Genomic DNA, 72,089 nt, shown 5'->3' with positions numbered 1-72,089 from the left:
TGTATATCCTCCTTTCGCAGCAATGTAGGCTGCTATTCTCCCATGGAGACGATCGTAGAGATGCTGGATGTAGTCCTGTGGAACGGCTTGCCATGCCATTTCCACCTGGCGCCTCAGTAGGACCAGCGTTCGTGCTGGACGTGCAGACCGCGAGAGACGACGCTTCATCCAGTCTCAAACATGCTCAATGGGGGACAGATCCGGAGATCTTGCTGGCCAGGGTAGTTGACTTACACCTTCTAGAGCACGTTGGGTGGCACGGGATACATGCGAACGTGCATTGTCCTGTTGGAACAGCAAGTTCCCTTGCCGGTCTAGGAATGGTAGAACGATGGGTTCGATGACGGTTTGGATGTACCGTGCACTATTCAGTGTCCCCTCGACGATCACCAGAGGTGTACGGCCAGTGTAGGAGATCGCTCCCCACACCATGATGCCGGGTGTTGGCCCTGTGCGCCTCGGTCGTATGCAGTCCTGATTGTGGCGCTCACCTGCAAGGCGCCAAACACGCATACGACCATCATTGGCACCAAGGCAGAAGCGACTCTCATCGCTGAAGACGACACGTCTCCATTCGTCCCTCCATTCACGCCTGTCGCGACACCACTGGAGGCGGGCTGCACGATGTTGGGGCGTGAGCGGAAGACGGCCTAACGGTGTGCGGGACCGTAGCCCAGCTTCACGAAGACGGTTGCGAATGGTCCTCGCCGATACCCCAAGAGCAACAGTGTCCCTAATTTGCTGGGAAGTGGCGGTGCGGTCCCCTACGGCACTGCGTAGGATCCTACGGTCTTGGCGTGCATCCGAGCGTCGCTGCGGTCCGGTCCCAGGTCGACGGGCACGTGCACCTTCCACCGACCACTGGCGACAACATCGATGTACTGTGGAGACCTCACGCCCCACGTGTTGAGCAATTCGGCGGTACGTCCACCCGGCCTCCCGCATGCCCACTATACGCCCTCGCTCAAAGTCCGTCAACTGCACATACGGTTCACGTCCACGCTGTCGCGGCATGCTACCATTGTTAAAGACTGCGATTGAGCTCCGTATGCCACGGCAAACTGGCTGACACTGACGGCGGCGGTGCACAAATGCTGCGCAGCTAGTGCCATTCGACGGCCAACACCGCGGTTCCTGGTGTGTCCGCTGTGCCGTGCGTGTGATCATTGCATGTACAGCCCTCTCGCAGTGTGCGGAGCAAGTATGGTGGGTCGGACACACGGGTGTCAATGTGTTCTTTTTTTCCATTTCCAGGAGTGTAGAAAGAATCAAATCACCATACAACTCACAAACAAGCCAGTTTCCGATACAAGCTTCACAGACTGAATAAAACCCCATTCAATGAGGGCTACTACAAAAATGAACTGCAGGTAATCAAAAAAATAGCTGTTGAGAATGGGTATAACATATACATCATAGATGGACATTAAGACAAAGATGAAAGGGACACGTAGTACACAAAAGTAGTCTGATCATCATCAACAAACAAACATAGGCACACACAACATAAACACACAGAATACATATACAAGCACGCCGAACACAAACACGCAGTATACATACACGAACACACAGAACTAAAATACACACAAAGAAAGAACCAGAACAACAAACAAATGATAGGCCCTCACTTACTACAATAAAGATGCTCACAGTGTTGGTAACGCACTCACTAAACAAGAACAGTAAATTGGCTACACAACAGAGAAAACAAAGGACAACTATTACTGAGCCGTGCGAGGCTCGCGTTAATCCAGTTTATTGTTTGTCATCTTCTCGCACTGCCGCCTCGTTTTCTTATTCCGTTTGCTGGCGTCATTAACTTCCTGCATTAGCTGATGCAGCGCTTATCGACAAGTGCACTGTCGTACCACCCCTGGAGCGACCGAGTATTTCCGGGTAGTTGTGTGTCTGGAGTTCAGTTGGGAGCTCGGTCGGGACGCAGCTGCAGCGAAGTCAGGGACGGAGCACCAGTGAGGTGCGAACAGCCAGTGATCGCCGACCACTGGCGACACACATGAACTGTCCAACGGAAGGAGACTGGAGCGGGACGACCGTTGGTTGGTCGTTCGGTTGGTCGCCTCATCGGCCGACGTGCGTTTGTTCTTTTGACCTTTCTGGACCTTGTCAGTTGGCCATCCTGCTGGACGTGGGTCGGTTCCTTTCTTGTGCACAGATGTGGTGGCCAATGGGCAAGAGATACCTCTGCATGGTTGGGTCCGAGCCAGTGTGCCCGAGTCGCCGTGTCTCCGAATTCCGAACGGACATCGAGAAGAGTCGGGTTGGATCTGCAGTCATCCTCAGACAACCACGAGTCGCCCGACCGCTGCCAACACACATGACTTGAGTGGGGACGACCTTGGTTGTTCATTCGGTCGGTTGTCCAATCGGGCTAGGTTCATTTGGTCTTCCGACCGTTTCTGGGCATCGTCAGTTAGTCATCTTGCCCGATGTGGGTTGCTTCCATCCTTGTTCATAGACGTCGCGGCCAATGGGCCGTGTCTCCGAATTCCGAACGGATAACAAGTTGAGCTGGGTTGGAGCTGCAGTCAGCTTCCGACAGCCAAGACTCGCCCGACCGTTGCCGACAGTAATATTGGTGCTGCCACCTATTCTACAGCAAAATATCTGGCCTCAATACTAAAGCCGTATGTTGGTAAGTGTTGCCACCATATACATAATTCCGAGGATTTTGTCAGTCGCTTGAAGGAAGTTAAGCTTAGCAGCTCGGATTTATTAGTCAGCTTTGATGTGGTCTCACTGTTTACCAAAGTGCCTTTAATGGAATCGTTACATCTTATTGGTAACTTATTCAGTGCAGAAATGACGGCCTTGTTTGAACATATACTCTCCTCAACGTACTTTCTATTCAATGACGAATTCTTTGAACAAACAGACGGCGTCGCCATGGGGAGCCCTTTGTCCCCTGTGGTAGCTAATCTCTTTATGGAGGACTTTGAGGAGAAAGCACTTGAGTCTGCTGTCTTAAAGCCTACGGTCTTCTGACGGTACGTAGATGATACTTTTGTTGTATGGCCTCATGGCAGACAGGAACTGGAGAAATTCCTTCACCATTTAAACTCTTTACATGAGAACATCAAATTCACGATGGAGATTGAAAAAGATGGCACTTTACCATTTCTAGACGTGCTAGTACGCCGTAAAAATGATGGGTCATTAGGACATTCTGTGTACAGAAAACCGACTCACACAGATCTGTATCTCCAGGCGTCAAGCTGCCACCACCCAGCACAAACAGCCGGTGTTCTCAGTACCTTAATACATCGAGCGTATGTAATATCGGATAATAGAAACCTCCAAGCAGAATTAGAACACTTGCAGAGGGTTTTTAAAGAGAATTTCTACACTTCACGCCAAATAAGAAGGGCCATACGTAACTGTCATAACAAGAAGCAGCGCACTGAGGACGCTGATGACGACTTTAAATCTACTGCGTTTCTTCCATACGCCGGGAATGTGTCGTCGAAAATAGGCCGATTACTGAAGAAGAATAAAATCAAGGTTATCTTCCGTCCATCAGCAAAGAACCGGGCCCTGCTTGGATCCGTTAAAGACGATTTACAACTGAAGAAAGCAGGCGTCTACAAAATTCCCTGTGAATGTGGCTCTGCATATATTGGCCAGACGACAAGAAATGTCCATGAACGATGTACAGAACATGAAAGATACACCCGTCTGCGGCAACCGTCAAAATCGGGAGTAGCAGAGCACTGTATTTCATTGGGACATTCAATGGAATACAATGGAACAAAAATTTTAGCTCCGGTTTCCGGATTTTGGGATTCCGTAATCAAGGAATCAGTGGAAATACGTCTTGCCGATTATCTTATAAATCGTGACAACGGCTTTCACCTTCGCCATGAACCATGGACCTTGCCGTTGGTGGGGAGGCTTGCGTGCCTAGGCGATACACATGGCCGTACCGTAGGTGCAACCACAACGGAAGGGTATCTGTTGAGAGGCCAGACAAACGTGTGGTTCCTGAAGAGGGGCAGCAGCCTTTTCAGTAGTTGCAGGGGCACCAGTCTGGATGATTGACTGATCTGGCCTTGTAACATTAACTAAAACTGCCTTGCTGTGCTGGTACTGCGAATGGCTGAAAGCAAGAGGAAACTACAGCCGTAATTTTTCCCGAGGGCATGCAGCTTTACTGTATGATTAAATGATGATGGCGTCCTCTTGGGTAAAATATTCCGGAGGTAAAATAGTCCCCCTTTCGGATCTCCGGGCGGGGACTACTCAGGAGGATGTCGTTATCAGGAGAAAGAAAACTGGCGTTCTACGGATCGGAGCGTGGAATGTCAGATCCTTTAATCGGGCAGGTAGGTTAGAAAATTTAAAAAGGGAAATGGATAGGTTAAAGTTAGATATAGTGGGAATTAGTGAAGTTCGGTGGCAGGAGGAACAAGACTTCTGGTCAGGTGACTACAGGGTTATAAACACAAAATCAAATAGGGGTAATGCAGGAGTAGGTTTAATAATGAATAGGAAAATTGGAATGCGGGTAAGCTACTACCAAACAGCATAGTGAACGCATTATTGTGGCCAAGATAGATACGAAGCCCACACCTACTACAGTAGTACAAGTTTATATGCAAACTAGCTCTGCAGATGATGAACAAATTGATGAAATGTATGATGAGATAAAAGAAATTATTCAGGTAGTGAAGGGAGACGAAAATTTAATAGTCATGGGTGACTGGAATTCGTCAGTAGGAAAAGGGAGAGAAGGAAACATAGTAGGTGAATATGGATTGGGGGGAAGAAATCAAAGAGGAAGCCGTCTGGTAGAATTTTGCACAGAGCATAACTTAATCATAACTAATACTTGGTTCAAGAATCATAAAAGAAGGTTGTATACATGGAAGAATCCTGGAGATACTAAAAGGTATCAGATAGATTACATAATGGCAAGACAGAGATTTAGGAATCAAGTTTTAAATTGTAAGACATTTCCAGGGGCAGATGTGGACTCTGACCACAATCTATTGGTTATGAACTGTAGATTAAAACTGAACAAACTACAAAAAGGTGCTAAATTTGGAGATGGGACCTGGATAGACTGAAAGAACCAGAGGTTGTAGAGTGTTTCAGGGAGAGCATAAGGGAACAATTGACAGGAATAGGGGAAAGAAATACAGTAGAAGAAGAATGGATAGCTTTGGGGGATGAAGTAGTGAAGGCAGCAGACGATCAAGTAGGTAAAAAGACAAGGGATAATAGAAATCCTTGGGTAACAGAAGAAATATTGAATTTAATTGATGAAAGGAGAAAATATAAAAACGCAGTAAACGAAGGAGGCAAAAAGGAATACAAACGTCTCAAAAATGAGATCGACAGGAAGTGCAAAATGGCTAAGCAGGGATGGCTAGAGGACAACTGTAAGGATGTAGAGGCTTATGTCACTAGGGGTAAGATAGATACTGCCTACAGGAAAATTAAAGAGACATTTGGAGAGAAGAGAACCACTTGTATGAATATCAAGAGCTCAGATGGAAACCCAGTTCTAAGCAAAGAAGGGAAGGCGGAAAGGTGGAAGGAGTGTATAGAGGGTTTATACATGGGCGAAGTACTTGAGGACAATATTATGGAAATGGAAGAGGATGTAGATGAAGACGAAATGGGAGATAAGATACTGCGTGAAGAGTTTGACCGGGCACTGAAAGACCTGAGTCGAAAAAAGGCCCACGGAGTGGACAACATTCCATTAGAACTACTGACGGCCTTAGGAGAGCCAGTCATGACAAAACCCTACCATCTGGTGAGTAAGACGTAAGAGACAGGCGAAATACCCTCAGATTTCAGGAAGAATATAATAATTCCAATCCCAAAGAAAGCAGGAGTTGACAGATGTGAAAATTACCGAACTATCAGTTTAATAAGCCACAGCTGCAAAATACTAACGCGAATTCTTTACAGACGAATGGAAAAACTGGTAGAAGCGGACCTCGGGGAAGATCAGTTTGGATTCCGTAGAAATGTTGGAATGCGTGAGGCAATACTAACCTTAGGACTTATCTTAGAAGAAAGATTAAGAAAAGGCAAACCTACGTTTCTAGCATTCGTAGACTTAGAGAAAGCTTTTCACAATGTTAACTGGAATACTCTCTTTCAAATTCTGAAGGTGGCAGGGGTAAAATATAGGGAGCGTAAGGCTATTTACAATTTGTACAGAAACCAGATGGCAGTTATAAGAGTCGAAGGGCATGAAAGGGAAGGAATGGTTGGGAAGGGAGTGAGACAGGGTTGTAGCCTCTCCCCGATGTTATTCAATATTGAACAAGAAGTAAAGGAAACAAAAGAAAAATTCGGAGTAGGTATTAAAATTCATGGAGAAGAAATAAAAACTTTGAGGGTCGCCGATGACATTGTAATTCTGTCAGAGACAGCAAAGGACTTGGAAGAGCAGTTGACCGGAATGGACAGTGTCTTGAAAGGAGGATATAAGATGAACATCAACAAAAGCAAAACGAGGATAATGGAATGCAGTCAAGTTATATCAGGTGATGCTGAGAGAATTAGATTAGGAAATGAGGCACTTAAAGTAGTAAAGGAGTTTTGCTATTTAGGAAGTAAAATAACTGATGATGGTTGAAGTAGAGAGGATATAAAATGTAGACTGGCAATGGCAAGGAAATCGTTTCTGAAGAAGAGAAATTTGTTAACATCGAGAATAGATTTAAGTGTCAGGAAGTCGTTTCTGAAAGTATTTGTATGGACTGTAGCCTTGTATGGAAGTGAAACATGGACGATAACTAGTTTGGACAAGAAGGGAATAGAAGCTTTCGAAATGTGGTGCTACAGAAGAATGCTGAAGATTAGATGGGTAGATCACATAACTAATGAGGAAGTATTGAATAGAATTAGGGAGAAGAGGAGTTTGTGGCACAACTTGACAAAAAGAAGGGACCGTTTGGTAGGACATGTTTTGAGGCATCAAGGGGTCACTAATTTAGCACTGGAGACCAGCGTGGAGGGTAAAAATCGTAGAGGGGGACCAAGAGATGAATACACTAAGCAGATTCAGAAGGATGTAGGTTGCAGTAGGTACTGGGAGATGAAGAAGCTTGCATAGGATAGAGTAGCATGGAGAGCTGCATCAAACCAGTCTCAGGACTGAAGACCACAATAACAACAACAACGGCTTTCAACTGCATAAAAATTGGAATCCTGTTATTAAAATTATACAATCACAGCGGAATAGACAGTGTCATTCGATACTCAATGACTAGATGATCTTTTACTTTTACCACCGAGGGCAGCACGTACAACTCGGGTATGCCGCGCATCTCAACACGTGACGCATGCGCTGTAGGATGCCAGTACATTTCGTATGCGGGAGATTCGGCATAAATACCGCGACTGCACCTGGGCTCTTCAGTAGTTGTGTACTCACCTGATGATGGCCGGACGTCTCTGGGCCGAAATATCGTGGCAGAATGTCGACGGGATCCGGCTGCATACCCGGAAATTATTAGAAGAAGTTTAAAGCTCAATTCTACAGTCAAATCAATGTGGAGCCCTGTAAAAGTAGGTGTAAACATACTGCTGACACACACAATATTCGTGAATACTTAAAAACAGAAATTCAATATGTGTAGATAGTAAAAGCGAATCTTTCCTATTATTTAACAGGAAACAAAGAAGCCTTTGATGAAGCTGTAGCTTCAGAACAACACGTCTAGACAGGAAAGGAGAAAAAATCTATCAGAAAACACATTTAAGTGTAAACAAACTCGGACACAAGGATAAACTTCAACTTCAGGTTGAATCGGTATCATAATTAGGCATCTGTAAGCGTCAAAAATTACTTGGGTACGTTAGAAAATTTGTCACATTGATCATTAGAGCTTGTTTGCAAAAGGGCTCCACCATATATCTACCTGCTGGGTGTATATTTTAGATGGTCTGCCTTAGCTCCCTCACCCTCTGTGATTATGGAGAATAACGTTAAAAGTTGTCACAATAGAAACTTGCAGCACAACAAACAAATAATGAACCCTCAGGTACTGCAATAAAGGAGCATCACAGAATAAGAACTGGAAATAGCCAACAAAACAGAGAAAATTAGTATTTCATGAATTCGGGGCGGGAGAAATAGGGTAACAGGCTTGAGTGGAATAAGTAACCTTAATTACTGAGTGTAGCAAACGTGTAGAGATGGTACAGGATGGAGGAATATGGAAGACGTATTAGAAGTACTCGGATGATTTAAACAAATGAAGAAAAAGAACATAGCTTCCTGATTATAATACTTGACGTGAAATGTTCATATTACTTACGCGACTAAAGCATCCAGTGCACGAGCGACGATAACAGTTTTGAAGAGTACCGTTTATTGGGACTCAACGTATGAAGTTCAGCCAACTAATTTAAGGGCAGCAGGCAGTTATCTCGGTAACTTAGGCACCTACGTGTAGTGTGAACAACTGGAACGCAATGTTTTGCTGTGGTAACTGTTGGAGGGATTTACACACTGAAGAGCCAAAGTAACTGCTATAGGCATGCGTATTCGAAAACAGTGATATGAAAACGGCAGTCTGGCACAGTTTTTAGGTCAGTTACTGCTGCTACAACGGCAGGTTATCAAGATTTAAGTGAGTTTGAACGTGGTGTTATAGTCGGCATCGGAGCACAAGCGATGGGACACACCATCTCCGAGGTAGCGATGAAGTGCGGATTTTCCCGTACGACCATTTCACTAGTGTACCGTGAATGTCAGGAATCCGGTAAAACATCAAATCTCCGACATCGCTGTGGACGGAAGAAGATCCTGCAAGAACGGGACCAACGACGACTGAAGAGAATCGTTCAACGTGACAGAAGTGCGACCATTCCGCAGATTGCTCAGATTTCAATGCTGGGCCATCAACAAGTGCCAGCTTGCGAACCGTTCAACGAAAAATCATCGATATGAGCTTTCGGAGCCGAAGGCCCACTCGTGTACCTTTGAAAACTGCACGACACAAAGCTGTACGCCTCGTCTGGGCCCGTCAACAGCGATATTGGACTGTTGATGACTGGAAACATGTTGCCTGGTGGGACGAGTGTCGTTTCAAACTATATCGATCGGATGGACGTGTACGGGTGGGAAGACAACCTCATGAATCTATGGCCCCTACATGTCAGCAAGGGAATATCCAAGCTGGTAGATGCTCTATAATGGTGTGGGGCGAGTGCATTTGGAGTGATATGGGACCCCTGATACGTCTAGGTACGACTCTGACAGGTAACACATACGTAAGCATACTGTTTGATCACCTGCATCAAATAATGCCCGTTGTGCATTTGTCCATTGTGCATTCAAACGGACTTGGGTAATTCCAGTAGGACAATGCGATAACCCACACATCCAAAATTGCTACAGAGTGGCTCCAAGAACACTATTCTGAGTTTAAACACTTCCGCTGGCCAACAAACTCTCAGGGCATGAACAATATTGAGCACATCTGGGATGATCTCCACCCCTTCGTACTCTTACTGGTTTATGGATAGCCCTGCAGGATTTATAATGTCTGTTCTCTCCAGTAATACTTTAGACATTAGTGGAGTCCATGTCCATGCCACGTCGTTGTGCGTGCTCGTGGGAGGGGGGGGGGGGGGCTACGCCATATTAGGCTCTGAAGGGTATGTTTAGGAGGAATTCATGACTCTAACGAAGAGAGGGAAGGTCCCACAACGTTTAAAAAATTAAAAGTGTTCCTGGCTAAGCTGATGAAACTGTGCAGCCTGGTCTCTCAAACTGTAATCTTCCGCGGGACGTGCGTTAAGTGCCCCGCGAAAATGGCCCCTTCCTTCGACATTTCTTCCTGTTTTTTTTTTAATTCTTATTATGATTTCAGTGTTATTAGTTATAATTTGAAGCTGAAATAATCACTCATGAAATATGTTTTTTTGATTTTTTAAAATTTTATTAATTTTATTAACCTTCGAAATAAACAGGCTAGTCGATGGAAATACGAGGAATTTCAGAGTTTCCCGTCAGGGGAAAAGTTTGGAAAGTCCCTACTGTAGAGGCCGTTTAGCCGACTGCGAGAGCGTAAATTGCAACATGAGCGGTGAGCAGTCCTAGTGTAGCTAGTGAAAGCTCGTTATTTTTCAGTAATATATCGTACCAACTACGAATGAGAGTGGCTTTTCATTGGGAAAGAGGTTAAATTCTGCCTTCCCATGCAACACACAAAGAGTCTGCTCAATAACGGGATTAAAAACGCTGGATTATATACTAAAAACTCAATGCCATGACTGCGGAGCGTTAAATCGCAGTGGTAGTTTGCAGCTATTACTTCGTGCCTTGTTGAATGCTGAACTGGCTGTAGTGAAAAATGGGCAGCTAACAGAAATGGACAGAAAAGCACTTACCGCAGCTATACAAGCTGCTCGTGTAGCGTCAGCTAACTGCAGCTTTCGGCTTAGCGCGTTAGAAGAGCACCAAAAATAGAGTGAGGAACTGTGCACACAGCTCGTATGGTTGCCGGCTTTAATGACGCAGTAAATTAATTTCGTGTACTTCCATGGTTGGTGCTAGCCAGTTTAATGCTATGTTTTTTTAAATGTATATTTATACTTTCAAGTAACAAAATGACAGAATTACATTTTTTCAGTTCACAGATTATTTTTGGATCATACGTGTTTCCCATTTAATTATTGTGATTGTAAAAGTTGTTGTGTTTTTAACCTTTACTTTTTTCGCCTTCACGCCTTCATTCTGAACCACTTGAGGTAAGGTAATATTACCTAATGGATAAGTAATAAGCATTAAATGAACAGAAAAGAAAAAGATCAAAATAAAAGAGTTGGGAACCCATTACAGCACATAACAGAAAATGGAAACATTAAAATATTGTGTATTTGTGAAACTAAAGCATTTAAGCCAAATGAAATTTGACACAGCGACGGAATATATTGAGATTTACCGAAAGCACACAGACACACATACACACACACACACACATACCTACCCGAGTACGAACAGGAAGGGAGGAAGTTTCATTAAACCAAACTGTTGAGAAAACCAAGTGAATAAAGTGCTAGGAAAGCAGCTTAATATAAGGTTGGATGTATTTATGAGGCAAACCTAAACACTGGTTTCCACATAATAATTCTTTGGCATTAGCTTTTGAAAGTGAAATGTACTTTGCAGTGTACAGGGGTTGGACAAAAACATGTAACACCCAAAACACAACATATTACGTGCACAATACAGTGTCGGCAACCCACTGCAATTCAAAACAGCATCTTCTCGTCTGTAAATGGATAAATACAGATCCTGAATGGTTTTCAAGGGATTGTAAGTAGGCTGTTTAGGTTTTTATGTTGGTAACGCCACATAGCGCTCTATATGAAAATCACTGACTGTGGTGTGTGAAGTCTGTGGCTGGTTTGCATTGTTGGAATACTTGCTATTGTAGTGTTGGGCAGTTGGATTTCAACAGCGCGTAGCGTTTCGCAGTTGGAGGTGAGCCGCCAGCAGTGGTGTATGTGGGGAGAGAGATGGCAGAATTTTGAGAGCGGACGATCTGGGTGTGGGAAGAGAGATTGTAGAATTTTGAAAGCAGACGATCTGATCGTGTTTCCATCAGAAAGAGTAAATTTGTAATACTGTTTATCGTGAACTGATATATATATATATATATATATATATATATATATATATATATATATATATGATGACTTTTGAATATTATTATGGTAAATATATTGTTTGTTCTATATCAAAATCTTTCATTTGCTAACTATGAGTAATTAGTGTGTTCAGTAGTTAGAATCTTCTATTTAGCTGGTAGTATTGGCACTCGCTATATTGCAGTAGTTCGAGTAACGAAGATTTTTGTGAGGTAAGTGATTCATGAAGGGTGTAGGTTATTGTTAGTCAGGCCCATTCTTTTGTAGGGATTATTGAAAGTCAGACTGCGTTGCGCTAAAAATATTGTGTGTCAGTTTAGTGTTGATCAGAATAAGAAAAGAGAGAAATATCTGAGTATGTTCAGTTCTGCTCAGCTGTTTGAAAATCAAATGACGTAAGAGGTTTATCAGCACTGTAATTCATAAATTTTTCTAAGGGGATGTTTCAGGGTTACTATTCCATTCTTCTTGCAAAACAGAGCAAGTTCAGGTAACGATGATGGAGGTGGATAGCAATTACGGACCCTTCTCTTCAAAGTAGGCCCCAAAGGCTCAATAATATCGAGCTCTGGTGACTGGGATGGCAAGGCGAGATGCGAAAACTCATCCACATGATCACAAAACCAGTCCTGGACGACGCGAGGGCAGTTGAACAGGGACCCTGTCGTCTTGCAGTACAGCATCACTATTGGAGGACGAACATTGTACCATGGGATGGACCTGATCAGCCAGAATGGTCTCATAACCCTCGGCAGTAATTCGACTGTTTAGAGTACCCTGGGGGTCCACGATATAGCTGCCCAGATCATCACAGAACCATCGCCACATTTCACTCTGGGGGCGTAAACTCAGATAGAAGTCGGAAACAGTGTGAAACAAGATTCATCCGACCAAATGACTTTCTTCCATTGCTCCATACTTCAAGTTTAATGGCTTCGGAGCAATGTTTCCCTTTAACGGGCATCTACATCACAAATGTGTGGTTTTGGAGTTACAACACGCCTTACAATTCTCTACTTCGTGATTGCGACATTCAGTTCTGCAACGACTTTTACAGCTGTCGTCCTCTTATTTTCTGTCACAATCCTCTTCAATTACCGTCTGTCACGGTTACTTAGCCCACTTTTCTTTCACCTCGTGACTTAATGTATGATGTTTTTCCACTTTCCCTCTAAGAGATACAAATCTTAGACACGGTGCCTGTTAAAACACGGAAGCAACCACCGTATGAACACCAACAATTTTCCAGCGTTCGAAATCGCTTAGCTCAGTCATAATGCACTTACGAAAACACAGAACAATGTTCTAACCACGGTTGACACTTGAAAAGTGTCGAGGACATTGCACAGGTGTCGTTCTTGGTCGGGCACAAAAGCACAACCAGCAGACTCGGCTGATAGCTACATTTACGTTGAGGCATGAGCGGTCTTTCCATACTCTTGTCCAAGCCCTGTATTTACACTGAGTGGTCAAACGTCATGCGAAGGCAGTGATGTGGTGTTCGCTCATCCACTACTGAGTCCTACTTGGTGCCTTTGTCTCTGTGCAGCCTTGGTAGATGGATTCAAATGGTTCTGAGCACTATGGGACTTAACTGCTGTGGTCATTAGTCCCCTAGAACTTAGAACTACTTAAACCTAACTAACCTAAGGACATCACACACATCCATGCCCGAGGCAGGATTCGAACCTGCGACCGTAGCAGTCGCACGGTTCCGGACTGCGCGCCTAGAATCGCGAGACCACCGCGGCCGGCGTAGATGGATTCCTAAGGCCCCACACTAAAGTTAACAGACCGTATATCCTTCTGTACAGTCTCCCTGGAGGCGTCGGGACGACCTTTGTCATAGACATGACGGTCCTCTGTCGTGGTTGGAATCATTATCTCTGTCGTGTTGAAGATCCACCCTAGACCCTGTCTTTTTTTGTTTGTAAATGGAGCCGTTCTTTTTACAACGGCAATCGATAGAACTTGAGAAGATAATTACAGCAATACAGAAACTGTTAATGTTGAAACCTGTCTTTAAAAAATTGAGAAATGTCCTAGAATTTGAGAGCACGATGGCCGGAAACGGCATTTGCGGTGAAGTCACTGCCAAGCAGGCTTCTCGGACCAGGCTGCATAGTTGTATACCGTCAGGCAGGTCTGCAGTTGGAGGATAATGCTTTATATTCCCTTGGACCAAGTTACGACCTAGATGAAAGTTTTTCTACGAATGTTGTACATGGAGATACGACTTGGGCTAGAATCTAGCGTATCACAAAGGGCTTGGGAAAACTATTGCACATTTATGTATCCTCATAGACTTACGTGAGCTTAAACACCGAAATAAACTGTTTACTCTTAAAAAAAATAAAGAGGTCTCATAAGATGCAAAAATCAACTACTGTAAACATTGGAAAGAAGATATAACTTATCTTTCCCGAAGATTTCACCTATATTTTCCTGTATGTGTCTGTGTGCTTCTTAGAGGTAAAATATATGATGTCAGACAACTGTCTCTGCCTACACTGCTTTAAATTATATAATATGGAATATATTCGATGAACTAAAAATTTTACTAAAAGTACTTTGGTGACCACCTGTACACATCAAAATGAATATTCTTTTTAATGAAACGTCGTTTCATGCTGAATCTAAGCACATAACGACAATGTCAGCAGCAACGTGCAGTCCACACTGTCGACTTATTTGACACTGCAATGCAATTGCGTGCAAATGTAAATGAAATAAACAGTTTATTAACAATGATTTGGTAGCCACCCAAATCACTAACATAAATTTTGTGTTCCAAAATATAACTTTACCCTTATTTAAGGATGTGTTCAAACTATTGACAATGTAATGAAAGGCACAGTTGTAATCACTGTTCGAAAAACTGATGAACAGTTGTAATTGCAAATAGTGATGTGTTAGAGTATGCCCTTGCTTTTCGACCACACATGTCGTCTAGTGTAGTTGGGGCTTCGCCATAGAATGCATCTGTGAGTGAACCCCAAAGAAACAAATCAAGGGGAGTCAAATGGGGGAACCTCGCAGGCCCTTTGAAAAACAGAATTTCTTCCCATCCAAAGTTCAGAAAATTTCTCATTCATTATTTGCAGCGTAAGACGGGGCGAGTGAGCTGGACAACAGTGGTGTTGCAGCCACTCACACTGTCGAATGTCCAGTGGCACCTCTTCTAGAAGAACCGGCAGAATGTTCGTCAGAAAGTCTGCTTATGAATGTCCATTTAGAACACCTGACTTTAAGTATGGCCTTACGATATAATTTCCTGTGATGCTGCACCGTACGTTTACGGCCACCTGGTGAAGCCAGTAAGGATTTTCGGCTGCCCAGTACTGCGTGTTATACAAATTTACTTTGGAGTAGTTAGTAAACGTTGCTTCTACGGTAAAGAACACATGTTTGAGAAACGCAGGATCGTCTCGCAATTATTCAAGGGCAAACCGACAGAATTCTGTAAGACTTTCGGAATCACGGTCGTCGCGTGCCTGATGTAATGACAGATGATAGGAATGGAAATTCTGTCTATGTACATTGCGAATGGCACTCGTATGATTAATTCCACATTTCTTGGCAGTACGTCTCGGACCGCTGTGCGGATTCATTTGCGTCCTAGTCAGAACAGCTTCGTCGTATTATCTGTCAGCTGCAGTCTTTTTCCAAGTTTTTTTTTTTTTTTTTTTTTGACGCTGAAGCAGCCTGTCCGCATAAGCATCTTAATAATCTTAATAATTCGTGCAGTTGCCTGGCACATCGGACACTGGCGATCGGGATTGATAGCCCCAAACCGCTCCTTTTATGTCATTTCTTTTACATTCATCATATAAGAGCATTGTATCCAAATTCTCCTCATTGGTGTACACGTTTGCACACAACGAATGCTGAAGCAGAAATGTGCGTCCTGTAGTGCAGACAAGCAAAGAGGTAAACGTGCTGACATTCTAACACAGCGTAGCACGGGAGCTCTGCTAGGCGGTGTTTGCACCGCTAATGCCGATTCCCGCCAGGGTGTTCTCAAATTCTAGGATATTTTTCAAAAATTTTACTGCAGGTTTCAACGTCAACATTAAGAAACGCTATATCACTGTAATAGTCTTCTCAAGAACTGTCGAATGCAACTGTAAAAAGTATGTGGTTTCGATTAAAAAAAGCATACGTAGTTCGAGATCTCAGCAAAACAAAAAAAAACAAAAAGTACTTGCCCCTCGACGCTCTAACATTGGCCGAAAACCACATATAAAAAAGATCGCAACATCAAAAACTAATTAATGTAGAGTAATGAAATTTCGGGAATATATATATATATATATATATATATATATATATATATATATATATATATATATATATATATATCCGCAGTGCCGTATGATTGTTAGCCGCGCGTGCCGTTCGCAGCAGTGAATATACCGAAATGAAACCCACTGCAGCTGTTTTGTTGAAAAATATGGGACCCACAATCCGACGTCTAGAATTGCAGTCCAAACTCCTACTTTCACAGAATGAAGTGGTTCCTCATGAATACACAATGGATTAAGAATATCCCTTCTATTTTGTTGAACGAAATTTTTGAACCATTGACAATAATGCAGTTTCTTGCTATGGTCAGTATTTTTCAGTTCTTGCGCGACTGTCACTTTGTATGGGAAAACTTCAAATTTTTTCCTTACAGCTGTGTGGGCCGTTCCGACACTAACGTCGGTTTCCTGGGCGAGTTTTCTTGCTGACTTGTTCGGACTCATGGGCATTTTATCGAAAATGTCGAGTAGTTCATCCTCAGACAAAACGCTAGGATGACCACTTCTCGGTGCATCTGTCACTGAACCCGTACTTCGAAATTTTTTAATCAAATCTAGCACAGTATCGCGGTGTGGGAGTGTTTGACGAACTGAAACAGTGTATTTACCATAACTTTGAACACTTGTTCAACTAACACGTTCTTCAATGGTTAGCATTTTAACCGTGACAAAAACGAAAGCCGGTCGGTGGTGGCCGAGCGGTTCTGGCGCTACAGCCTGGAACCGCGCGACCGCTACGGTCGCAGGTTCGAATCCTGCCTCGGGCATGGATGTGTGTGTAGTCCTTAGGTTAGTTAGGTTTAAGTAGTTCTAAGTTCTAGGGAACTTATGACCTCAGCAGTTGAGTCCCATAGTGCTCAGAACCATTTGAACAAAAACGAAAGACACGAGCAAAGGAACTAAACTTAAACGTTCACGTCAACACGTAACGACACACACCAAAGATACTACTGACGCTGGCTGAGATAAACGAAACAGTGGAATGTTGGGAGAGTCTACTTAAGGGAAGTAGCCCAGGCATGCGAACAATCATACGGCACGCTCGGCTAACAATCATACGGCACTGCGGAGAGGCTTTCTGAACACCCCGTAGAGCTAAAGAAGCTGGTTCACGTAGAAGTGCCGCAATACTATGTAACATGGACACGACTAATGTCTGAAGTAATGCTGAGGGAACTGACACCATGAAGCCCGCAGAACTGACCATAAATCCGTAAGAGAGACAGCCCGTGAAGTTCTCTTCTGAACAGCACGTTGCAAGGCATCTCACATTCTCAGTAATGTTCATGTCTGAGGAGTTTGGCAGCCAGCGGAAGTGTTTAAGCTCAGAAGAGTCTTCTTGGAGCCACCTGCAACAATTCTGGACGTATGGGGTGTCGCATTGTCCTACTGGAATTGCCCGTCGGAATGCACAATGGACAAATGCATAATGGACATCATTGGATGCAGGTGATCACACAGGTTGCTTACGTACTTGTCACCTGTCAGAGTCGTACCTAGACGTATCAGGAGTCCCATATCACTCCAGTTTCACAAGTCCCGCACCACTACATAGCCTCCACCAGCTTGAACAGTCCCCTGCTGACATGCAGGGTCCATGGTTTCATGAGATTGTCTCCATACCCGTACACGTCCATCCGCTCGATACAATTTGAAATGAGACTCTTCTGACGAGGCAAAGTGTTTCCGAACATCAACACTCCAATTTCACTGTTGGCCGGCCCTGGCGAGGGTAAAGCTTTGTGTCATTCAGTCATCAAGGGTACACGAGTGGGTCTTCGGCTCCGAAAGCCCATATCGATGATGTTTCGTCGAATGGTTAGCACGGTGACTGTTGTTGATGGCCCAGCATTGAAATCTGCCCCAATTTTGCGGAAGGATCGCACTTCTGTCACATTGAACGATGCTCTCCATTCGTCTTTGGTCCCGTTCTTACAGGATCTTTTTCCGACCGCAGCGGTCAGAGATTTGATGTTTTACAGGATTCCTAATATTCAGAGAGTATAGATACATCATGTTGTGTCTCTACTGCTCGCGCAGAGACAGCGACCTATAAATCCGCCGATGCTCTCGTAGCTCTGTCACGTCCATACAATGTCGCAAACTGCACGGATATTTCAGTAGTTCAAAATTAATAAATGATTTACATATTATACAACAAACGTATTCAGTAAAGAAGTTTTGTACTTCACAATTTTAAGGATAAAGTAATAATATCGTTCATTTTTGTTCATCATTAAACGGGCGCTATTATTAATATTTCAGTAGAATGTGTAAGGAAATATTTGTTAGAAGGTTAAGCTGTATTTCATGACTTTACTTACGTCTCTGTACTACTGAAATATCTATGCGATTTGCGATGTTCTTTGAAATTGGTAGTGTGTCTTTTGAAAGCAGTATTTGAGCGTTCATACTTCAGTACCATGTCACATACAAAGGTATTGAGCAAAATTCCAAAGCATATTATTAGCACTAAAAAAAATACATATCTTCTTCTGTTCATTTTTCACTGCAGATTCGCAAATTTCAGTTAAGGACACGCTATAAACTCCTGCCGGAGCTCGTTTCTCGTGTGTTGACACTGCAGTGTTACTCCTTCGATAACCAAATGAAGATCTGAAGAGGAAACTGTGCCTCGAAACGTGCGCTGGCGAAATGAGAACGGTACTAAGAATATAGGAGATCTTACACAAGTCAAACTTATTTGTTTACTTACAAAATAAATTTTTGGAAATTTATGGTAAGTTCCTATGGGACCAAACTGCTGATGTCATCGGTCCCTAGGCTTGCTGCGTCTCTTTCGGATAAGAATTGATGACAGAAACGTTACCTACACTTTCTGTGTGCACCCTGTTAAAATTTTGAAAGTAAGAAAGAAATTTGTTTTATCGTGAGAGAATCTACGTCTCCACGAAACTGTAATAGCCGAAAGTTTGTGGAACGAATAATTATTTAACCTATAAGTCGACCTGACTATAGCTGTAACGACTGTAAGCAACCATATTCTTTATAACCCCCAACATAATGGATCCATCCCTCTTCTGATAGACATTGTTCGTGCCATCTACTCACTATGTCCTCCATATAAGGAATATCCTTTCCATTCTATCAATAATGCGGGTGCTCTAACATTGTTTGTAACGAGAACAGTAATTCACCTTACTAGAATGTGCAGAATTAGACTTTTACTCATTCTCTATATATTTCCACATCATTCGACAGTAATACGGGTCGCCGTGGCCGAGCGATTCTAGGCGCTATAGTCTGGAACCACGTGGCCGCTACGGTCGCAGGTTCGAATCCTGCCTCGGGCATGGATGTGTGTGATGTCCTTAGGTTAGTTAGGTTTAAGTAGTTCTAAGTTCTAGTGGAATGATGACCTTAGAAGTTATGTCCCATAGTGCTCAAAGCCATTTGAACCATTTAGTAATACGGGTGCCCTAATAATGATTCTAATAAGATACGCAAAGTCATTTCAGCTTACAAAATTTTCTTTTATTCCTTTCACTATATTTTCACAAAGTTTGTTGTCGAGTAATTCACAATTGCAACAGAATTCTTTGACTGTGACAAATGTTACGATTTCTAAAATTTAAATTAAACTTTGGTCTCGTAATTCTCAACATTAGACCCAAGGACAAGGTGAAATGGTTTCCACAAGTGTAAACATTCGATCTCTCGCATTTCCTCATGCATACGTTTTAGCTACTGATCCAAGCAATGAATATCTGTAATTGCAAAGTTTAGTATCTATATCGCTACTTCCTCGTCATTTCCAAGTCAATTTTCATATGTAGCCTAGTTTTTATGATCATCCCTGGTTATTTACTTTTCGCTCACGTGGTTGATAAATTGTAGCGACTCCCACTATTCAATTGGGATCTACCGTAGTTAACACTTTTAAGAAATCCGTTTATATAAACTGACTCTGTTAAAGAACCACAAAATTATCGTAGCTGAGACTGAATGGATTCAATTTCTCTTCCCCTCCAAAATAGTACATGAAATTTTACAACAAAGAGCTTCATTCTCCCATCCACAAGATTCACAATATCACATTTTTATTCTACACTGTACTTACAGTTTTCATACGCGTAGTCGATCCTGTAATTCTCGTGGTTTATTTTTCAAACTTACCCATATTCGAAAATTTGTCTTCCAATACGTTATTCCCTTGTGTTACTAGTATTATTTCCATTCGCGAATTTACTGTTACATAAAAATAACGTTATCCCCTGCAATATCCTGTTGCTCAAAATTCCGAGATGATTCCAACAAACTCAAGATCGAATTTAACTATTTTATTTACCTGAAAAGTATACTAAAAATATTTGTTACTTCCTGCTTAATGTTAACAGTACCAAGCACTTTTCATATCACACCGTTCATCTTCTTCGTCTGCCCCATGTGGTAAGTGCAAGGTGATAAAATTACCCAGGTTCGTGAATTGCATTTTTTATACCGAGTAAAAAAATAGCAACCAAATTTTATTTAAATCCAAACTGTTTCGAAAACTTAACTTTCGACGTAATGAAACTTAACCTATAAAGTTACCGACACAAATTTTCCACATGCACAAATTCTACCTGCCTAAACAGGTCCAAAATGTACTGAAAATATTTCTAATGTTAGCTGAAAATGAAGATATTCACTTTTGGTGAATGATTATTACCTATCTCCTCTTTGTGAGCAAGTTTGCTCAGCCATTACCAAGTTGCATCCATCCAGCCCAGAGTGACCAGTGCGAGTGCTCTCTTGCTGTCTCCCTACTAGTTCCTTCCCGCCTAACCTGAGGGTGGGGAGACTCCTCACCGATGAGCGCTCTAGAAATTCTAGTGTTTGAAATTCCCGGTTCCTTCCTCTCGTACATACAATGAAAACTGCCAGCGCTTTTCAGCACAGTGAGCTAAAGGTGAAGTTACAGACTATCCTAGCTCCCATCTCTCCGATGCCAAAGACCCACATCTACATAAAAACTTTCTCCATTTTCTGCAAATCGATATTACATTGCTTATCTACAGATATTATTTCATTCTGCTTTTACTCACATCATCTCCATTCATTCATCCAGACCCTTTTTCATCTATACTGCTTTTATTACTCTTGTGGAACTTTAAGGAATCGACAAAAGGAATGTTGGGTTATATATATATATATATATATATATATATATATATATATATAACTTGTCCAGTTGTTTTAGACAAAAGTAAGTTGTCTGTTTGAATTTTTTAGTTACTACTGAGTGTTGGAATACTATGTTTAATCAAAATCAAATTCTTATAAGATCTCGATGATATTTTCGAATATTATGTTATAAAAACTCTCTGTAATATAGAATAAAGATGAGAAATTTCATTGGAGGTACCAATGTACAATAAAAAAAGACGAGAGATGGCGTTGGCTGGACCAATGGTCACCTCTCAGTCTTACAAGTTACTTAATGTAACTTAATGTAATTTACACTAAGGACAGCAGACCCACCCATGGCGGAGAGACGACGAGGGAAGCCGTGTGAAGCGTGGCATTGCGCCATAGACCGCGCGGTTACCCCACGCGGCAACAAAATAAGCATATAATAAATTGCCAGTGTTTCTTTAAATTAATGGGTTGATATCCAACAAAATACCAATTTTATAACAGTGAACCTGTAGACTTACAAGCCAGGTCTACGTAACTGAACACAATGATACGTACTTTCGACTGCTCTACAGACAACCATCCATACACTTTTGGCATTTACCAGGTATTATGATGAAAAAAAGAGACAGCCAGAGTGGCAACTAAAATCTGGCTGTCTCTTTTTGTATCACAATCCAAAACGGGTTGCTGTCTCACGGTACCGAGCACGCTGGAGTTACACATTGATCAGATGTATTTCCACATGTACCTAAAAGCTATAAAGATCTAGGTACAGAAACCAAGATTTGACGTTTTGAACACGTATATCGGTTTTCTAACAGACCTGTGAATAACAAGACAAGAAAGGACATAAGACTGAAATTTATAAAGTAACAGCAACAACAGTCTTAATGTAGGGGAGTGATTCCTGTGTGAATACGCGAAGGACATGAGCAACATCCAAACAGCGAAAAGGAGCATTTTGAGAAAGGTTAAAGTACGCACAAGATTGGAATACGTAACGAAGGCATAGGAACACAGCTTAATGTTTATAATAACGGGGAAATGGTGAACGATTACAGAAGAAAACGAAAGAACATACTAACAGATTAAATGAAAGATTGCCTACACAGGTAAGGCTTTTTAACCGACAAGGAAGAAATGATCCTGAAAGACAAATCTGTTCGTGAAGTCGGATCAGGCATTTTTTCTACAGCGTGAAATGCAGAAGAGGACATAAAATCGCGTACATGATCTTGAAATGAAGGCCGCAATGCTCGGGCAAGTTAGCGCATTCATGAGGACTGAAAGGCGACATCAAAAAAGACGACTGACATTCTATAAAAGTAATACGGGAGAGAAACTAGTTATCTTTTTCTTTATGTGTATCATACCCTTATATTTCTGCCTGTTCATCTGGACGCTGATTCGCTGACTCGCCACTGGACCGTACCTGGAAATGGTTTTTGCTGCAGCGGTAGCGGGACCCACAATACAATGGTGTCCACTGGTATAGCGGCGAGGTGCGAGGTGCTCGACGGGTAATACAATTAAACCCGACCCAACACGCCGCGCATGAGGCGATGACAGCGGCGATAGCCACTGCGCGTTGTTTAGGGGAGTGCAGTCGAGTAGGGGGGGGGGGGGGGGGGGGCTCGTCACGGCAGGCCAGCGAGCGACAAGTGTATCTGATGCTCGCTCGCTCTCCAACCACCGACCGCGACATCGTGACGTATCTAATGTCAGCGCCGTCCTGATTTCCATACGACAGAACGTGAGCGAGGCACAATGCTACGAGTGAGAACAAGTAATTTCCTCTTTGGGAGATACTCACCCTTGTGTTTCCACACGCTACGACAGATCGCTGCTTCACACACTTCGGTGCTGAAGCACATTTTTACTGTGCAGTATCAGGAGCGCCGTGTTTTATGTACTGACTTGGCAGAAAACCCTAAGAAATTTTGGTCTTATGTCAAAGTGGTAGGTGGATCAAAACAAAATGTCCAGACACTCTGCGACCAAAATGGTACTCAAACAGAGGATGACAGACTAAAGGCCGAAATACTAAATGTCTTCTTCCAAAGCTGTTTCACATAATAAGACTGCACTGTAGTTCCTTCTCTAGATTGTCGCACAGGTGACAAAATGATAGGTATCAAAATAGATGATAGAGGAATAGAAAAACAATTAAAATCGCTCAGAAGAGGAAAGGCCGCTGAACCTGATGGGATACCAGTTCGATTTTACACAGAGTACGCGAAGGAACTTGCCCCCTTCTTGCAGCGGTGTACCGTAGGTCTCTAGAAGAGCGTAGCGTTCCAAAGGATTGAAAAAGGGCACAGGTCATCCCCGTTCTCAAGAAGGTACGTCGAACAGATGTGCAGAACTATAGACCTATATCTCTAACGTCGATCAGTTGTAGAATTTTGGAACACGTGTTATGTTCGAGTATAATGACTTTTCTGGAGACTAGAAAGCTACTCTGTAAGTATCACCATGGGTTTCGAAAAAGACGATCGTGTGAAACCCAACTCGCGCTATTCGTCCACGAGACTCAGTGGGCCATAGACACGGGTTCCCAGGTAGATGCCGTGTTTCTTGACTTCCGCAATGCGTTCGATACAGTTCCCTACAGTCGTTTAATGAACACTGTAAGAGCATATAGACTATCAGACCAATTGTGTGATTGGATTGAAACGTTCCTAGATAACAGAACGCAGCATGTCATTCTTAACGGAGAGAAGTCTTCCGAAGTAAGAGTGATTTCAGGTGTGCCGCAGGGGAGTGTCGTAGGACCGTTGTATTCACAATATACTTAAATGACCTTGTGGATGACATCGGAAGTTCACTGAGGCTTTTTGTGGATGATGCTGTGGTTTATCGAGAGGTTGTAACAATGGAAAATTGTACTGAAATGCAGAAGCATCTGCAGCGAATTGACACATGGTGCAGGGAATGGCAATTGAATCTCAATGTAGACAAGGGTAATGTGCTACGAATACACAGAAAGAAAGATCCCTTACTATTTAGTTACAAAATAGCAGGTCAGCAACTGGAAGCAGTTAATTCCATAAATTATCTGGGAGTACGCACTAGGAGTGATTTAAAATGGAATGATCATATAAAGTTGATCGTCGGTAAAGCAGATGCCAGACTGAGATTCATTCGAAGAATCCTAAGGAAATGCAATGCGAAAACAAAGGAAGTAGGTTACAGTAGGCTTGTTCGCCCACTGCTTGAATACTGCTCAGCAGTGTGGGATCCGTACCAGATAGGGTGGATAGAAGAGATAGAGAAGATCCAACGGAGAGCAGCGCGCTTCGTTATAGGATCATTTAGTAATCGCGAAAATCCAGTGTCTCTGCAGGAGAGACGCTCAGTAGCTCGGTACGGGCTTTTGTTGAAGTTTCGAGAACATACTCTCACCGAGGAGTCAAGCAGTATATTGATCCCTCCGACGTATATCTCGCGAAGAGACCATGAGGATAAAATCAGAAAGATTAGAGCCCACACAGAGGTATACCGACAATCCTTCTTTCCACGAACAATACGAGACTGGAATAGAAGGGAGAACCGATAGAGGTACTCAAGGTACCCTCCCCACACACCGTCAGGTGGCTTACGGAGTGTGGATGTAGATGTAGATGTAGATTCTTTCAGATGTATGATCTTAAAGATCTTCTAATCATAGCAACCTCTAATAGCTAACTTCGAATCACAATCAACTGGAAAGAATGGTCAACATTCCCCAGTTTTACTTATACAGCTCAAGTATCTCTGGTTACAAAGGGGGATATATAGAATAATACATTATTTATAGTTTATGGCAGATTATTTGGGCGATATGCTGACATGAGTGCCTCAACACCATGCTACAGGGGTGGATTCGACCTCCGGTAAAGGCAGGGATTTTTCTTGGTGGGAGGACTGGAGCGAGGTGCACTTAGCCTCGTGATGCCACTGACGCAGCTAATTGATCGAGTAGTAGCGGCACCAGGTTTGCAAATCCGACAACGGCCGGAACAGCGTTGTGCTGTCCTGGCGCCCCTCCATACTGCATTTCGAGTACAACATTGCTTGAAGGTGACACGGCGATCGGTTGGCCACGATTGGCCCGTCCGTGGCCAGAACGGAGATGCTTTTACGCAGCGTATCTGTGTTCTGTTAGTGCATGTTAAAATGCGTGATATTATTTTGAAACCAAACTGTTCAGTGTTCAAATAAAAATTGTTCCACACTGTATATATTAATTTCAAACAGTCGCGTTAGCCCAGACGAAGGTATGTAAGAAAGTAATAAGTGTACCGATGCACTATTTCATGTTATATGTTAAACACGAAATTGCAACTTTTGTACATATCTGGGAAGCCTTCATAGCAGGCACAGGGGCCCTGCGTTTATGCTCGTATTTTGAGTTTTCCGCTTATATCAAATAAAATTTTGAAAACTTCTAAACTGTTTTTCAGTATGGGCACTATGGCACTAAAAAATTGGACATCTTTTTAAGAGTTCCTCTTGTAAATGCAGTTACTTGTATGATCAACAACATATACAAAACCTGTAACGGCAAGAAAAATAAAATGGTTTAGTCACCAATTTACAGAAACTGTTTCAACGCTTATAATGATTTGAACTGGACCCCATGTATAGAGGAGAGCCATCTTCTTATTACAGAAAATAAGATGTAACATGATACCTTTAGTAGAAGGTCAACTAGGGCAGCGCCCCACCCTGCATTGTTGTCAAATTTATTCAAGATGGCGGATCCAAGATGGCGGCGATATATATGGCAATGTCACAATGACATCATGGTGGGAAGTTCCAACCTCTCCCCCTCATATGGGCTGCCTCTGCCAACATAAGGAAATGGCAGAAATTGGTCAATCTGGCAACCTCAACTAAACCAAGTAATACAACCACTGCATCTTCGTTAGAATAGGTGGTAAAGGGACTCTGTCTGTGCTGGGTTGCTGGACAGGATGGATGTAAGTATTTATTAACATGCATCCATTGTTTATTTAAACAATTTGAGTTTTCAAGGGCTGTAGTTCCATCCAGTGTGTTCACCATGAAGTCTGGAGTCCGACTCACCTACTACACAGTACCACCACCAAGTGGCACTGTCATCCCTACCATGATGTAATCCAAGATGGCAGTCTGGGGAAAAATGACGGAAAAAGGATAAAATCTGTGTCCAGCTACTGCAGAGGAAGGTGTGTACACACATCCATGCCCAAGGGAGGATTCGAACCTGCGACTGTAGTGGTCACGTGGTTCCAGACGGAAGCGCCTAGAACCACACAGCCACACTGGCCGGCTCAGGGCGAGTGTTTTGTATGTGCATAACAAATAAAACTATGTGAAATCCATCCCTAAATAAGTTCCGACTGAAAATAAATAAAGTACACTCCATCCTCTGCAGCAGCTGGACACAACTGAGTCCTTTTCTCCAGACAGTCATTTTCGATTACATCATGAGAGGAATGACTGCGCCCTCTGGTGGTGGTACTGTGAACTAGGTCAGTTGGACTTGTGACCTCATAGGGAAAACACTGGTTGGAGCTACTGCTTATAAAAATTCAAATTGTTTAAATGAACAGTGCATGCAAAGTACAGACTTACATCCATCCTATCCAGCAGCCCAATAGTGGAGGTATCCAATTGATGTATTTTCCCACCTTTTTCCCCCACTACAATTTTTCCACATTTTCTTTGCTGAGGAGTGGGTGGGGTGAGGAGTGGAAGGGGATGGGTGAGGGGTTAATTTAGTGGAGGTAGCCCTTTTTCCTCGCCAAATGTGAACTTACCGCCATGACATCATTGCCATGTTGCTACATCTATCGCCACCAACTTTGATCCACCATCTTGAATAAATTTGGCAACGTTGCACAGTGTGGTCATGTCCTTGTTGCCCCACTACAATCTTCGACCACTCCTACTTCTGTTAGCGGAAACAGCGATATTGCTTTAATAGGAATGTGTAGTTGACTGTTTTTGTAAGCAGCTAACTTAGTAAGACTCCAGTGTTCTGAAGTACACACCAACAGCGCAGTGTTCTCGTGTCGAATCTGACATTTGAGAACTTTCCAACCAGTTCCATCAGCTCAACGACAATGAGCTACAGTCAGCGTTTCCATAGTAGTTAGCTGGTGACAAATCTAATAACTATAACAAATTCTTTCAGCTAATGGGGAAGAGAGAAGTACATTGCTCTGAATGCTTATTCCTGTGGATAGAAAATCATTAATATAAGCAAGCTAGTTAGCAATTTTGGGAAAAGGGTGGACTCTCTCAGGGGAGCACTAGACTGTCTAGCGTAACTGGCGGTCTGGCAAGTGGCCACTCCTTCAAAAGTGTGCAGCAAGGTACATTGGGTAAGGTGGGGGTGGGGAGGGGGGGAGGGAGAGAGGTGGCTACGCTCGTTCTTTGTATCTATGTATCTCCAGTGTTAGGCGGGTTTGGAGCCCCTTAAGGAAATGGCGTCTAGGACTGGAAATAAGTGCAACATGCGTTCGGTATATCCGCCAGAGGTGCTTCATCTGAGATACGGAGGACGCCCTGCCTGCCGCCATCTTAAATTAGATATACTATGTCGATCTGCTTTGGCGTGAGTACTCTGATGTAACGTTTTGTAATCTACAGACCGAACGATCACGCAATTTGAAGACACCCTTCGGAAATTCCGATGTAAGGCGCATAAGAAGAGTTGTGTAAGCATGTGATTGCTTCTAATTCACCTATAACAAAACCTTCTAGGGAACTACGAGGAACAATGGTCATTATTCTTGCGGCGCTCTGCTGTAGTTCTGAGGGATCGTCGTTGGCACATCTCTCATCTAAAATAAGGCTTGCGTCCACAGTTACGCTAGGTCTTGACAGGAGTTATTAACTCACATGTTACATGCTTTCTGTTAGATCATGTGAGGATATGACCCCTTGTGTTCAAACAGGTGCCTAGGTGGTAACGTTGGTAGATCTCTTGTTTGTATGGTGCCAGCAGATTTACGAGCTTCACCTGCTGGCATCATTTATTCAGTAACAAAAGAAGGGCGATACTAGCATACAATGTCTTAAGCTTCTCTTGTATGCAGCCAACTGATCGGTCTATATCCGACAGATTTGGCGATACAATGCTGTCAGCTGTGTGACTACGGCAGTGCCGTAAAAGCAACGTTAGCAATGATGAGTAGGTGCTGGAGCTTTGGATGCACAGCAGTGAAATGGCGTCGAAAGCAGAGCTGTGCTAGGGAGGGGGGCGTCGTTACCAGTTTCGTGGGTAATAATCATACAGGAATACACTGAAAACTGTATAACAGAGATTGTCAACCAACGGAGTAAACCCTGTTAAAATGTCGGGAGCAATCTAATACATACCAATGCTTTACAAAATATTTTCGAACGGAAGAGGCACTGTAGAACTTAAAAATGTCACTTACACATACAAACCGAAACCCCACTGCGTTGTGCTTGAGAGGAGGACTACAGGTATGTACTATTTTAAAACATTCTACACTCTTCCACTTTATGATGGTAGCAGAGAAAAATAACTGCAGTCCTCTGTACCCGCCCTGCTTAACCCTCTTCTTACTCTCATAATTGAATTTGGAACAAAACTGACAGATGTAAAACTAAATTCGGAAGTAGGGAGAGTGGTTTACTAGGAGGATAGTAAATCTAACTGTCATGTGACAAGGGCCTCCCGTCAGGTAGACCGTTCGCCGGGTGCAACTTCTACGATTTGACACCACTTCGGCGACTTGTGCGTCGATGGGGATGGAATAATGATGTGCAGTACAACACAACACCCAGTCCCTGAGCGGAGAAAATCTCCGACCCAGCCGGGAATCGAACACGGGCCCTTAGGATTGACATTCTGTCGCGCTGACCACGCGCAGCCACGCAGAAAGGAGAATAGTGTACCTAGGAAACCATTATGTTTCCTGGACGGTGTTTCACTCCAGCGACCGATTTCAGAATCACATGGAGGAACGCTCTCTCTCTCTCTCTCTCTCTCTCTCTCTCTCTCTCTCTCTCACACACACCTTTTAACTTTCCCCTCCTTGGGGAAGTGTAGTGAGGAGTTTGCAGCCTGTTGGCTTTTACTCCACAGTGTATGTTGTGGTTGTGTGATTGTCTTTGACTGTTTTGGCTGTTTGTGTGTTGTGTTGGTGTTCTGGTGTTGTCTAGTACTTGCCTGAGGTTGGCGAGATGTTGGGTATTTTAAGGATTAAGGATTGGTGTTAGGATTTGGGGATTTTTTCTTCTCCTTAGTCGTCGAAGATCGTCATGGGGCGTATGTGCTTGTCACGGGACATGTCATACCGACCTAGGGATTAGATAAGGTTATTTCCAGATCTGGAAGAGCTCTAATAGAAAGCCCTTGCCAGATCCTGGAATCTTTCTTTGAGGAGTGGGATTTCAGCAGCGGCATGCACATTATCAGTGGGGAATCCCATGGTTAGATGCAGTGCCCTCCTGAGGGCGGGGTTCTGCAACCTCTGGTGTTTGTCCAGGTGCTGTTTTGCCGCGTATCCCCAGACAGGACACGCATACTCTATTACTGGCCTTATGAGGGCCAGAGTTTTACAGTGAGTAAAATTCTTCATATTTTAACGCAAATTACATAACGTGTGGACAGTTAAGCCATACTTCGTCAGGCGTGCACTATCTTGTACCTTGAAACGAAAGGTCTTCCACCATAGAACACGTGATATTTGCTAAGGAACTGAGTTTCTTTAAAGTCTTAACAATTTTTTTTTACCTTGAAAATGAGAATTTGTGGCAGTTGTAAATAGCTTCTGTTTCAAAGTGTTTCCAACTTGTAACTTAGTTTTGATAGTACTTCTTAACTGCACTTCACTTCCTGATTATTGCTGTTTAGAGTAGTAATAAAGTAAACCAGAGACTGTTAAATGCGACACTGAAGTGATTTTCCAGGTTGCAACACTTCTAATTTGGACAGAAAATTTGTTCCTAAGTAAATGATAATGTTGTATCGTGGAACAAATTTTCACTCTTGGGGAAGTAGTCCAGAAAAGTATGTATCATAAAAAGACTGCAGCACACATAAAGCGAATGGTATCAATTCAGAAAGGAATAAGACAAATATTGAACTCTTATAACATGACTGACTAATGGTGGAAATCTAAAACACTGATGGGCGGTGTGGCCGAGCGGTTCTAGGCTCTTCAGTTTGGAGCCGCGCTACCGCTACGGTCGCAGGTTCGAATCCTGCCTCGGGCATCGATGTGTGTGATGTCCTTTGGTTAGTTAGGTTTAAGTGGTTCTAAGTTCTAGGGGACTGATGACCTCAGCTGTTAAGTCCCATAGTGCTCAGAACCATTTGAACCGTTTTTGAACTAAAATACTTGATTTTGCCCTGAAAACGTATGCTAGTATACCTGCTGTTTACAATATGCAGAAACGGTATTGAATATGACTTCGCAATATTCATAAGGCTGTTCGCAGATGGAGCTGTTGTCTATGAGAAGGCAACAACACCGGAACACTTTATTCAACTGCAGGAAGACCTGAGGAATATCTTAAACACAAATAAATGTAACGTAGTTCTGATGAAGACATGATTATTAGAGGAGATGCAATAAATATCTGCATATAATAAGTGATGTTTATTCACGACAGATAGTTTCGGCTTCATCACAATTTTCAAGTGCGTGGTGGTGGTGGTTAGTGTTTAACGTCCCGTCGACAACGAGGTCATTAGAGACGGAGCGCAAGCTCGGGTGAGGGAAGGATTGGGAAGGAAATCGGCCGTGCTCTTTCAAAGGAACCATCCTGGCATTTGCCTGAAACGGTTTAGGTAAATCACGGAAAACCTAAATCAGGATGGCCGGAGACGGGATTGAACCGTCGTCCTCCCGAATGCGAGTCCAGTGTGCTAACCACTGCGCCACCTCGCTCGGTCAAGTGCGTGTAGACTGATGTTACGTCCATAACTAAGTCGTTACTGGGGAGTCTTATAACTGTCACTGGTTTGATAAAATGGTAAATGATGCAATATGTTGGAAATAAGATGCTAATTACTATGTGACAGTAATTTGACAGATTTAGAGGTTCATTCTGAGGTATGGTGAGTGGTCTACTTGGAGGATTGTGTACATAGGAAAATATGATGTGTCCTGGACTGTGCTGCAATCTACTGGCCGATTTTAGAAAGACATGCAGGAACGTGCACTAAAAACTTAGTTCACATAAGTAGGTGAAGAATTCAGTATCGGACGATTACAACAATATTGTGCATAAATCACTGGAACTCGTACCTACCGAAACATAAAATAACTACGAGAAACTATGTCAAACAAGTTGTGGTAGAATGAACACGTGAAATTAAAAAAGCAGATGCCACGCTAAGATTCATTTGAAGAATCAGAGAAACAAGAGCTAATATGGAGGTTTGCCGGTAATCACTCTTCGCACGTACCATCATTCAGGAATGGAGGGGGTGTGAAATGGAGAGCCATAAATAATCTGACATGCGGTCCGAAACTCACCTTTAGATGACTTTGGGTGGGCTGTCCACTCAAATATTCATCAGTGGTTCGTGTAGAAATCAGAAGTATATCGGCTAAGAAATTTTACAGATTTTTGGTAACAATCTATCCCCTTTATGTATTACGTACATATATATTTCAAGTTGGACTACGAAATGTTACGTAGACAGCAAACGTCCTCTTGTCTTGAAGGTAAAGTGTGCAAAATTTCTTCAAGATCGGAATACAGCTTCAGATTTGTATGAATTATATATATAGGAAAAACGTTGTTGTGAAACATCTCGAGAAGTACTTCCTATTCGATTTACTTCAAATTTCCACATTCAGATGAATCAATAAACAAAATTAATGAAAAATTAAATGTCTAAAAAGAAAATATATCTGGTAAACTGGCTGTAATTCCTATCGCCAGAATAAATTACAGCGGCAACACCAGTCTCTGAAACAGTACCACAATATGTCACTAGATAGTGGGACTAGCGAAAGCTCGAGAATTTGACTGAAACATGTTTGCAAACTCTTATTTATTGACTAGTTGCCGTTGTTACATATGATATATACTCTACAAGATTTAGTCCACGTTTCACAGTTATTTTTATTATTAAAATGCACAGTGCCACACAAACGCTGAGGAAGGTCTTGGATGTACTACGGACAAGAGTCATTAGGTTGCGGGCCGATCAAGAGATGGACGGAACCTGAAATATCTCGAACTGTGACGTAAACTTTCCTAACAGTTCGACTCGTGCTCAAACTGCCCTACTTGAAACAGTGAACGCTGAGCTGAAAGAATAGAAGACCAGTTCTCGAAAGACACTGTGACATACTTATCGCAAAACGTAACAACAGATGGCACTACTAATCATCTGTTCATGTACATGAAGGCGTGTTCACTCGTCGGATTCCGCTGACACTCAATGATTCAAATATGCTCTTCAGTTCAGAGCGACTGCAGCTTCCCATGCGGTTTGCATTCGCTATGTGTATTAACAAGGTGCACGTCCAGTCATTTGCGTGGCAGATATTAAACATGCCGGGGAACACCGGGCGCTGCAGTTAGTGCAGACTTAGAAGCGAGAGTAATATCGCCTTTTTTCCAGACAGTCCGTTTTAGTTTCTCTTGGTACATTTACTGAATGTCCATATAAGCTATTCCAATGTGTTCCTACCGCAGCAGAGTGGTTATGAAATCGTTCGATGAGTTGAGAAGGATCGCAAGCGCTGGAGAAATCCTCTGGAATTAGTCGTTCTGGACCTATTGTCATCGTTGTGTCACGGCCAACATTAAATAAAAAAAACTGTTAATGAAACTTCATTTTTATTTTAGAAAGGTTGCCGAGCTACATGATTTGGTTGAGGTAAAAGCAAATAAATTTTTTTCACAGGATAGAAAAAAAATAGCTACTAAAAGACATGAGAATGTGTGAAATCAGACCCCCGCCTGTTATACAAACTGCTGTTGTTTATAAATGTTCAGACAAGTTTCGGCACCTTCGTGCTATTTCATGCATTGCTTGGTTATGTATGACCTTCTTTATATAAATTGTAGCCCGCATCTCGTGGTCGTGCGGTAGCGTTCTCGCTTCCCACGCCCGGGATCCCGGGTTCGATTCCCGGCGGGGTCAGGTATTTTCCCTGCCTCGTGATGGTTGGGTGTTGTGTGATGTTCTTAGGTTAGTTAGGTTTAAGTAGTTCTAAGTTCTAGGGGACTGATGACCATAGATGTTAAGTCCCATAGTGCTCAGAGCCATTTCAACCATAAATGGTATATCGATAGGCTGTCATCTGAAAGGTTGTTTTCGATAGATTAGAATCAATATTTTGGAAACACTGCGTTTTGCAAAGTGCAGAGGTGTAAGTTGCGAGTGGAGTTCAGCAAAAATACATGAAAGTGTGCTTTTCTGCAACATATGAACACGGAGGTAGGGACGGATGGTTCGTAAATAACTTTGCAATTGGCGGGCTTCCGACATATTATAATGTAATGACGGTTCTACAGAACCCAGTAATGATGAAAATAAGAAATGTACAAAACCACCCAGCGATCATTGCACAAAGCTACTGAAATATGTTTCGTCTTATATAAAAAGCAGTTACTCAGATAACAGGTGATCGTAATTTCCCATACTTCACTCGACAAATGAAGCTGCTCCTAGAAGGTGAAAACTAACATGAAAGATATGAAATATGTACCAATATTTGGTGGTTAAGTGCTGTGAAAATGTTAATCGGGAATCCCTGTTTTTTGCTTGATTAGAATACCTGGAAAAGCTTGCGATACGGAGTGTTGGAGAGAAATGTCAAGGCTAACGCCGTAAATTTCCGAAAATGTAGCTGATCCTAATCTGTCACACAGGCAACTCTTTTTTGGCCGCGACAGTAACAAACAGGTTTAAATGTACACGAACAAAAGTAATACCGCTTAGTGCTCGCTCCCTTGTTGTCAGGGCATGGAGTAGGGAACACCGGTTCGTGACACTCCCTTTCAAGACGTTGTCAAGAAAAACAACTGTAATGATAGGTGAACGGACTTTGTTCACTGAAACGCCCTCTGCAGCTTCGACGGCTTCTCATCCTAACACGCAGAGATTCTTTGGAGGAAGGAGATGGAATTCCCACACTGGTTATTTATTGAAGCTGTGTCATCGGGGTACAGTGTGTAATGCCTCACACGTAGGTCAATAAGCGCCAATAGATGAAGGCAACAAAGTTTTTCCGGAATAACAAACAGTTCCAAAAACTGCTGTACATAAACTATTCCGCTTTCTGAATCGATCACCCTATAATGATACTTCAATTTAAATGCTTTTAAGTGTGTTCAAAAACATTTATTGAGGTATAAAGCAAAATAAAAAGATATAGTGTCAGCCCAAATTGTGAAATATTTAATGTCTTTGTATGATACATAACGGCTATGTCTTTCCCGTTCTAACAACTGCAATGCGACTGTGCAGCTGTGATGGGTTTTCTCTTATATCACGATTTACTTTTAAGGAAATCTTGACAGTACTTGTTAAATGTTTTCGAAGTCTACAATCAACAGTTGCTTTTTATCGTTTTTGTCTAAATACAGCATTAATTTACTGAGTGGTAAGTATATAAAAACTAGAATTTCTCATTTTATAATCTGTCTTTCCACACAGCATTATCAACCACAGAATTTATTATACGATTCGTTTAAATTCGTATATTTTTACAATGAAATGGCCTCCAGAAATGAAATCTTTGTTTGGCAGATTTGGTAAGGTTTCACAGATTTAGTAAGATCATGTTATATAGGTTGTATCAAGAAACTTTATTAACTTGTTTGTGTTGAGATGAAATGTATAATTATAAAGAAATAATGAGCATCCAGTAAAGAGTGCTTTTTTCGTTGAAGACGTGTCGCAATGTTGCACATATTTTTCGATACAGTTTACTGATAATTTGTAACGAAGTAGTAGTAAAAATAGAAAAAGTTAATAATGAGTTACTGAAAACTAGTTACATTCTAAAACTTTTTCTAATTTGTAACCGGGTTGGTATGGAGGGTTTGGTACAGAAACCCGTGTGTAAGATATGAATAAACACGCAGTCTCGGTTGCAATGTTAAAATTCTTTTTGTTATTTCCCAAAGACGCTGTTCATCTTTATTTGGGTACCTTCGGATTGACCTTCGGTAGAAATTCAAAGTTTCAAAATGGTTCAAATGGCTCTGAGTACTATGGGACTTAACATCTGAGGTCATCTGTCCCCTGGAACTTAGAACTACTTAAACCTAACTAACCTAAGGACATCACACACATCCATGCCCGAGGCACGATTCGAACCTGCGACCGTAGCGGTCATGCAGTTCCAGACTGAAGCACCTAGAACCGCTCGGCCACACCTGCCGGCCTGCAAAGTTTTATAACAGTGGCATGACCCCTTCTGTTGAGATTGGATTACAAAAAAAACATTCTGATATTTGGTAGCGAGGGGCACATGGGATACAGGATACAGTGCATAATACGTCCCAGAATAAATGCTCCTTGCCAAAGCTTTAAAAACTGGTGTTCTAAAAAAGTGCTCATAAAATGCCTACATTAATAGCCAGAATAATCAAGGAAAATAAAAATTAAAAACAAAAGTATATAAAAACATTGCTATAATGGGAAAGCATAGAAGTACATTAGGGAGCTCCCAATACCAATTGTGAATGACCCAAGTAATATTATAGCCAACAACATTCTGCGTATCCTAACTCCCTAAATCCAACATGCACTTCACTCCCCCAGCCCCGTAACATGTTTTTTTTTTTCTTAAATACCTTTCGGTCATCTTCTGCTTTATTTTACTTCACTGGACACGATATAATGTTTTTACAGCTTTGACACGGGGCATTTACCTTCTGGGATATTTTTTCGCAGTGTGCCCTGTACCCACCGCTACAACATTTTCTTGGTAATAACATCTCAGTAAATGGGGCCACGCCACTATTATGAAATCTGTACCTCTCCCGTTGGCCAATTTGAATATGCCAAAGCAAAGGTGAAATGCTTCATTGGGAAGCAATAAAAAATTTTGAAACTGCAACCAAGGCGGCTTGTTTCTTCAAAGTTACATTCTTCTACCTATTTATACGAGGGCTTCGAATCTGTTGTGGACGTCTCTGTACTCTTTTTCAAACAGAAAATTTTAAAAAATATTAGCTTTATGAAATCTGGAATCAAGGGAACTTCTTTTATCTTCCACACTTTGTTCACGATCCATCACTGCAAAACAGTTCATCCGCTCTTCGAAGAATGGAGCAGACTAGGGCGCCATAAAAATGTTTACTTTGCATAATACTTTCCCACATGACAAAAATATTATCCCGGAGATTCTCTGGCTTACGTTCCTGACGCAGCTACGTCTCGAACCATCAGGCTCCAAACATGCTCGACTGGAAGCGAGTCGGAGGTTTTTTGCCGATCATTTCAACTCCGATACTACTGAGAGTCTGCTCCTCCACTTATTTCTGTATGTTCGTTCCAATGGATCCCTGCGTCTGGTGTACGTGACCTCATAACTTGCCCTTACGTATCGAGGAAGCCATTAAAGAGAAGAAAACGTATATCTGCGGTGACATAAATTTTCATCAAGTATATGATAGGTAACTTGTATTCTGAATGTATAGTTACCCAGCTCATCATCTTTATACCCTGTTGACGCAACTATACGTAGTTAAAAAAAATATGTAATCAGGACACCAGAGGGCCATGGGCTACTGACCGGCAGCCAGGTAGCCGAATGGGGTCAACTGGATGCGGTGCACTGGGGCATGGGGTCAACACAACGCTCTCCCAGTCATCTTAGTCTTTCAAGACCTTGGAGATGCTAATGGGTCAACAGTTTTTCTCACTTAGTTCCAGTCCTCCCATCAGGAGAAAATCCCTGTCGGAGCCGTTAACTGACCATGAGTATTAATTTATGGACACAGCAACCAGACGCGCTAATCTCTAAGCTAAGTTTGCGGACACCCATACATAATACTTGAGGACATTTCTCGGTAGAGTGCCGAAAGTAAGGAACATGTGGGGCTTCCATTTACTGACAAATTCTCGTAATATGAATTGGACTGTCCACAATTGCTATTAGAACCAGATGTCGCAAAAAAAGGTGTACAAGTTGGACTTCGTCTTAGTGCTTTCTCTTTCCGTACCACAACATTTCTATGTTAAAATGTAGGCTCAGGCACCTTTCACAGCGCGAAAGCTTTGATATGACACGTTTCGAAAGAGCAAGCCCTTATCGTCAGAATTGTTATACAACAAAATATAAGACGATAAAGACAAAAATATTAAAATGTCGTGGTCACTTCTCTTGTAACAGTGTCTTCCTAAAATGTGCTCCTACATCACTCGTGCAGTAGATAAACTAAAATGAATCGGTATACGCAGTTTTGCGTATCAGCAGCGTACAAGGTCCGTATACCTCCATGAAAGGTACACCTGGAATAAAAACGCATAAACAGTGCTATTGAGCACTTTGTGTGTAAAGAAGAAATCAAAGAGAAGACATTGACCAAAGTTAATGCACAGCGCTACGGAGATCATCAGGGGCTCGAATGACGTCACCAACAGAACACCAAGAACCAGGTTGAGGTGCCGTATTTTCGGGCAGATAAGGAAATCTAATGATATGACTGTTAAAAGTCGGCTGAAAGCTCCCGAAAATGACTGAAATATGTAAAACATTCTTAATTTCGGATAGGCTTATTTCATAACAAAAATTCAAGAGAGCACACCTATAGGAATACTGTTTCATTACAAAAATGTGAAAAAATTTCTGAGATATTCATATTTGATTACAGTAACTATACACTTATAACTACACATTGAGGCTATCATTTGCAGTTTCACATTTGTACATCTCCGAGCCATGTTCCTCAATGCTAGCACACAGTTCATTTACTCAGAGCGCGTTATCCAATCTTCTCCAGATTTATTTTCCCGGTATCGGACAGAACTATAGACGCATTCCTCATCTACGCTGATTTCGTCATCGGTTGAGACAAGGGAAGCAGAATAATCGGAATGCTCAGTAGATGAAGACTCACATGTTACTTTTTTTTGCCGCGCGGGATTAGCCAAGCGGTCTCGGGAGCTGCAGTCACTGACTGTGTGACTGGTCCCGGTGGAGGTTCGAGTCCTCCCTCGGGCCTGTGTGTGTGTGTGTGTGTGTTTGTACTTAGGATAATTTAGGCTAAGTAGTGTGTAAGCTTAGGAAATGATGACCATAAGATTTCACACACACACACACACACGTCACTCTTCTTCTGCCTGGCGTTTCGTGCGTTCTGATGTTTTCCCCTTTTTGAAGATTCTTCTTCTAAAATTACCGCCTTGCATTTTAGGATGTCTTGAGCTGAAGCCTCTTCCTAAAGCGCATTTTATGCGTATCCTAGAGCCCAGTCTCTCTTCCAAGTTTCCTGTCTTTACCTCATCTAAAAGTGTTCTCGCATTCGGGAAGACGACGGTTCAATCCCGTCTCCGGCCATCCTGATTTAGGTTTTCCGTGATTTCCCTAAATCGCTTCAGGCAAATGCCGAGGTGGTTCCTTTGAAAGGGCACGGCCGATTTCCTTCCCCATCCTTCCCTCCCCCGAGCTTGCGCTCCGTCTCTAATGACCTCGTTGTCGACGGGACGTTAAACACTAATCTCGTCCTCCTCCTCCTCTAGAAGTGTAGATTCTGGCACTTTAAACACTTTGGACACTTCTGAGAATCCCAGCTGTTTATTTCTTATGGTTTCTATTGCTTTTCTCTGCTCAACATTTCCTCCTCTTCCCAGCTATCTCCCGAAAGGAAAAAAAATAGCGAAACTATAAAGGGGTGCATTTGACACGTGGTCGAAATCGGCGACCCTAGTAACATCCGAAATTCGATACCTGTACCACTTCAAAAACATGACTGAACTACTGAAACGTTCAATGAGTTATTGCATTTCAAAGCTACTCACAAATTTCATTAAATATGATATATTACTAATACGTAAGACTAAAATATCAAACTACTTACCATGAAGCTGTTAAGCTTACGTTGTATCTACAGAATATTACATTCAAATGTCTGAATTAAGAAAAAAATCAACTGCGAGCACAGAACACGACTGATGCTCTTAGTAGTTGGCAGGACACTAACGTGATCGAAGCACAAGAGTGTCAGCCAGTATCCGCATCGGCAGCACTCTCCGGAATTAGGCCACAATCCCAAAACAGGCCACCTTGTCCTGTTACGATATTTCTTAAGAGAGACACTATCCCACGAGCCTGTGTTTGAAATACTTTGTTTGTACTAGTAGTTCTAGTGTATCAATAGAAATAAATGTGTCTGCACCGTTGTCGTTACATCAAGAAATCATGTGCCATGCATATTTATACACATCACGGTCGACAATGATTGTCATCTTGTAATATTTACCACAAATCACATTATTTATACTTGTTCATGTAGCTCTCTATGGCCAACGTACGTGTCTAGTTGTGCAAATAAAATATTTGGAAGACACGGTAAATCCCCACATGAACCATGGACCTTGCCGTTGGTGGGGAGGCTTGCGTGCCTCAGCGATACAGATGGCCGTACCGTAGGTGCAACCACAACGGAGGGGTATCTGTTGAGAGGCCAGACAAACATGTGGTTCCTGAAGAGGGCCAGCAGCCTTTTCAGTAGTTGCAGGGGCAACAGTCTGGATGATTGACTGATCTGGCCTTGCAACATTAACCAAAACGGCCTAGCTGTGCTGGTACTGCGAACGGCTGAAAGCAAGGGGAAACTACAGCCGTAATTTATCCCGAGGACATGCAGCTTTACTGTATGATTAAATGATGATGACGTCCTCTTGGGTAAAATATTCCGGAGGTAAAATAGTCCCCCATTCGGATCTCCGGGCGGGGACTACTCAGGAGGACGTCGTTATCAGGAGAAAGAAAACTGGCGTTCTACGGATCGGAGCGTGGAATGTCAGATCCCTTAATCGGGCAGGTAGGTTAGAAAATTTAAAAAGGGAAATGGATAGGTTAAAGTTAGATATAGTGGGAATTAGTGAAGTTCGGTGGCAGGAGGAACAAGACTTTTGGTCAGGTGAATACAGGGTTATAAATACAAAATCAAATAGGGGTAATGCAGGAGTAGGCTTAATAATGAATAGGAAAATAGGAATGCGGGTAAGCTACTACAAACAACATAGTGAACGCATTATTGTGGCCAAGATAGACACAAAGCCCATGCCTGCGACAGTAGTACAAGTTTATATGCCAACTAGCTCTGCAGATGATGAAGAAATTGATGAAATGTATGATGAGATTAAAAGAAATTATTCAGGTAGTGAAGGGAGACGAAAATTTAATAGTCATGGGTGACTGGAATTCGTCAGTAGGACAAGGGAGAGAAGGAAACGTATTAGGTGAATATGGACTGGGGCAAAGAAATGAAAGAGGAAGCCGCCTGGTAGAATTTTGCACAGAGCATAACTTAATCATAGCTAACACTTGGTTCAAGAATCATAAAAGAAGGTTGTATACATGGAAGAATCCTGGAGATACTAAAAGGTAAGACAGAGATTTAGGAACCAGGTTTTAAATTGTAGGACATTTCCAGGGGCAGATGTAGACTCTATTGGTTATGACCTGTAGGTTAAAACTGAAGAAGCTGCAAAAAAGTATGAATTTAAGGACATGGGATCTGGATAAGCTGAAACAACCAGAGGTTGTACAGAGTTTCAAGGAGAGCATAAGGGAACAATTGTCAGCAATGGGGGAAAGAAACACAGTTGAAGAAGAATGGGTAGCTCTGAGGGATGAAGTAGTGAAGGCAGCAGAGGATAAAGTAGGTAAAAAGACGAGGGTTGCTAGAAATCCTTGGGTAACAGAAGAAATATTGAATTTAATTGATGAAAGGAGAAAATATAAACATGCAGTAAATGAAGCAGGCAAAAAGGAATACAAACGTCTCAAAAATGAGATCGACAGGAAGTGCAAAATGGCTAAGCAGGGATGGCTAGAGGACAAATGTAAGGATGTAGAAGCTTATCTCACTAGGGGTAAGATAGATACTGCCTACAGGAAAATTAAAGAGACCTTTGGAGAGAAGAGAACCACGTGTATGAATATCAAGAGCTCAGATGGCAATCCAGTTCTAAGCAAAGAAGGGAAGGCAGAAAGGTGGAAGGAGTATATAGAAGGTTTATACAAGGGCGATGTACTTGAGGACAATATTATGGAAATGGAAGAGGATGTAGATGAAGACGAAATGGGAGGTAAGATACTGCGTGAAGAGTTTGACAGAGCACTGAAAGACCTGAGTCGAAACAAGGCCCCCGGAGTAGACAACATTCCATTAGAACTACTGACGGCCTTGGGAGAGCCAGTCATGACAAAACTCTACCACCTGGTGAGCAAGATGTATGAGACAGGTGAAATACCCTCAGACTTCAAGAAGAATATAATAACTCCAATCCCAAAGAAAGCAGGTGCTGACAGATGTGAAAATTACCGAACTATCAGTTTAATAAGTCACAGCTGCAAAATACTAACGCGAATTCTTTACAGACGAATGGAAAAACTGGTAGATGCGCACCTCGGGGAGGATCAGTTTGGATTCCTTCGAAATGTTGGAACACGTGAGGCAATACTGACCTTACGACTTATCTTAGAAGAAAGATTAAGAAAAGGCAAACCTTACGTTTCTAGCATTTGTAGACTTAGAGAAAGCTTTTGACAATGTTGACTGGAATACTCTCTTTCAAATTGTGAAGGTGGCAGGGGTAAAATACAGGGAGCGAAAGGCTATTTACAATTTGTACAGAAACCAGATGGCAGTGGTAAGAGTCGAGGGGCATGAAAGGGAAGCAGTAGTTGGGAAAGGAGTGAGACAGGGTTGTAGCCTCTCCCCGATATTATTCAATCTGTATATTGAGCAAGCTGTAAAGGAAACAAAAGAAAAATTTGGAGTAGGTATTAAAATTCATGGAGAAGAAATAAAAACTTTGAGGTTCGCCGATGACATTGTAATTCTGTCAGAGACAGCAAAGGACTTGGAAGAGCAGTTGAACGGAATGGACAGTGTCCTGAAAAGAGGATATAAGATGAACATCAACAAAAGCAAAACAAGGATAATGGAATGTAGTCAAATTAAATCGGGTGATGCTGGGGGAATTAGATTAGGAAATGAGACACTTAAAGTAGTAAAGGAGTTTTGCTATTTAGGAAGTAAAATAACTGATGATGGTCGAATTAGAGAGGATATAAAATGTAGACTGGCAATGGCAAGGAAAGCGTTTCTCAAGAAGAGAAATTTGTTAACATCGAATATAGATTTATGTATCAGGAAGTCGTTTATGAAAGTATTTGTTTGGAGTGTAGCCATGTATGGAAGTGAAAAATGGACAATAACTAGTTTGGACAAGAAGTGAATATAAGCTTTCGAAATGTGGTGCTACAGAAGAATGCTGAAGATTAGATGGGTAGATCACGTAACTAATGAGGAGGTATTGAATAGGATTGCGGAGAAGAGAAGTTTGTGGCACAACTTGACTAGAAGAAGGGATCGGTTGGTAGGACATGTTTTGAGGCATCAAGGGATCACAAATTTAGCATTGGAGGACAGCGTGGAGGGTAAAAATCGTAGAGGGAGACCAAGAGATGAATACACTAAGCAGATTCAGAAGGATGTAGGTTGCAGTAGGTACTGGGAGATAAGGCAGCTTGCACAGGATAGAGTAGCATGGAGAGCTGCATCAAACCAGTCTCAGGACTGAAGACAACAACAACATGGTAAATAGTGCCCTTCTTCAAATTTATTGAGGCAATAGGGCCCATCCAGAAGAAAATGATCGAAGTATTACGATCATAAAAGAAGATAAATGAAGAATGATATTATAACTAATATTTTTTTCAAAAACAAAATTTCAAGAAAGGTTGTGGTTTACGTCTCCTACTGCATTTTGATATGTTTCTATTTTTCCGCTGTCTATTGTAATTTCGAACTATTCCAGTTCTACATTTACCCCGCGTGCAAAACAGCGAGGTCTTCTACGATTCCCAACAAAATGGTGGTCGGTTTTCTTGGGCGCGCAGGGCTACTTTTGTAAATTATTCAGTTGAAAAATTTCCTTGTTTTCCTATAGTACATCAGCTTGAAGGACCTACCAGTCTGACCTACGTAGTTTGCATTACAGCTGGTACACTAAATATAGTAGATTCCAGCTTTAACGCATTTATCAACTTCCCGCTTTAAATTATTCTTTTATATACATCGTAGCGTGTTGTTTTTTTAATGTGGTTTCATCTTTAAACGGCTTAAATATCTGAGTTGAATTACCGAAATACGACATCACGACTCACTTAACATTCTGCCTGGCAGTCCAGTTTACCTGCGGGCTCTGTTTCATACATATTAATTTATTCACTATGTTTTCATGATAACCGATAGCTCTGGCTGTCTGTCTCATAACATTCAGCTCAGTGATTCTATCCTGTTTTACTCATCATGGTGGCGTTATCTGCTAATTAGTGAAGGGCGGAAAGTTTTTGCTATTATTATGTATCAAAATATTCGTTGTTGTCGGCTTCCTGTACGCTTTTGAGGCATGCTTACCATCATGACTCGTAATATCACATTACATCTGGATACCACATTACGTAGGTAGTAAATAGAATAACCATCTCGGTCGCTGTTTCTACTCGATTCATCTTCAGTTATCTTGGGTTACCTGCCAATGTCAGTATATAGAGTGTGCTACAGAAACAAAGCTAATTAACGTCTAGGGCATGCTGAGGCCAGCGCTCAGTTGGCTGTGTAGCACGCTCACACGTGCCCGCTGTTTCATGAACACGTGCCGAGCAGACGTCAGCCACAGATGGACGTGCTTCTCAGTCGTATAGCGCCAGTGCCGGATGTTTGTTTCAGGCTCCCGTACACGTGTGACCAAAACAAAGTTCAGATTCGTCGGCCCCAAAGCGTGGAGTGTTTCAAATTGTAGGACCACTGCCATGTAACCTTTATTTCAGTTGTCAAATGACTTTCTACAGAGTGTATCATAATTAATAGTGAAAAGTGATATGCGAAGAAAGCGTTCAGTAACAGACGCAAAAAGCGCCAGTAAACATAGGCCAGCGAAGGAGTCGTTCCCGAGCTGGTTGTGAGTGTCTGTTAACTTCAGTATGAAATACTGTTCTAGTTTTAATATTTAACGTAAATGATGCCATGTCGTAGGAACCTTGATATCGTTTGCTATAGCAAATAGAAAACACCAAATGGATCACTCCCTTTACTACCGACTACTTGTTTGAACGGTTTCAACTTGTGCTGCAGATTACCTTCAGGTCTAGTTGGAAGAGGAAAAAGAAGTTATAACAACAAAAAGTACAAAAGTAAACATTAGAGGTTACACAATCAACAACAAAATATTATGAGAATCCAAACAGTAAAGTGCAGTTTGTTCACTATAGTAAAATACAATGGTTGCAGGTGGAGGCAACAGTTTTTGTTTCGTTACGTGAAGTGTGTGTGTGTGCCATAGGATAGTACTTTAAAATAGCGTCAAAGAAATTTCTCCAACATAAAAGAAAATAAAATGCATAATGAAATCAACAACTGAAAGGCATAATAATATAATACAACCCTACAGTGCACGGTGAGTCGTATATTTTCTTTTTTGTTTGTGTATTTTAAAACAAAGCGCAAAATTAACAAACATCATTTGAGTCTCCCATCTATAAAATACAACTTTAAGATCTGACCTGCACTGTAATAAATAAGAATAACAATATACTACTGTAACCTCCCAACAGAAAAAAAAATAAATTATATATCATTCACATTTAGCTAACCTACCAACAGATAAATTCCATAACCTCACAATATTAACGTGACTAATCTCTCAATAAAATTGTGGCTCACTTACATAACCTTTCAATAATTGACTGTAAATTTAAACTGGTAATTTTGGACGTCAGCAGCGCTGCGTCATGGACCTGAAAGATCATTCTGAATAAATTGAAAATTCTTACCTCAATAACGTCACCGGATAACGCGTATGTATCTGCTCCTATAAGAAATGTTTCTGGCACAGCTCAGTGCAATGCTGGCCGATAGATTTGTCACGTATAAAAAGAAATAACTGAATTTTCTTTACAATAATCGGGATGACCATGTATTGGAGAAATTAGTAAATTCTTTAAATTGAGATGAATGGTTGTCAAGAAGTTAATTTTTATAAGAAAGATTATTATTAAGAGATTTGAAAAAAAAAAACATTTACATAGGACTTGATATTGTGCGAGGCTGCTTCTACCTTATACTACAACGCTCAGGCACCGCCATCGCTCCCCACGACCGGCCCAGCCAACTCCACACACCAGACTGCTAGCTACTACTACTACTACAACTGCTACACAGTTCCTACTGCTGTCAACACTGCTCTCTGGTCTGAGATTCTCTTATAGATTACATTTCGCAGGCAGCGCGTGAGCAATCCATCGAAATTACATCTGCTCGAGTACGCTAGCAACAAATTCCTTAATCATGGACCTCTTACACTACGAACTTTTAACGCAAGTTAAAAGACAGGAGACGGAGAAATTACAAAAATAATGGCTGCTTTTGGTAACTACTACAACTACAAAGATGTTTAATGATAATAGTAAGAGAAGTGTAAGAGAGCGGCCGTTTCAGTGTGCCATCTACCATAGGAGGCTAAGTGACGACAAAGAAGAACGAAAACGTGTGATGAACACTTTGCTGCGAAGTTACTTTTTACACTTGTGTTTCATCATCCATTGCATAACGCACCATACATACAGAGATGTAGTACATTACCATGACTTTTAATTCTTTACTTGGTTATTTACTTTATTTGCAGCAAAAACGACGTCATTTCGTAGGTACCATGATATCTTTTGCTGTAAGAAATAATAAAACACGATACAGATAACTTCTTGTACTACCAATTACTTGTTTCAGCGGTTTCCACTTACGCTGCAGATTATCTTCAGGTCTAGTTGGAACAGGAAATAAAAGCTAGTACATTAAAACAGCGTCAAAAAAATTTACCCATAAAAAATAAAATACATAATGCAATCAGCAACTGAAAAACATTATGATGTAATACATTCCCACAGTACACGGTGGATCGCCGTTTTAATGTGCTAGCCTATGACATATGCACATGTCATGCGAGTACACAAAACTTTTTACCCCACTCACAACCTCTGAACTCTAAATTAGCTGACAAACTGAACTTTGTGGTGAAAGGTATGAGTGGGTTCTACATAACATTTTGTTGTTAACTGTGCAACCTCAGATGCTAGTGTTCGTAATATCACACTTTTATTTGTATTGCCTTTTTTCCTGTTCCAACTAGACCTGAAGATAATCTTCAGCTCAGATTGAAAACGGCAGTTGGTAAAAACAATCATCCAGGCGATATTTTTTTTATTTATTATATAGGTATAACAGTGATACCTAAAATACTCTCCGCTATATCCAGCCAATTGTCTTGTGGGGTTGAGAGGTGGCATGAGCCCCCTCTCATATTTCTATCTTAGTCTGAGTAATTCGATCTTCTTCTCTAATTGCATGTGGTGAAAAGTTGCTATTCCTTCACACGCGGGCTTCCCACGCAGCGTCTCTCGTCACCCGGGTGGTCCGGTGACAGGCGGGCTCTGCTGATTTTGAAAGGGTAAGCCGACGGGTGTGAGGGAGTCGAGTGAATGCTTTCCAGGCGCCGACATATAATAGCGGCGGAGACACGCCCGCGGCGGCCTGAAGGAGCGCTTGGGCTAGAGATTCCGTTACTTCGCAGAAACTTGGTGAAGACACTTTCTGGTGGGCTACGAGCGAGGCGTGGGAATGACTTGTGTTCCCAAGCAGCCTGGGCGGGAAAATTCCCGCATTTTCTGCCAAATCGTAACTGTGATTGGCTTGCTCAGGGCTTCGTTTGTTAAAATCAATCACTGTACCGTCAGTGATTGTGTGGCGAGCCTTCTTCGTCTCCCTCAGAGGTGCATTTGTATTGCTAGGAGGTCTTTAGTCTGGAACAACCAGACCAGGATAATTTGTTTCGGACTATACTCGCGACATTATCATCCCACGACGGGACGTCGAAGCAACCATCCATCGCCTCCAGTACGCCAGATCGTGTCCGTGCAGTTAGGAAGACAGCTTGGTAATGTACGTCCGCAGCACCGGCGAAGCAGGCAATTTTGCTAGGTGATAATCAGAGCTCGGCAGGGCGCGCCTGTTTGTCTTTTCTCACTTTGTTCTACCTTGGGTGTTCATTGTCTGAGTTCTCACTAATGTAGCAGCACAGTTTAAGTCAAAAACATGGAAGGAGACGTTGCGTCGATATAAAATTGATCCCATTTTTATATCTTCACACCATCCGAACTCGAACGCTGCAGAACGGGTTATCAAGGAACTCGGAAACTTGTGCCGGTTGAACTGTAACAAACAGGTCACGACATGGGACGTTTTCCTTAAAGACTTCCAGGAGGTGATCAATGAGGCACCCCATGGGATAACAAAATTGGCACCCATTACAGTACTGAAAAACCGGATGCCTAAGGACTTGATAACCGAGGTCGTAAACTTCCCACCAAGGGCGTGAACGCAGCACCAAGCCATAGTGGATTTGGCTCTCAAAAGGATACGGGCTGCAGCAGAGGTCAGGAAGAGGCGGGCTGACAGGGGAGTTCGTCTACGACACTTCCAAATTGGACAAAGGGTGCTCGTGAAGTCTTTCCTATTCTCGAACAAACAAAAAATGAAATGCCAAAAACTCTATTTTATTTACAACGGCCCGTACCGTATAAGGAGAACAGCTCAATACAATGCTTATGAATTGGAGACGCAGAAAGGAAAGAAGTCCATAGGACTCCACCACATCTCTCACATAAAGGTGTTAGTGGAATAGTAGTAGTGTAAGTGGTGTACATAGTAGAATGGGCAAATGTATGAACCTTTCTTCGGGGAACGATAATCGTTGCATCAATAGATTAAGATTGTTAAAGTAATAACACGCTGCGTTTTCTCGCATAAGAATTTACTGCTGCTAACTTTTTGTTTTGTTTATGTTCGCGACTTCCAATGTCGATGGAGTAGGAGACACTACCTTTCCATTTGCAATGTTTTTGTCCTTTCCTGTCTGGTGTCCATGTAGAAGGATAATGATCAGTGAGAAGAGGTCGCACAAATGGGCCCAAACAAGAACGTGCTCCTAGAAGCGTTCTGGAAAGTCGTGATACGCTCCATAGCGGCCACAACCAGTTTGTGAGACGTTCATACCAATGCTTGCAGGCACGCGTCAGTGCACTGCAAAATTGTGGTATATTGCGAGATTTCGAAGATGAATATGGGCAGTATTGCTTTTACAGTGAGCGTTTGACTCTAATGCTGCCCTAGACGGTAGAAATGCGGGCATAAAGCCTGCCACGCCGACGTGGTGGTTGGGGATTTAGCGTGCTGCTTGTGACTGTCACAGATGAATAACCAAGGAATTATACTTGGAGATTCGTGACATACTATGTAGCTGGTGTGTGGTGGACGACGGAATCCTCAACAGGAACGAGTCCTGGATTGGTCATATTACATTGCCTCTGGAAAGGTGTGATTTGATCGCGAATACCGCATCACATACCAAAAGAAGTTGCAACTATAAATTTATTGTCTTGTATAGCCATGGCTAACCCAGTCTATGGAGTTTCAGCGAGGCGTAGTGAGAACTCAGAGGCCACGTCGTACGACGCGCACATCACTGTAATCAATAGCGGCGAGCAGCGAGACATCTCAGCGGAACAGGAATTATGTAAGAGTATTGTATAAGGTAAAATAAATAATTAAAAATAAAAAATGAAAAAAAAGGTACCAGATACTGGGATAAGTTAAACTGTAGGATTTAACAATAACTAGATCAATATTGTTGGTGTTTTCTACCACAAGTAGGAATGTTTGGCGCGCGCCTGTTGGGATGCTATTTTTCAGGTCACCAAATCACAGACACGAGATGGAGGGACGACCGGCGTGCGAAAGTACAATAGTTGCATGTTCTTTATAGCACAGTGAAACGTCGACCTGCATAATAACATAACTTATTCAAAAGACATAGAATGTAGATCGTTGGCAAATGGTAGTTAATTCTTGAGCATATCTACTGTCGATCTAAATAATTAATAGTAATATTAGTGCGGGCCTGCACATTTAGTTGTTCATCCAATACACAGCATCAGTTGTCACACACCACATACAATAGTGAGAGCGGTCTCTACACAAATATCAAGATAAATTATTTCCATGTCTAGATTAGATACACCAAGATTTTTGTCAGAATTGTGCGGATGGCGGGTATCGTGGCAATGCAGAGGCCAGCCGGAGCAAAAACAAGAGGTCGTCGGCTACCTGCAAGAGTGGGAGCGTCAGCGCGCCACCTAACGAGAAGGGTGCGGGGGCGTCCGGTCCTGCAAGCTGACAGTCACCGGGCCGTATACCTGAGGGATTAGGCGGGATCCTCGCCGGGCCACAAGCCAAAGTGAGGCTGGCCGTTGACACTGACACGCGACCCACACGCGACAGCCAGCGAGCTCTCCGGACGCGGCAGCCGTTTGGAGGGATTCCCTGCGGCAGACCACGTTGTCGTGAGTACTCGAAGAAGATCACGTTTGGTGTCAGAACCTGCGCCTCATGTGCCTCAGGACAGAAAGGGACGCTATATACTCACCTGTTTGGGTTTTTACAACTCACTAGCATTGGCCGATCTGCATACACAAAGCAGTATCGTGCCACAAACTCTAACAAATGAATTGTCTCATTTCTAACTTCTCCTCTCTCTTAGACAGCAGTTGTAGCAATCGTCGCTCCTAGTTCGATCCTGTCTGGATGATCTCACACACTTGTGGAGTCACTCCACGTGCCATCATTCCTTGTCGAACTGCAATATTGGGAAATGTAAAGTACTGTCCAGGGAGAGAAGAGACCTGGACTAGTGATGCATCCCAACTAGTAGACCTCAGAGACATTTAATCGACATGAGGAGAGCCTATCACTATGTCTACTGCCGTGATCATATGCGTGGGTCTGGCTGCAATCTCAACAGCGTACTGCAGATGCTCCAGCACTCCCTGTTGCTGTTGCAGCAACACCCGACGTTTACCCCTATGTGATGTCAGTACTGTAGCCCCATCCCAAAAGCCCCCCTCCGATGCTCAAGACATGGAACCACGTGCGGCAATGCATATGACTCAACATACCAACCCTCTCAGAGAAACTAACGAATTTGTGAAGTGCTTCGAATATTTCTAAGAATGTGATTTAGTGCCTCATTCTCAGCACAGTCGCGAACATTGTGCAATGTGCAAGCACAACTTGACACCCCATGAACCTTGTTTTTCTTCTTAAATTTCTTTCTCTAGTGTTGTTTTTGTAATGTATATTATACCTTGTATGTGTTTGTGAATTTGCATTGTAATTCTTATGTAAGTGATAGAGTAGGGCGCACAAATTACAAATTACTGTATTGTTCTCTACACCATGTTTTTTTATTTTTTATTCTGAATTTTTGTGGTGTGTATGCAGTGTGCCTGAAGTCCCCATAAACTGAAGCAGATACCATCACTGTCGTTGTGAGTGGACCATCAGTTCAGGGAACATTTTGTAAAGGTTTTTCTTGCTGCACGGAGACAGAATGAATCGGCGGTTGTAATTAGATTCTGAAAGCTCACAAAGAGATTGTTAACTTAAATATTATCATGTGTGATTGAGTTCAGGTTAGTTAATGACTGAAATTGTTGTAACATCTTGGGCATTTAATTGGGGAGCACTCCAGCTCTGATTGTAAAGAATAAACTGCTCCATATTTGGCTCAAATGCCCGGACCATATTTAGAGCGTGAATGTCTGTGTAAATCGGTGTTTGGAAGAGGCTCCCTGGGTATGGATGTGTGATGTGAGTGTTAGAGTTCCATATTAAGAAGGTGAAGTTGGATACATCATAAATAGTCCTCCCTCTATGAGCTGCATTTTTCAGTTGCACTGATTTTTTTTTTTTTTTTTTTTTTTTATAGAGTGCGGCATGTGGAGTCAGTTTGCAAGATTGTTCTTGGGCGATTGACTCACTACCTTGCTCCTAAGTGAGCCAACCGCTCACCAACTACAATCTAAAATGGCGTAGGGGCTATGAGAGGTGGCATGGGCCCCCTCCATATTTCTATCTTAGTCTGAGTAATTCGATCTTCCTCTCTAATTGCATGTGGTGAAAAGTCGCTATTCCTTCACACGCGGACTTCTCACGCAGCGTCTCTCGTCACCCGGGTGGTCCGGTGACAGGCGGGCTCTGCTGATCGTGAAACGGTAAGCCGACGGGTGTTAGGGAGTCGAGTGAATACTTTCCAGACTCCGACATATAATAGCGGCGGAGACACGCCTTCGGCGGCCTGAAGGAGCGGTTGGGCTAGAGATTCCGTTACTTCGCAGAAACTTAGCGAAAACACTTTCTGGCGGGCTACCAGCGAGGCGTGGGAATGACTTGTGTTCCCAAGCAGCCTTGGAGGGCAAATTCCCGCGTTTTCTGCCAAATCGTAACTGTGATTGGCTTGCTCTGTGCATACCTCCGTGGCGTAGCAAAAGCAGCGCAGAAATTGGCGCCAAGAATCTCCATTGGTGGAATAGTAGTGCGTCGGCAATAGAGTGGAATTTTCCGCCGGTTTTCGAGTTGCTGATTGGAACGTTTAACCACCACCACTGTCGTGGGGGCGGGAATGTTCTGTGTTCGGCTTGTACGGGTGCTCTTGGGGAAGTCGGCTCTCGCCTTTCGGTTGGAGTAGGTTACAAGACTGAGCTCTCGCTGCTCTGGACAGCCTGCCTTCCGCTGGCTGTCTAATATACTTTTATTTAATTGTAACTGTTTGACGAAGTTTCTGAAGTTCCGACTTCAGCGTAACTTTCCGAGTACAGTTGGTAATTGAGTGTTCTGCGTACAAGAGGCCTATGTTGTCTGCCTTGAGCAGTTTTGGCTAAAGTTGAGTGTATCGGAGTTGCTGTGTGACTTCGTTTGTTAAAATCAATCACTGTACCGTCAGTGATTGTGTGGCGAGCCTTCTTCGTCTCCCTCAGAGGCGCACTTGTATTGCTAGGAAGTCTTTAGTCTGGAACAACCAGACCAGGATAATTTGTTTCGGACTATACTCGCGACATTATCGTCACCACGACGGGACGTCGAAGCAACCATCCATCGCCTCCAGTACGCCAGATCGTGTCCGTGCAGTTAAAAAGACAGCTTGGCAATGTACGTCCGCAGCACTGGCAAAGCAGGCAATTTTGCTAGGTGATAATCAGAGCTCAGCAGGGCGCGCCTGTTTGTCTTTTCTAACTTTGTTCTGTGTTGGGTGTTCATTGTCTGAGTTCTCACTAATGTAGCAGCAATTAATGTTGGGTTAGCTGTCTGTGTGTCTCTCTTAAGATTTGAGTTGCAAGGAATTGGCTCCACATACCACTTCGTTATAAACGTCACAATCTAGTTTAGGGACAACTTCACCTTCACAGCGTTTATTTGAGTATCTAATTTGAGGCAATTTGATGTATTGTAAATGCTTCATGTGTCTTTTTTTATTATTTTGTGCTTAGTCTTAATAAATCATATTGTTATTTTGAACAGAACTTTCATTCTGTTAATCGGTAGAGCAACCCGATAATTTCTCACTACGTTAATGAAACTTTCTTTTATTTAACTTATTTATCAAATTAAATTATTGCAGGTGCCAAACTCTTTTCTACTCCATTTGCAGGGTCGATTACTGTCAGTTCGCGTATCTTTTTAATCCATGTGCAACAGCAACAGTCGGAGTTAGAATAGGGGGGTGGGGGTGGGAGTGGGGGCTTAGAGTATCATTTACATATGTAGATTCTAGAAGAATTTAGTGTTAAATACACTGCTAGCCCCGGCACCTCGCAAGGTGTATACGTTCCACATTTATAGACCCCTGACCTAAAACGCTCGAAGAATGAACTTCGACTTATATTTGAGATCATGCACTCGAAGGACTTCTAGTATTGTTCAAACACCATACGAGAAACTATTGTAATCCAACGGAGTCAAAACTACACTCCTGGAAATTGAAATAAGAACACCGTGAATTCATTGTCCCAGGAAGGAGAAACTTTATTGACACATTCCTGGGGTCAGATACATCACATGATCACACTGACAGAACCACAGGCACATAACCACAGGCAACAGAGCATGCACAATGTCGGCACTAGTACAGTGTATATCCACCTTTCGCAGCAATTAAGGCTGCTATTCTCCCATGGAAACGATCGTAGAGATGCTGGATGTAGTCCTGTGGAACGGCTTGCCATGCCATTTCCACCTGGCGTCTCAGTTGGACCAGCGTTCGTGCTGGACGTGCAGATCGAGTGAGACGACGCTTCATCCAGTCCCAAACATGCTCAATGGGGTCAGATCCGGAGATCTTGCTGGCCAGGGTAGTTGACTTACACCTTCTAGAGCACGTTGGGTGGCATGGGATACATGCGGACGTGCATTGTCCTGTTGGAACAGCAAGTTCCCTTGCCGGTCTAGGAATGGTAGAACGATGGGTTCGATGACAGTTTGGATGTACCGTGCACTATTCAGTGTCCCCTCGACGATCACCAGAGGTGTACGGCCAGTGTAGGAGATCGCTCCCCACACCATGATGCCGGGTGTTGGCCCTGTGTGCCTCGGTCTTATGCAGTCCTGATTGTGGCGCTCACCTGCACGGCGTCAAACACGCTTACGACCATCATTGGCACCAAGGCAGAAGCGACTCTCATCGCTGAAGACGACACGTCTCCATTCGTCCCTCCATTCACGCCTGTCGCAACACCACTGGAGGCGGGCTGCACGATGTTGGGGCGTGAGCGGAAGACGGCCTAACGGTGAGCGGGACCGTAGCCCAGCTTCACGGAGACGGTTGCGAATGGTCCTCGCCGATACCCCAGGAGTAACAGTGTCCCTAATTTGCTGGGAAGTGGCGGTGCGGTCCCCTACGGCACTGCGTAGGATCCTACGGTCTTGGCGTTCATCCGTGCGTCGCTGCGGTCCGGTCCCAGGTCGACGGGCACGTGCACCTTCCGCCGACCACTGGCGACAACATCGATGTACTGTGGAGACCTCACGCCCCACGTGTTGAGCAATTCGGCGGTACGTCCACCTGGCCTCCCGCATGCCCACTATACGCCCTCGCTCAAAGTCCGTCAACTGCACATACGGTATCACGTCCACGCTGTCGCGGCATGCTACCAATGTTAAAGATTGCGATGGAGCTCCGTATGCCACGGCAAACTGGCTGACACTGACGGAGGCGGTGCACAAATGCTGCGCAGGTAGCGCCATTCGACGGCCAACACCGCGGTTCCTGGTGTGTCCGCTGTGCCGTGCGTGTGATCATTGCTTGTACAGCCCTCTCGCAGTGTCCGGAGCAAGTATGGTGGGTCTGACACACCGGTGTCAATGTGTTCTTTTTTCCATTTCCAGGAGTGTATATATGTAAGCAACAAACGGATATTTTGCTCCGTTTATTTTTCCACAAAACAATATAAACAGGTGTTAGAGAAGTAGAAACAATGTAAAGAACACAGAACGTAAACAACTGCGACATGCAGAACGGTAGCCAAAAATGTTCTTCGCTTTTTCCAATTAAGCGGATTTACACACATAGTTTGAGAATTTGTTAATGTGCTCCGTATGGGATGTGACCGCCTCTGGCAACAATACGGGCCTGACAACAACGGGACGTGCTGTGAAAGATGTCAACAATCTCATGTTGAGGCAATAATGGCCATGCTTCCTGCAGAGCTGCTCGCTGTCTTGGAGTGTGGTTGGTGAGTGCTTACAGTGAGGCAACCTGTCTCGCTAGTGCTTCCCAGGTACGCTCTGTGTTATTCAAATCGGAAGAGCGAAGAGGCCACGGCATGAGTGCAGCATTTTCCTTTTCCAAGAAAACAACTCCCCTCACTCCATGAGGCCGAGCATTATCGTCCATCAGCATGGAGTCCGGGCCGTCAACACCTCGCAACAACCGCACATAAGATGCCTGACGTCAGTTAAACCCCTCCGATTCACCCACACAATTCCATGAAGAGGTGTTTGAGTGCTCAACGTAATTCTGTCCACACTATTAGGAATCCTCCACGATAATGGCCTCTTCCCACAATGCTTGTGTCCCGAAATCTTGTTCCACATTCCCACCAGATGCGAATCCGTCAAGATTCACTCTCCAAACCGAATCAGGACTAACCTGTGAAAATAACATTGGCTCACTTTTCGACCGTCCAGGTGGCATACTGACGACTCCTCTCTAGACGTTCTCTTACGCCAAGACGTATTAGAGGCACTCATACAGCAGGTCTTCGACAGTAAAGATCACTCTCCTGAAGGCATCTGCACACCGTGTGCTTCGATACAACACGTCCAGTGGATGCTGCGAGGTCAGATGTCAGTTGCCCTGCAGTACTAAGGCGGGTCCGTCGTACCCCTACAGCACATAACGGTCCTCCCTTTCTGACGTCACGCTTGGTCAGCTCTGACCTGATGTTCGGCGTACAAAAAATGGTTCAAATGGCTCCCAGCACTATGGGACTTAGCACCTGAGGTCATCAGTCCCCTAGACTTAGAACTACGTAAACCTAACTAACCTAAGGACATCACACACATCCATGCCTGAGGCAGGATTCGAACCTGTAACCGTAGCAGCAGCGCGGTTGCGGACTGAAACGCCTAAAACCGCTCGACCATAGCGGCCGGCTTCGGCGTACAGTTTCGGTCTCTATTAACTGCCGCCACATCCGAGAAACAATAGAACGAATCACATAAAGCCATCGGGCCACATCAGTTAGCAACTGTGCTGCTTCCATTTTTTCTATTACCCTCCACCGCAGAGAGTCTGGTAGGCGTCTTCTCTGTGCCATAGTGCACCGCTTGTGGATGTGTACCCAGCGATTGTGGATTTGGGAATACCCGACAAATACTAACCCGTTTGATGGGGCCCTGACGTAATTGCTGGCGTGGTTATCCGTTGACCGTAATGCTATCTGCCTTGCAGAAGACGATCAAATGGACATCTGTTGACAATTTGTATGATTATATAGTGAATTAGACACAGGACGGGGAAATAGCTGTTTGTTACTTTAATTTTGGACACCAGTCTGTGAAGGTGAAAACACATGACAACAGCAGTGAGGATGTCTTTTTGCGAAAGACTACGACAATTACTCTTATTTCTTAAAGTTATCGGTTCGTTTCCTATCAGCTGAAGAACAAGCGGCCTGGCCTAGGTCGTAAAAACAAATTCTCTTTCGGAAGGGCAGTTTACCTGCCCAAGATATCTGGGGTGGCGTAGTGTACAAGGCGGCCTACGAAACTGTTTTCTATGATCAATATTTTCCAGATTTGGCGCCACATAACTATTTCTTCATTTGTGAAGAAATGTTCAATGGATCCAGAGGTTATCTGAGCTGCAAACAGCCATGCAGAAATGCAAATATCTTTTCACAAAAAAAAGAAGAAGTGGTGGTGGGGGAGGGGGGTGGGGTGGTATTGCTTGATTGCTTGATGAAATGTGGTAAGTAGGGATTACGTTGATAAATTAACAACTTTTCGGGAAAAAATGTCACTTGCTATGTTTTTACACACTATATTTATAAGTCTATTGTCTTAAATTTACGTTTGACACATTTGCATAATTTACAAATTCTTTGAGCACATTTACAACAACAGCCCTGCTGTACAGAAATAGCAGAAAATAAAGTAAAAACCAGTCGTTTCAAAAGCACTGTTAAAAGCAAGTCTTGTTCAATTAATCTGTCAGCATTTTTTACTAACATGTATACCAGAAATACTGCTGATTGTTTATTAAAAGAAGTGAGTTGCTTTAATTCCTCATACTGCACGTGATAGTGAATACCGATTAGATGGCAACTGCTTTCGACATCTGCAACCACAACTCTGTCATGGGTTGCCGTTCGTCACTAAACATATTATTGGCTCAGCTGAAGCATAAACCACAATTTAAACACGAAACATTCGTGTCAATAAATATTCGATTGTTCATCATTGAGAACGCAAGTTTATGTAAGCTGCAAAATACTTATTTATCCTGTATATTCGTTATCAACGTGCAAGATAAACAAATAAAGTAGAACATTTTTCACACTGTGCGTCCTAACTGCCATACATGAAATTGTCACCTAATTGTGCCCTAATAAACTGCAGTTGATCTATGAAAGAAGGACGTACAAAAATATTCAGGGAAATTCAGGATCTGGCCGTTGTGACCGAGCGGTTGTAGGCGCTTCAGTCTGTAACCGCACGACTGCTACGGTCGCTGGTTCGAATCCTGTCTCGGGCATGGATGTGTGTGATGTCCTTAGGTTCGTTAGGTTTAAGTAGTTCTAAGTTCTGGGGGAGTGATGACCTCAGATATTAAGTCCCGTAGTGTTCAGGGCCATTCGAACCATTTTGAAATTCAGGAATACAGAAAAACTGGCAGAGAAGCTAAGTCGAAATGGCCGAATAAAAAACGTGAAAAAATCCGAAAAGAAATTACTGTCGAAAGGAATGACTCAGCAATCAGAAAAGTCAAAACAACCTTCGATTAAACTTAAAGCAAGGGTGGTAAATGAAGAGTGCGAAGGGAATTCCGTTGTTAAAATGCAGAGGAGAATAGTATTTTCTGCAGTTGAGAACAAGCAGGCGGTTTGGTTATTTAACAGAAAATCTTGTAGTGGACATTTGGGGCTTGCGTGCCACGTACAGTTATTAAGGAAAGGAACATCTTGAAGCACTAACCGGCGACAAAATGCTGGCCCCCAGAATTTTTTGCACCGGTGTGCAGACAATGCTTTCGGCCGAAAAGGCGAAAAGCTGCCTGCGTGGATCTACCTGTTAGGAGTTTCTGGCCACAGCAGGGACAGGGGTGCCGGAGAGAAAGTGGGCCACTCGGTTAAGACGCTTCAACAGTGTCGTAAATGCCCTTTATGTACAGAACTGGTGCCCATAAAAATCCGGAGTCTCCGTGTTTTGCCTTGCAATGCTATAGATGGAGCCATCAGTCCTATAGTCCCTCTGCCTGTCAAGATTTCTGGGAAGCCTAGTGATTTCAGAAGAACTTTGGAATGGGGTGCAGCATTTATGGCTACTATGAAATGGTCTACGTCGGGACACAAAAGAAGTTCTCCAGTTTAGCTGAGACGCTCTTCGGACATTTTGTAACATTTGGCTCATCAAGATAATGATCTATGTGATAAATGTGTTGTTCGCTTTAGGCCTAAATGAAAACTCTCAAAACACATTGTCTAAAGTGGTCGTGGGAGATACAATTCAGGAGTGTAACGTCTTCTCCTCCCTGTGCGGAAATTTACGAGCTGCTTCTCCATCAGGGAAAAGAATTTTATTTGACTAGGACTGGCCAGGAGGTAGAGCGGCTAAGCTAGAGGGGAGACAAAGTGCTCGTGGAGTGTTGTGATTGGCATGAAACTCTTATGATTGCAGTTGGCATGTTGCACTTTTGTAGTTTACAGAGTTTCGATGGAAGGGGACTAGTAAGAAATGGGCCTCTCCGGTCTGGAGAGGAGATTATGGTCTTGACTCTTGTTACGAGTGGACTCGACCTGGGACACTCCTCCCGACAGTGACTTTGCACTGGTACTGGTGTTGACTGGGGAGACTGTGGTCAAGTCTTTTAGGCCTCAGTCATCTGGGACAACTTGCTGTACCAAGGACATTCTTACTCATATTGGTAACAAGTTACAGGCGCTGGACTTTGCTACTCTGCAGACACTCGCACCATAACTATCACTTGGGACAATGCTTCGCATCGAGAAATTGGGTATAGTATTACTGCTCTGACTCGTTATGGCAAGGAGAATCAAAGCCTCATGACTTGTTCTCAACTGCACCAACGTAGTGTAACTTCTGAGCAGAATAAATCTGTAAAAGTCTATTTAGCGTTAGATAATTTCAGAGTGCTTTACCTATGTTCTGAGACAGGTTAACTAGGTTAAACAGATAAACCAAACGCCTCCCATTGAAGTTCTAATTATTTGTTGCTTCTTTTTTTTGTTGCCAACAACTCATGATTTATTTAACATCCCGATTAACTTGTTTTGTTGGCCCTATTTTATGATTAATAAAATCTTGCCATTTTATAACAGATTAATTCTGTGTTGATGTAATAATCACCCATCAATCTTGACTAAAATAATGGCTTGACCCCACTTCATTAAGTTTTCTAAGCACTCAAGTTTATATAAGATTCTGATAAAAGTGATAACCTCCATGCAGGCTGGCAGCAACAACCACAGCCAGAGGGTGTAATCAGTTTAGCAGACGTATGGTCAGGTAAACAAGTGGAAGGCTTATAAGTTAAAGTGATTGCTGTCACGATGTATATTTGCAGTCGCCTGCAGTCTTTCATATCAAATCGGAGGACCAGTATAGTGCTGCACGCTCTTTGCAACTCGTTGTCAGTTTCACATGTAATAGAGTGAGTGTCAGCAAAGAGCAACGTCTTAAGCGTAAAATTTGGTGGAATACAAATACTTGTATTAATTTTATACAACCATTCCGTAATCAGATGTATATCTGAAACATAAACAAACAGGAGACAAACTACCCGCGGTACAATCTTTTACGTCTTGGTTTATATCTATTTTTTTACTAGATGTTTCGTTTCCCTCGTGTATGGCGATTGCTGTATCTTTAAATGTATATACATTTTAGTACTTTAATTAGGCGATTTGAGTATCGTCTTTGTATCATAATATCCCACAATTTTTCCGCACTTATTCAGTCGACTGCTCTTTCGTAATGAATTAAGCTATACGACTTTCAAGATTATATTCCCTTCCTTCATTTACTATCTACTTAATTGTGAAAGCAGTACATGAACAGGACGGTACCTTGTAAGGTGTCAGGCAAATCCAACACCTTCCACGGAAACTCTGACATGATAAGCAAATCCAGTAGTATATCACATAGCTCCGAATAAATCGTGACTTTAAATTAACCAAAGTAATACGAGTAACGAGCGAGCAAATGGAATACCACAGACTAACACAAGAATGCCTAAATGCATGTCATACCTTCCCACCGTGAGACAGACGCAGTTCCGAGGGGAGAAACGAGAACAGAAGCCGAGAGCAGAACCGTGTTAAGCTACAAGGCCCTACGATAAGGGACGGACTGGACACCCACGTCGCCAGCTAACCACTAGGGCCACACAACCCGCACGTTTTAGTGTGAGACTGTTTTGCGTCTCTGTTACGTCAAGGACCCCCCCCCCCCCCCCCCGGCCATGTTAAAAAATAGAGCCCTCCAGAAAAACAGTATAGATCTTACGATAACACACAAAAAGGGCCACTACCACCCACAAGTTTTAGCGTGAGACTTTTTCGCTTGTCTGTTAGATTAGGACCACCCTCCAGCCCATGTTAAAAGATAGAGCCCTCCAGAAGAACAGTAAAGATCTTACGATAACGCTAAAAGGACCACACCAGCTGCAGGTTTTAGCGTGAGACTTTTTCGCATCTGTGTTACGTTGCAAACTTTAAAAACTCTCCCCCGCCAAGAAAAGTATAACGTTTCTCATTGGATAGACAGAATTTTTGTAGGCGGAGCTTAAGGTTAACATTGAGACCCTGATTGGTCAAATGAAAACACAGCCAGATTGTTTTTTAAACCAACTTCGGTAAATTGTAGTAAGGAGAAGTTAGGAGAGAGTTTGTTCCGAGATGGCGGGGCGAGCGGAGCTGTGATGCCCGCCGCCCTGACGGTGCCCAAACACCGACAAGGTAATGAACCCACGCGATGCCGCATTTTTGAGCATAAGGCTTCACTCAGAACTGCAGAAGTTATTGAGAAGCCACATCATCCACTGTAATTCACGACAAGTAATTCACTATAAGTAATTAAAGATAATTGAGGGTCACTGTAGACCATTTTGATAGTTTTCTCTTTTGTGAAACTTAATTTAAACCTAGATTATAGATGTGATATGGCATAGGTCATCCTTCGATCCATTGTAGAACTTGGAAACCCATTCTCGGAATATTCGTTCACATTTTTGTTGAACGCAGTTGGTTTTTACCGTTCTGTATTAAAACACTTCCTTTTATCAATAATGCACTTTATATACAATGTTTTGTGAGTAGAATAAAATTTACAATGGTAAACTTAACTGCTTTGTCGACGTTATTTTACCAGCTAACTAAAAATAGGAAAGCCTGGAACCCCTTCCACTAAATTTAGTTTGTATTAAGATTATTTTACAGGGAGTCGAGTGGAGCTGACGCTGAGATCATTAAGTATTTGGTTATATCATCGCTAGTCTCAGTGAACTCTTCTGAATTCTACATGTCATGTGTGGTCTGGGGCCTCCTTACCAGCAACAGGTCCCAGGTTCAAACTAGTCAATTCCCTAAAAAAACACGCTCAGAGCGTCGTTGCGCGAAAGTGGAAGGGAGACACGACATAGAACTAACAGACCTTTCTAAAAGCGTTTTGTCCTTCTAATAATAAAGCGTATATGACGTCGGGTACTATTTTACTTAATATTCTCACGTATATTTTATATCCTGTATTGAAAACAGTTGTTCCTTTTTAACGCCTATAGTGTTCACACCTGTTGCTACAATGTCTTTAAATACCAGGTGTTTCACAATTAATACCGGATTTTTAAGACTTTGTAACATTTATTACATTCAACCTACAATATTTAATAATACATCAAATGAAATAGCAACTCAGACAGCGTTTTTTACACGTATTCAGTGTGTGCACCATTTGTCGAATGGCACCCGACGAGTTGATAGACGAATTCTTTCCAAACCTTGATCAGTGTGTGTGGAGTAATTGGTGTAACAACTGCTTCAGTCCTGTTTCTTAAATAGGGTAGATCAGCTGGTAGCAGGGGCATGATACTTTATGATCCTCAAAAGGCAAAAATCGCTTGGCGTCAGGCTGTGCGAAACAAATTCTCGCACGCGGCTCATTGCAGCCAATCCAGCGGTTGGGTACAATGTTGTTTAACCTATCGAATGCTGAGTTAGAGAGGCATCAAGACGGTAAACACCAGTTACACTTGCTTCTCTTAAAGAGAAAGCCCATAAACTTCCGTCAGGATATTTTAATGTTGTTGCATTAATTTGACGTGAAAGCGGTGCTGATAGACAATAAAAGCGGGTTAAAAGCTGTGAGCTATCTGAGGAAGTTAACTTTGCATTACTGAGCAACTGTTTCACCAGGTATCCAGTCTAGCTTACCAAATTTCCAACCAGACTAACATTAATTATAATCTTTTAATAGTCATACGAAAACCGGTGATACATATACAAAAAAGAGAATTTAAATAAAAAGAAATAAATCAGTTTATATTTGAAAATTTATTTTAACATTAATCATTGAAATTTTAGCATGTTAAACTTGAGTCATAACTAAGCTGGTGCCTTATTTAGGATTCTAAAAATGTGAGTTTATAATCTTACGGAACACATCAAATATGGAGCCAAGATTGGGAGACTGCGTACAACACTACATTCATAAAATAACACACGAAGAACGTTGAAACATATGCAAGAGGAAATTAACCACAACAAACCGATTCAATTTTCACCCAAAGAAGTAACGTCCGTAGCGCAATCCTGTCCGTCATGTAATTACCACACACTGGTATACTAAATTCATACTAACTCTCTGTGAAATCTTCCCGAAAAGAATAGCTGAGAGCTACTTTGGGGCTTACACCACATGCTTCACGTGGTCAACTTGGTTTACGCAAATAATGTAACTCCACAATAATTTTGATAATAAAAATAAATTAGATCGAAAAGCAATTTACAAAAGAAAAACCTCGAACTGGTTACTATCGTCTTACTATTAATCTGATGGCTGAAACAATTGTATAAACACGTGGTACTGGTCTCACAAAGTACATCCCACGTGGGTTGAACATAAAGAAAAGTTGCTATATAGAAAAATATTGTCAAGACGAGACGTTATAATCTCACGCACATTCGCATTTAAGATTGATGATCTTAGTTAGAGTTACTGATCAACACGTGGTTCCACTTTACTCACAAAGTAGTGACAAAGCAACTACCGGAAGATATTCTGAACTGTACACTCGAATCACACTGCGTTGTAATTTAAGATAACATTATATATTTTAGAGCTAAACCTGAAATAAAGGTGATTAAATTTTCAGTTCGGCTGAACTTAAAAAATCCATTGTCCTACGGACTTAGCAGACACGCGCTTAGCCGGAGATCTTACCACTTCAGACGCTCGCCACTGACAGACTGACCTGCGCTCCTACCGAGCGTGCTTCCCAAATACAAACGGAAGCGACCAGAGAGGCAGCTCCCTATACCAACATGACAAGGGACAGACAGGAACATACTAAGAATGGAAAACCTCTCTGCTTCTAGAAAGCGTAGCTACCTGTTCCGACGTTGGTCCTACTGTTCTCTAACAGAAAGGCTTGTCTGCTACTCTCAAGCATGCAACTAGAAATACAATTGCTCATTCATCCTCTCATACAGGAGGGAAGGGGGATGACAGTATCTTATCATATACAGTTTATAAAAGAAAGCGGATGTAGGTTCCGTATGAGACTGTGTGACATGAATTACATATAAACTGTGTTTTAAACTGTAGTAGCGTGACAGATCGTTCTTGTTTATGTGTAAAAGTAACACGTTTCACTGCTCTGTCTCCTCCCAGATAGTCAGAAACAGCACAATAAATTTAGAAAAGTAATTTATGCCGTAAATGGCAACGGATTTAAGAAATTAGCATGAAAGGAATCCAACAGAGACCTTTCATAACCCCAACGCTCCGGGAAAAGACTGTGCAGGGAATTTTCTGGCCATGCTAGGACATTCGCAAGCAGGCTTCTCACACCCAACTTAAACCAAAAATGTAAAGAAAAAGGCAAAAGGTCGCTAGCTACTTGATAAAAAACAATAAATTCAACACATCTTTAGAATCTACCAGTTTCAAAGATAAAAAAAAACAATCTGTGACACTTAATCGTCCTGCAGCGACACTTTGTTTGCAAAATTGGCACGTAAACCGTAGTCTGTAGGCTTCAGAGCTTGCAACAACTGCAAACGATAAGGTAGTAGTTGTGAGAGCCTCCTCAAAACCCTCCACACAGGCGTCACTGGAACTCCTAATTCATGACTAGCCGCCCGAATTGATTTCTTGGGCTACGCGTGAAATACTGCCTCACTCGTTCAGCATGTTCTTCACTTTAGGGAACAGTGCATGCGCATGTCCACACGTTGTTGTTGTTATTATGTACAGTATAGCTCAAAAGTATCTTTTTTGCTGTTGTGGTGTAAGTCCGAAGACTGGTTTGATGCCACTCTCCATGCCAATCTATCCTGAGTGAACCTCTTCATCTCCAAATAATTACTGCAACCTACATCCTTTCGAATGTGCTTGCTGTATTCATCTATTGGTCTCCCTCTATTCCCTCTACAATATTTACTCTCCCCTCGTCTCCACACACATACTTTCCTTCAATACTAAATTGGTGATCCTTTGATGTCTCAGAAATAATCCTGACAACCTAGCCCTTCTTTTAGTCAAGTTACACCACAAATGTCTTGTCTCCCCAATTCTACTCAGTACTTCATCATCAGCAGTTACGTGACCTACCTGTGTAATCTTCAGCATTCTTCTGTAGCACCACATTTCAAAAGCTCCTATTTCTTCTTTTCAAAGCTGTTTGTTGACCATTTTTCGCTTCTGTATGTCGCTACAATTCAAACAAAATATATTAGAAAGATCTTCCTAACGCATAAGTCAGTATTCGATGTTAATAAGTTTCTCTTCTTCAGAAACTCTTTTCTTGTTATTGCCAGTCTGCATTTTATATTCTGTCTACTTCAGCGATCGTCAGTTATTTTATAGCCCAAATAGCAAAAGTCGTCTACTGCCCTAAGTGTCTCGTCTTATAATCAGACTCCTCCAGCGTCGCCCGATTTAATTCGACTACATTCAATTATTCTTGTTTTACTTTTGTTGATGTTCATCTTATATCCTCCTTCCAAGACACTGTCCATTCCCTTCAACTGTTCTCTGACAGAATTAAATTGTCATAGGTAGACTTCATACTTTTTTTTGTCCTCCATGAACTTTAATTCCTAATCCAAGTATTTCTTTGGTTTCCTTCACTGTTTGCTCAGTATAAAGATTGAATATAGTCGAAAATAGATTACAACCGTACCTCACTCCATTCTCAACCACTGCTTCCCTATCATATCTTTCAACTTTTATAACTGCCGTCTCGTTTTTGTACAATTTGTAAATAGCCTTTCACTCCCTGTATTTTACCTCTGCTACCTTCTGAATTTCAAAGAGAGTATTCCAATCAACATTGTTAAAAGCTTCCTCTAAGTCTACAAACGTTACAAACGTAGTTTTGCCCTTCCTTAACCACCTTCTAAGTCAAGATGTGTTCCTACATTTTTTCGGAATCCAAACAAATCTTCTTCAATGTCGGCTTCTACCAGTTTTTGCGTTTTCTGTAAGGAATTCGTGTTAGTATTTTGCAACGATGACTTATTAAACAGATAGTTCAATATTTTTCCCACCTGTCAGCAACTGCTTTGCTAGGAATTAGAATTATTTGCAACAAGTATAGAAACGAAACTGGTTGAGCTGCTCTTTCATTTGAGATGTTACTTATAATTGTAAGTTGACTGTAATAAATGCTACAAAGCCTTGGCTTCGATATTCATTTTGGAAAACCCGGTATAAGCATAACTTGGGCCTGTGACAAGGAGAAACGTGATGTGTGACACAGTTAAAAAGTTGAAAAACATACATATTTTGTTGTGTATTTATGAGATATATTTGAATGGCGGCAGTGGCAATCAGGGAATTTTGCCGCTAGAGCACTCTGGGTCTTGTAAATCATGGAAGACGTGCCAGTTGGTACATTACGCGTCCTGCGTAGAGGAGCCACGCCCCGGCGCCGTTGCCACAGTCCTTGAAGATAACAAGTGTTTGTCCGGAAGAGACACGCGCTGCTACGGCCTGCAGGAAGCGGCGGTCGGAATGCTGGGCGCTCAGCCGCGGCGCGCGACACGCACCGCCACCGCCGTCGCTCGGATTGCCTTCTGGCGAAACAGACGGCCGTCGGCCGGTGGCGGCTGCTCCTGGCTGCTGGCTACTGGCTACTTGCCAGACATCGTGTACTGCAGCTCTGCGCTCCTCTTTTTTCCTGCACCCACTGCCGTTGTTGCTGTCCTTCCGCGGCCTTGCCTCTGCGGTAAGAATTTCTGCCTCGTTTCTCGTCGCAAGCTCCCTAATAATTTTTTTTAATCTCTTACGGTGTCGCGTTTTAATTCTTTTTTTCTTTTTTGTTGGCTAAGTACTAGTTGGAGAGTTGGACAAAGATCCTAGCTTATTTCTATCTCTCGCGCTAGGAAGGAAGGGAAGGTCGAAGTTTAGCGTCCCGTCGACGCCGTGGTCATTAGAGACGTAGGACACGCTTAGCTGGACAGTAATGAGTAAGGAAATTGGTGGCAGCCTTGTCAAGAACTTTTCCCAGTATTCGCGTGAACGATTCAAGGGGTATGAGTGAATGTCGAAACATGGTTCAACGAGCAGGAATAAATGTCTTTTTCATTGCTTCATTTCGTCGCTTATAACAACAGTCCACTTGTTGTTAAAATGTATTTGTTTATACTTTTTGGGTATAGCCTATTATCAGAATATCGGACAAAAGAACTTCATACAGAGTACGATTTCACAAATTTTCAATCTTAAGCTTGAGAATCAATGTAATGATTGAAATCATGTGGCTAAGTACTTTTATCTGATTTTCTGATGATGGGTTATGCCTGTAAAGCATAAATAAAGAACTCTTTATCAAGTGGACTATTGTTATTAGCAACCAAATTAAGCGATGAAAAATATGTGTTTAGAAAAAAAAGAACTTAAACACTGGTTTCAATCTTTACGTTGATATTAAGTCCTAAGATTGAAAACTTGTGAAACGATATGTTCTATTAAGTCCTTTTATCTGATGCTCTGCCGATGACGATGATGTTCGGCTTGTCGAGCGCTCAACTGCGCTGTCGGCAGCTCCCGTACAAAGTCCCAATTGTTACACAGTCCAATTTTTTACTCAGTCCAATCTAGTCACTGTCACGAATGATGATGGTGAAATGATGACAACACAAACACCCAGTCCCCAACCCAGCCGGTAATCGAACCCGGGACCCCGTGATCAAGAGGCAGCAACGATAGCCACTAGAATACGAGATGCGCACTGATGCTCTGACGATGGGCTGTTTCCGGCATTAGTAAACAAATATTTAACAACAAGTGTACCGTTGTTATTAACTACCAAATAGAGCGATGGAAAAGAGAGATTAGGGCTCGTACAGAGGCAAATAGGCAGTCATTTTTCCCTCGCTCTGTTTGAGAGTGGAACAGGGAGAGAAGATGCTAATTGTGGTACGAGGTACCCTCCGCCATGCACCGTATTGTGGACTGCGGAGTATGTATGTAGATGTAGATATGCTCAGTATTCACATACTGGTCGCCGGCTTCCTGCCCTACATTGTGTTGCAACTTAATCTGAATGTACAGCATTCTGAATCAGTGAAATTTGGTGGTAAGGATAAACAGGGTTGACTAATTGAAATGAGTGTAATTTGTTTTCGGTCGTCAGTCTTCTAACTGGTTAAATATTATCTGCCACGGTTGTCTCTTGTACTACATTTCCGTCATCGCAATGTGGAACTTGAACCCAACAGCTTCATTTATTTCTTACATATTCTAGTGACAACGCTGGAAGAATACCAGTGAGAAGCAGTGAATTGGCAGTAATGATAACTGCGTTGCTATAGACACCAGAAACGGCCTTTGGAAACGTCTGTATGCTTGTGGGGAACGGCGCAAATGTGTGACGAAATGCCGCAGAATTTCACCGGACGCAGAAGAAGGAAGCTAACAACCAGTCGCCGGCAGTATCACAGAGTATGATCAAATATGGAGTCATCTCACTGCCACATGAAATTCTGTTTTCGTCTGGTGGGGGGAGACTTGGGCACTCTGTTGCGGGATGTAAAAGTGAGGGAGTGACACACTATCAAGGGACGTGTGATCTCATATATTATGAGCAGCAGGCAGCACGCAACGACGCAACGGTGTGTATCTTAGGCAGTGGAAGAAATTCAATCACGCCAGCGGGCATGGAATTTGTGTAAGACGCGAAGCATCAGCGACCCAGACAATTCAGTCCCACGACCCAAGTAATATTCTCCTCATTTGTCCGACCTGTAAAGTATCCTGCGTTTGGAAGTCATGTCTGGCATCCAGTTATTCCATTACACATTATCATCGTATTATGAAAATATCAATTTCGAGTGGCTCAAACACTTGGTGAAAGTTTTCAATTGGACGCCCCTTCGGTGATTTGCATGCCCTTAACCTACCTCAGTTATCTAACCTGGTATAGGGGATTCAAGGTTTAGACTGGAATCCAAATCACATGTCGTTTCTGGCAAATCCCCACATCACTGAGAGGTGAAAGCTATGTTAAAAGACGGAGCGAAAAATTCATGGTCCGGCCGCTGTTCGATCTCCCGACTTTTCGGTTTACGGACACGCAATTTACCGCTACATCACCATGCAAGACTGCATCGTACTAGTTGACTGGAATTAAAAATGTATACTTAAATAACTTTATTATGCCGATTTCAAAACTGTTCTTAGGTTTCTTCTACCATGAACAGTTTTTTCGTAATGAAATAAAGTTTTATTATTATTGGCTAGGAAAAGCAACGGCGCTGGAGTGCAAAGGTTGGCCATATCGACAATATTTTGTGTCTGTAACGAAATTTTGCATGAACCAGTATCGTAGACCGCGAAGGAATATTGCTCACACCACTTCATATCAAACGGCTTTATGAAGCAATTTGTAAGGGTGTATTCCGTAAGATGGAACCTGCTTTAAGTATTTTTCTGTGAAGTTTTCCATTGCCAGTCAATAAAAACTGAAATCTAGAGCTTTTTTTGGTCTTCACATTCAATACAATGAATGTTAGAGAATGAATGTTAGAGAAAAAGATGCCTTCAGATTGGTTACTGAAAATTTTCTTGGGAAAAAATCGTTTAAACTATTATAAATTGTCAAAAACGAGCGGGAAATTTTCAGGTTCAAAAATGGTTCAAATGGCTCTGAGCACCATGGCACTCAACATCTGTGGTCATCAGTCCCTTAGAACTTTGAACTACTTAAACGTAACTAACCTAAGGACATCACACACATCCATGCCAGAGGCAGGATTCGAACCTGCGACCGTAGCAGCCGCGCGGAAAATTTTCAGGAAATTGGATTGTAAGGTGAGTGTAGGAGCCCACTTCCTACATTCACATATTCTCTGCTTATCTGAAGATCTGGGACACTGTAGTGAAGATCAAGGAGAACAATCCAGTCAGGATAATAAGAAGGTGTAGAAGAGTTGTCAGGGAAGGTAGAAGGAAAGTATGTTATAGCCGACAATTGTTAGATGTGGAAGAGGGACAGCAAAGATGAAAGTTCAGCGAGGAAATTAAACGTAGCAGACTATCTAAAAGTATTGCTAAAAACAGTTTGTTGCATTTTTTGTGTAAAATAATAATTATAGAGATCCGGACTTTGACTGAAATTTTATTTTAATATTTGAGCTGCAGTTAAAAAAAAACTTGAACACAGGAGACTTTATATAATGAAAAATCCTTACGCGAATGAACAAAATGAACGTAATTTTTAGAAACAACAGTATAAATTGATTGTAGAAACACCTATTTGTGAGAAATCATCTGACAACTATTTTTGAAAATACAGGCTTGTGTTATTATTCAGGTATTTATCAATGGATGAAGGGCAACAGGCAAATTCCATATTTCTAGATTTCTGGAAAGCATTTGACACTGTGCCCCATTGCAGGCTGTTAACAAAAGGTGAAGCTTATGGAGACGCGTGAGTGGCTCGAAGACTTCTTAAGTACTGGAACATAATCTTCAAAAGTTAGACACAATGGAACAAAATCAGAGACAAACACAACAACAGTTGGAGGTGAGCCGCCAGCAGTGGTGGACGTGGGGAGAGAGATGGCGGAGATTTGAAATTTGTAAGAATTGGTGTCATGAACTGATATATATATTATGACTATTAAGGTAAATACATTGTTTGTTCTCTATTAAAATCTTTCATTTGCTAACTGTGCCTCTGTAGTTAGTGACTTCCGTAGTTTGAATCTTTTAGTTAGCTGGCGGTAGTGGCGCTCGCTGTATTGCAGTAGTTCGAGTAACGAAGATTTTTGTGAGGTAAGTGATTTGTGAAACATATAGGTTAACATTAGTCAGGGCCATTCTTTTGTAGGGATTATTGAAAGTGAGATTGCGTTGCGCTAAAAACTATTGTGTGTCAGTTTAAGCATAGTCTTGTATAATTGTTCTAAGGGGACGTTTCATATGTCGACCCTTAGCCGTGGATACCTCACTGGAATCTTCTGATTTTTTCCTTGTAGTTTGTGTAATTAGTGTAGCTTTTGTTTATTTCTAGCGCCTAATCTTAGAGTGAATTTCCTTTGTAGTTGTAGTCTTTCATTGTTGTACAATACAACAGTTGTGGCATGCATGTAGAGTTGCACCAAGTATTTCGCAGCTGCGCTTGCAATTAACTAGATATTATTTTCAGTGCTATGTTAATGTGTTCTCTTATTTTTGCTCTTGAAATTGTGCTTTTCTGTGTTATCGTGTGAAATATTGTGACAATAATGGCGTGTGAAAAACGTAATACTAGGCTACAAAGTAAACTGAGAAATGACAGTGAAGACGGAAGCAATGTGTTAGCGCCACCATGTAATGAATTCACAAATGTTCAAAGTAGTAATTTGGTAATAGTGCATAGGGAAATGGAGCGGGCTGCAAATAATGGTGTAGGAAGTGAAACAGTTAGTGAACAGGGAAGCATTATCGATCGATTGGTCGGCAACAGCTCGCGTCAGGAATCCGATATGACAGGACACAATCTTGCAAATACTGTACATTCAGGTTTTGCGTCCTCACCGTTTTCTCAAATAAGCCGAGACACATTTTCTGCTTGTCAAACTGTGAATGTTGCCGGTGCAAATGCACTGCCGAAAAGCATAGATGATCAGATTCCAGACACTAATACATTATTATTGCAATTAATGCAACAAATGAAACAAAACCAGAGACAAACACAGCAACAGTTAGACACAATGGAACAAAATCTTCAAAAGTTAGACACAATGGAACATAATCTTCAAAAGTTAGACACAATGGAACAAAATCAGAGACAAACACAGCAACAGTTGGAGGTGAGCCGCCAGCAGTGGTGGACGTGGGGAGAGAGATGGTGGAGATTTGAAATTTGTAAGAATTGGTGTCATGAACTGTTATATATATTATGACTATTAAGGTAAATATATTGTTTGTTCTCTATTAAAATCTTCCATTTGCTAACTGTGCCTCTGTAGTTAGTGACTTCCGTAGTTTGAATCTTTTAGTTAGCTGGCGGTAGTGGCGCTCGCTGTATTGCAGTAGTTCGAGTAACGAAGATTTTTGTGAGGTAAGTGATTTGTGAAACATATAGGTTAACGTTAGTCAGGGCCATTCTTTTGTAGGGATTATTGAAAGTCAGATTGCGTTGCGGTAAAAACTATTGTGTGTCAGTTTAAGCATAGTCTTGTATAATTGTTCTAAGGGGACGTTTCAGTACTAGAACCCATTTTGCTGACCTCGACGGTGAGTGTTCATCAGAGACAAAAGTATCGTCAGGAGTGCCCCAGGGAAGTGTGATAGAACAGATGTTGTTCTCTACATACACAAATGATTTGGCGGACAGGGTGGGCAGCAACCAGAGGTTGTTTGCCGATGATGCCGTGGTGAACGTTAAGGTGTCGATGTTGTGTGACTGTAGCAAGATACAAGACGACTTAGACG

The sequence above is a fragment of the Schistocerca gregaria genome, chromosome 7, assembly GCF_023897955.1.
Source record: "Schistocerca gregaria isolate iqSchGreg1 chromosome 7, iqSchGreg1.2, whole genome shotgun sequence".
NCBI lineage: Eukaryota > Metazoa > Arthropoda > Insecta > Orthoptera > Acrididae > Schistocerca > Schistocerca gregaria.
The sequence above is the reverse complement of the archived record's forward strand: the minus strand, read 5'-3'. Positions refer to the sequence as shown.